The following is a 70,072-nucleotide window of genomic DNA, read 5'->3' on the forward strand; positions in this document are numbered from 1 at the left end:
GGTGCGCTGGATCATTGTTCCAAGGAATCGGCAATTTTTTCCTATCGCTAGGAGAAAATTGAAGAATTGCAGTGCAAAATCCTCATAGAAAAAAAACATTTTGCTACTTAATTTTGTGTGTTTCAAAATAAATAAATCAAAATATATATTTTTAAATAGAAACATCGATTTTATATAAAGGAAAAAAATCATGCTGCAGTTGGCGTTAGTTTTGCATTTCGTTCAGTTCTTGACGATCTTTTGAGAGCGATGATACGAGTCCCCGGTATCAAGATGCGATCAGTCACTTGGTAATTCTGCCATTTCTTGGCATAGTTTGAACGGACAGTGGTGAAAGTGCTTCTATCGATGTTCTTCACAGGGTCAGGATTCTTCTCAGTCGCGTTATCGAACTCGCTGTGATTGGGGTCATGGAAATTTGGACGAATCCCTGAATATAATTCAGGCAACGGTGCAATGTCGTAGTCTGTAGAGTTCCAAGGTTTCCACACATTCGGTACCGTTCCAGTTCTGCCAAATGCAGTCTCATTTCCGCCCAATGAATTATTAACAAGTGGAAACGAAGTCGGAGCGTCCAGGCTTTTGTAAAAGTTGGATAAATCGGCCGAAGGATATATAATTTGCGGGTGATCGTTCGTGCTCGACATTTCAATACGGTCGCCAAAACTTCGGCCCCATCCTCCGCCACCGCCACCTCCACCGCCTCCGGAATAGTCGTAGCCACCACCCCCACCCGAAGGAGGTCCATAACTGCTCGGTGGAGGTGCACCGTAACTGTCACTTGGTCCACCGCCTCCTCCTCCTCCTCCTCCACTACTCGTGGCTTTAGTTAATAAAACGATCTCCTTCAGTTGTCCTACAAAGAAATCATTTTATTTTTCATGCTGTTGTTTTTCACTGTTTTCTCAATCAAGAAGTTCTTTTTTGAAACATCTGAAGCGAGTTGGTCAGCGAAGTGGCTAATGGCCCATTGGACAAAGATTTTTCAAATTTTATTCAAATCGGGAACTTACCTCCTCCACCACCTCCGCCGCCGCCGCCGCCGCCGCCACCGCCACCTCCTTTACCTTTCAAACTCATCAATTTCATTATCAGCATAACCTTGGACATCATCAAGGACATTCCCGCCATCATCATCCCCTTCATGGCCATCATACCAGCCCACGCTGCAAGAGAAATGAGATTTTTGTTATTGTATGAAAAAAAATATACAATTTTCTGAAAGATTTTTCAATAACTTTCATCGCTCTTCACAGACAAAAACGAGTGAATTTTTCGTTTAATCAAAATCTCTTCAATCGTCATAAAAATTCTAACGATGCGGTAACAAAATGAAGAAATAAAAAAACAGAGTAGACCAATTTTTTAACTTAAATTGAGATCATTCAGGGGGAAGTAATTAAGCAAATGAAAGATATTTTAATCTCCAATAACGTCAAGTACCCATCAGTTTCATTTTGCCCATCATCATCATCATCATCATCATCTTCTTGCACTTTCCCCCTCCTTTACCGCCCCCACCACCGCCACCTTTTTTCCCTCGTCCTTCGACGACGCTGCTATCGTCGAACATGATATCGATCTGATTGCGTTCGCGTCTTCCAGCTGAATGAGGTAAATTTATTCTCAGTACAAAAGAATCGAAAAAGTCGTCGATGCTCCGATCAATTTTGCCCAGACCGCTATCAGCGTTGTCCAGCATTCGTCGTTCCACAGTTTTTCTCGGCAATGGTTTCGTCTTGACGAATTTAACAGTCGAGCCCCACAGTGTTATCTGGTCAAGATGCGCAATCGTGTCGATGAATCTCGCTATGCGATCGCGGAAGCATCCGACCGAAAAATCAAACATACAGAGGCTTAAATCGCGAGCCGGGAATTCAGGGAAACGATCATCCCCGACAGATTCGTTAATCGCTGGTACAACGCGGACGTTAACGTTCACTCCGTTTTTGTGATAGTTGAAAACCGGCGGAGCTGGTTTCAATCGATCCTCGTAGGGCTCGATGTCCGGTTCATAATTTTTCAACGACCGAGCTATTGGATTGTCCGTTGTTGAGGCCAAACTCATTCCAACCGGACAGAAGCACAGTATCGCGAACACAGCGAAGTTCGGCATCTTCGGAGCCGAACTTTCGTGTTTTAATGGAAAGTGAAAAAAACTGATCCAAAATCAATGTGCGACCAGGTCGATGATGACCTTCCGAACAATCGAAAAATCCTTCCAAAAACACACTGTTGGGCCAAGTTATCCCAACACTCCGGAACTTGATACACGTCCGTACGTACCGATATTATCTGCGAAAAGATGAAAAGACCTTCCCTTATATACAAGAATATTCATGTCACTCGAGCAAACCGTGGATTTTTCAACCTCGCAACTCGTCACGATTGTCATCATTCTCGGTGGAATATTGGTCGCATAAACCAACACTATTACCGCCATTATGACCATCTCATTGTTACCTAAAGTTGAGGCGAGATAAGAAGAGAGACAAAGAGGGTCGAATATAATGACTGGTTGGACAAAGCTATATCGGTAACCATGCATTTATAAATTTTTCTTGCTAATGGGTCTTCAAGCCAGATAAACTACCACAACGGAGTAACTGTTTCCCGAACGAAGCTCTATCTCATACCGCAACATTCCAAGTCGTGTGGATCTTCATCACGTCTTAAGATTTCAACAATAAACGTCATGATTTTTCTCCTTCATTTAGACTTAACCCAACTCCGAACGAAGCTTCATAGCTCCTGCACAACAAGCTGCTAAATAATTGCTCCGTTGATTCTCGACGGGTGAGTTGTCCAGAATAAAATAGTTGGAAAAACAATTTATTTTATTCGGAGAAAGTTTTACCGAATGCGGAAAAAAAATTGATTCGGAAAAAACATTGAACGAATGAATGATTCGTTCCAAAGGTTTCCAATTGCGTGAAAAATAATAAAATAGAAAAATGGTGTGACAAACAATCATAATTTTTTTATTGCACAACGTCACATGAGTAGAAATAAATACATCGCACAGCGAAAAACAAGAAAACAAAACATGTACAAACAAAATGGCGTTAACGAGTTCAAGGGCTTTCGCTTACTCAACGACTACAAACTAATGATAACCTAACAACGATTTTATTTGGGAGACGCTCACGTGCCGAATCGACGTGCCTATGCAGGATTTAACTGTAACTGACAAAGGGGCTAGAGAAATGTGTGAGGAAGTAGGAATGCAGTAGATAAGATGAGAATGAATAAATTAACGATGACATGAAGATCGTGGACTTTAGGATACAGTTCGAGTGTTGGTTTCACAAGTTCAATGATAAATGATGAACAAAATGGTACTAGAAAAATGATTAAATCGCTCGACGATCTCGAACATTTCCATATTTTCGAACAGCCTCTTGTACGTTCTCGTGTAACAAATCCAACGATCTTCCATAACCCGAGTGTCCATAGCCGCCATGTCCACTGTGATGATCCTCGCTACTGTGAGTGTGAGACGACGAGTAGACCGGCTTGCTTACGATTTCGTAAGTAGTTTTCTTTTCACCACCACTTGCCAGTGATTTCAAACCGACGATCGCAGACAACATAAGCGCCATCAAGCCTGTCATTAAAGCTTTTCCAGCAAGAAGAGCGAGGGCACCGAATCCTAACGCTCCGAGGGTTGCCTTCATCATCATGAGACCAGCCATCAGAGCGTTATTGCCCTTATCTTTCTTACGACCTGAAATAACACGAAGTTTTATTTATAAGATTGGCACGAGTTGGAGTTTTGAGTAATTTGGTTTTTCACAGTGACTTCCCAACAAACGGAGTATCACAGGGCAGTGTCTATGGCAATGATATGAACTTGATGTTTTTTAAGCTTGGTTATTAACGGACTAGCAGATGTTGCTGACAAAAAATCTGCCTCGCTGATCACCTTTTCGTCGAGAATTTCGATTTTATGTGTTCGTTTTCAACTGAACAGTGGAACGTATAATAAAAAATAGATTTCAAGGTAAAATAGTGGAAAAATGGAAATTCGGTTGCAAACGTTTTAGATTCGATGAGCGATCATCTTACCAGTCTCTGACGCAGATCCGCCAAACAGCCCCAATTGAGAGAGCGTCTCTTCATTGAAGCTTCTGGCAGCTTCGAAGGTGTTTGGATCGAAAAGTTTGATGGATATGGCATGAGTGTTGAGGTAGCTGCCAACTTTGTGAACGAGATAAGCGTCGAGACGTCGATCAACGTCGTTGGGGAAATCTCTCGCGAGATTAGCCACGATTTCGGATGCGGGCACGTCGCTCGAGCCGTTTTCTTTGACGACCGAGACACCGGGCAGAATGCCTATGTCTTTTTTTTCGGATAATTTATCAAAGAACGAAACAACATCGAGTTTAAGACACGTTGCACTGTAGGACTTCCCGCAGTCTTTACTCATGCTCGTTGCCACGCTTTCTTTCGTTTCATCGATCGATTGTCTCGAATTTCTCTGGTCAATTTCGGCTGTGCTGAACGGTATCATCAATATGAGACAACAAATAACACCGTGAGTGAATTCCAGTCGTTGCACCTCGTTGCGACTCATTTTTCTACTCGATAACTTTCGTCGACGATTACGTTTCAAATAACTTATGAATACTAATCCAGAATGGTAATTCTGGAAGTTATTTAATGCCCCTTTTGGCTCTGTATAATAAACCCTTCGAAAAATTTGACTGTGCACAAGGGGTCTCAGAAATTCCCGAGTGCCAGAGATGCTGAAAGGCGTGTCGTACACTGAATATATCCTCGATGTAGTTGCAGTATATATAGGGACCACTCTCTGAATATCCTTTTTCCTTTATTTCTTCGCCTTTTTTTCTGTCGTTTTTTTTGCCTTTCCACTATCATACATTCTCTCGAGCTTAGAGTACGCCAAGCATGCCGGAGCTCTCTTCTTCGTCCTCTTCTTGCGCTCTTAGACGGACACTTTACCGAGGCTTTCTGCAGCCAGTGAAGGCTTCTGGACGAGCGAGAACGGACTATCCTCACCACGTTATTGGTAGGGGACCGCAAATAGAGCGGAGCACACAAAACTCAGTCAAATTTAGAAAAAAACATGCCTTTGTACACTGGCCACTATACTTTTCAGCATTCACTCGCCGGTCTTTCAATGGCTAACCATAAAGAAAACATGTAAATCTGTGAAACCGGACGGGATAGAGGCAGGGGGAGGAGTGAAAGAAGTAACTTGATCGATCTTAAGGTTCAAGGGGACGTACTCACCGAGAAGACTAAAACGAATAATGCTGAGGAATTTTACTTTTTTCAATCCATGTGGAGCAACGAAATGGAGATTTCCGTGGTTCAAATCATGAATTTCGAGCAACTTTTATCAATTTTGAAAAAAATCCATTTATGATGAAATGGTGAACTTTTCAATAAAACCAAAATCATCAGAGCTCTCTGATTTTTCATGAAGAAAAAAAATCACGATAAACTATCAATGACTAAAAAATAAAAAAACATTTGTAATACTTCTCGAAATATGCATTTGCAGTTGTGAAAAAGCCGCGATTCATGTCCGCATTACCGTCCCAAGAGAAACAAAAAGTCAAGTTGGGCTGATGGATATATTTATGGATAAATTGTTTTAGAAATTTTTTCTTACTTTAAATTTAATTTTTTCTAAATTTTTTATTTTAATGCGAGAATTCAGTTCACTAGGATTTTCATTTCTAATATAGTCAACGGTATTATGCATTTAAAAATTGATTGTACGTTGTTGGAGACGGTGTAGAAAAACAATTAGTTCCACAGAACCAAAATTGTCGATCTTCTCTTAATGCTTTACATACGTCCAGCATTTTTTGAAAATTCTGGACGTAAGGCCTCAATATAAGATGGACCATTGAAGAGTGTGAAAAAAAAATATTGTAGATTAAGCGCATGCGACGAAGGGAGCAGAAAAATAAAAGTAAATAATTTTATGGCCTCGTTAATATGCAGTGACTGTAAGTGAAAATTGGGAAAAAAAGAGTTGAGCGTATCGAGCATTTTCACGACGCTCCTTCCGCGTAGGGATGTTACAAACTATCGCACGTGAATTTTCTCCGATACACTTGTCACCAATTTCCGCCTGATCATCCGCCCACTGTGACATTTATTTACTTTCCAAAGAACCTTTTGAAATAACGTTTCTTTTGCCTTAATTTTGCCGAGGCAGAAATACTTTCCTTTTCGCGTATTGCCCTTGCCGAATCAAAGGGCGAAGATCATTCTCCAATTTCTGTGGGATCACAAAATTGTTTTTATTAGATTTAAGATGGGACACGAATCTAGAGCCCACATGAAATTGTCCTACATTTCTGTGATCGACATATTAAATCGTTCTCTATAAAGACGTATAAACGTTTGCGCATCGACGCGCTCGATTGACGTCGAGACTCTCCGGACGCTCTATGAATGAGAAAGTGTCCGCCTCGCACGAGGAGGATTGCGGTCTGCTTTGGTACATGATCAATTTTCTTTTTTTCTTGCGAAGATGCATTTCTCGCTACGGGCACTGCCAGGCTAGACTCGTGTTACATGGATCACTGAGTAATACGAGTAATTTCAACTCTTCCAGTACAACAAAAACCTGCTTTTTTGAAGAAAGTTTTTCTCTCGATGTGATACTAATGGAGAATGCGCATCGTGTCGATTAGCCCCTCATGAAATATTAATTTTCACCAACGAAAGTAATCTGGTATATTCAACGATAATGTATCGATGTGAATCCTAAAATCGTCGGACAAAAAGTCACTTAAGGCTGTTCTTCGTTCATTGAATCGAGTACTATAAAAAAACTGCGCAAATACTTATTTCAGTAAAACCGTTTTCTCATTTTGACGGTCATTTCCTAATCGTATAATTGATAAAACGCATCTCGGTCAGATTCACTTACGCGAGTCATGTAATTGAATTTGCATGTAGAAAAACATGGCACCTTATACTCACCGTTTTTGTGAGTAAAGAAACTCTCGAGAAATCGTTAAATAAAATTGGTCAACTCGACCGTTATTCGCGGGTCCGGTATTACTTTTTAAATTCTTTCGTTGTTGTTTTTTCTGTTCAGTTGCGCTCGAATTGCTCTGGATCTGATGATTCATTGAACAAGCGTGTCGTAAAAGAAGATTTTTTGTACATGTCAATACCTTCGCACTTCTCTTAGTCTACATAAATAGTTTTTTCTCCTACGCGATTAACAAACGAATGTAATGTCAAGAAATGAAAATATCGTAAACTGTAACAACGTCTCCAAGTATTTATTACGCGAACAGAAGAGCATGCAAAGTCGAGCGAATGGCTGCTGAGCCACTCGAGGAAGTGAACATTTTTTTGCATTGATTAAAAACTTATTTACGTCCACTCGAATTTTTCATATTTGCAACGTGCACGCATACTTTTATCCATGTTTTTTTTTCCATTGTATTTGTGCATTAAATTAAAAGTGCGTCTTAAGACGTTCCGCCTCGCAGGCATAGAAACATCGTTTAACTGCATAGATTCTGTTGGACTCGCGAAGTGCAGACAAAACAATGATCAGAGAGGAAATGAGTAGCTCAGGAAAGTTCAAAGCCGAGCGCCCCATTCATAGCTGTCCACACTTTTCTTATTTCCAAACGCCTTTGTCCACCGCGTTCTACTTTTTCATCACCTGAAACCTAAAATCATCGACGTTTGGACCAGGATGTAAAATTCTGAGTCAACGAACCACTTGGAATAATCCTCCATGACGAGCCCTATTCGGAGCAGTTTTTTTCTCGCAAGCTGTAACGGAACATCTCACGTGGAATGTAACTATCGACGCCCGATTCCGCCACGTAATTAAACGCGATTGAAAGAAAATTCAAATAGAAAATAAAAAAAATTCTCTTCCCGCGTGAAACTTTTGATCAACAATTGTTTTTCAGCTCGTACACATTCCCAACACAATCGAAATGACAAGAATTTCATCATAAATTCAAAAAGGATTCAAAAAAATGGCCAAAACTTGCAAAGATTTTTTTGTTCCATCCAGTACTGAGCTTTTCCGCTGATGAAAACGTTCAAGAAATAAAATATTTCCATCAACAAGATAACAATTACTCTATGAATGTTTCATTTCAAGAATTTCGACTCGAATATTTGATCTATTTGACATGTTTTACGTTTGTTTGCCTACCAATCGACTCTTCGTTGAAGACCATCTCCCATAAGACATGGTACCCTGTGGTATTTCATTTAAACGAGCCCATAATTGTGCCACCCAGTCGGTATGATGCATTCACGCAGGCCTTGCGAAGACAGCAGTCTCTTCGAGGCATCCGCTTTTTTATATAAGCGCTGGAGGTAAACAGTTTTTCCCCACTTCTCTAGCGTCGATAAACCTGGTGGGGTCCATGACCGGTTGGCCGTTGTTTTACCTCACCCACCGTCGGTTCCCCTACTCGAGACTGCCAGTGGAGTCTTGGAGAGGGAAGCGACATCACGGCGTCAGCGTGGACCGCGCGGAGGCATTGACACACTGACCCTGATCTTGGTGAAAGAAGGAAGAGTATAATAGGAAGGAATGCCCTCGAGCACGCCGAGGCCAATGGTACACTCCACTCTGACTCTCTTTATCCCCACCCTTTGAAACTAACTCGTAACACTGACCTAGTTTTTGGCCTCGCTTCCTACTTCGCCGTCGACTCCTCGCCACTCTCTTTTTCTCCTTCCACGTAGCAATCCCTCTCCACGACATCGCCTCCACCAACAACGAGCATTCGGGTCATCGGCCCCACTACAACTCCGAGAAATACGTAGTTTGAAAACACTACAAAAAAAGACTCTTCTGTTTTTTACGCTCTTTTGTTTCCGCCGGAGGAAAATTATTGTTGTGCCCTTCAATGTAGGATGAAACGCCCTAAGTAATTGTTTCTGTTCCTGAGGAGGAACGATGAGTCTAGAAAATACATTTTCAAGCCTTTTAATTGCTGGGTTCAGTCACTTGAACCGTACATGAAATTTTATGTATAATCCGATGTGTTTGTACCTTTATATTTCATGGTAAATTCGATATTATCATTTCTCTATCTCAAAGTACTTACGTTGCATATTTTCTCTGTCTTGTGCATTCAATTATTCATTATCTTCACAATGGTAATTTCGAGGAAGCGAAAAATCATGACGTTCAATCTCAAATCGTTTTAACGCTTGTTTCCTTTTTATGAATAGTGAATTTATTGGATGGAACTCATTCAATTAATCAGGGTCGAGAAAATACTGCAAACAATTGGAGCTTAAATCTAACTGTTGACCAAAAGATTACAATGACTAATTGTACGATAAATTTTTCTAAGTGATTCTTCTTGAGCTCATAGAATATTTTTCTATGCTCCTATTCTTCTATAATAATGTATCCACAAGCAGTAAATCTCTAGCCTTAATTGAAAATAACAAGGAAAATTTTTCAACGACGTTCGGAGTGACTTCCCATTTGTTTTTTGACTTTCTTTCCCAAATTATTCATATTTTCCGCATAATCCACAAACTACGATTAATGCAAGCAAAATAAAAATCGTGATATGAAGAAGATGAAAATCAAGATGATTGTCACCAACCCATTGAAACATACCTGAGATTGAACAATACAATAAAAAATCATTTTTTTAAGTAAATAAACGAGACGGTTGTTCTATTTTTCGTATAAAAAATATTGAATAACATTTTATTAATAACACGAAGATAAATAGATAAATTTATAAATAATAAGACAAGAAGAGATGAATGGCTATGAGGTACGATGATTGAAATTTGATTCGTGATTAAGGCAAGTCATAAGGATATGAATCAATGGCAAACTCTGGGGCCCAGGCCCTGTAGGGTTGGTTGATTTCTTCTTGTGATCTGTGCCAATGTTCATGATGAATCTCGTGAGGTTTGACGACACCGTAGGTGACCCTTGCAGGCAGAGGAGGTGGCGGCGTTAAGAGAGCTTTCAGGGCAACTGCGCCTGATAGCAGCAGGGCCAAGAGCCCTGCACCGAGTCCTTTGATGCCAACCAAACCGATCATCGTGATAACGATTGGCAGAACGATCAAAGCCTTCAATTTCAGAGCCAGTAGAATTGGAAGTACGATCCTCTTGAGCTTTGTGCGAGCTGGAAACAAGTGCAACTGTGAATTTTGTATTCAACATATTTTTTAGTGTTTTCAATAAAACCTGTTATTTTTGCAGCTTTTAGCAACTGCTCGTCATAAGCGCATATATTTTTGTCAACAGTTAGAACAATTTTATTGTCAACTGGAAGTCTTAATTAATAAGTCGCTTTTTCCGGTTCCAATTAACGAGTATATCCTAGAGCCTACTTTCTTCTTCGCCATACTTGACACTCTCGTTCAAGGTCCCACCACCTCCTTCACCTCCTTATTTCTTGTTCTTACCTACCGTTGCTACAACTACTAGCAAAATACCACTACCACTCGCTTCTATCTTCTTTATTTTCTGTCTTCGGGATGGACGTCCTACAAACCCAGAATTTCTTCGCTTCTACCCCTTCCTTCGATGCCGAGGCACGACCTAATTCTTCAGCACTTTTTTCCCTCTCTCTTTTACAATGTTGCCTCTCGCCTCTTCCAAGAACGAAGAACCAGGAGATCGAGAAACAAGTGGGACGATTCTGCCTCTTTCCAATCCGGAACTTTGCCGACGTACCGATCTCACTCTCTCACACACGTGTGCATTGCCTCGAGAGGAATTTGCATGATTTTTTATCTCCCGACGATCGATTAAAAGGATTCGAGTGATTTTTCGAACAACGGCTATCGACAAACTTGATCCTATATTTTAAGACGATTTAAAAAAACGCACCAATGGAAAAGACGAACCATCGTCGAAACCTGCTTATCAGCCAATCGCTAAACTCCACTCAACGACCCACTTCTAACATCAATGGGTGGGGAAAAAATGAGAGGCACATCTCTATAAGACTTTGCCACGGAGATGTTGGCTCTCATTCCACCGGATGAAAGATTCAACGAAACATCTAAGGAGAATGAATCATTTTTCTTTTGCATATGAAACACACGAGGGACGAGTCACTTCTGATTTCTGGTAGAGAGAAAGTTCGAGAAGACCTTCTCAATTTTTTTTCTACTTTCGCCTGTATTTTTATTTATTTTCGCCTCCACTTAACGTTGCACAATTCTGATTGCCAATAGGGTTCAGTCAATCCATTGTTGTTCATTTATCGTCGAAATCGACAGCGCGTTCACGCAGAGTATCCAAAAAATAGTTTTCAAGCAGCGCAGATGCAAAGAGTGTGGCGTATTTTTTTCTCAAGACTGAGCAATTTATTTTCACTTTTTCATAAAGAATTCTATTCAATTGGAACGTCAAGTCACATCTTCGATTGATACCGCTGTTCGCTCAACTTGACATTTTTTCACATGGCGTTTTACCGTCATTCGAACACTTGGAAAATGTCTTTTTCTACGTTTCGATATTGAATGGTTTGCCTAAATTGAATTGGCGATGTAGAGATGTGAAAATTACTGAATATTTCAATAGTTTTGCCAACTCTTTTCTGGATCTCATGCAAACAAGGAATTCGTGCATTTCTCCTAAATATTAGATGAAAATCATTCATGTGGATTCGAATGACCACCAAAACAAACAAAAGCATCCTGAACGTTGATAAATTGGCGCCTCAGTTGAGGCGTCAAAAATTTGCGGATAACCGCAGGTTCGAAAAGTCAAAAGAATAATGTTCGAAGAAAGTTTTTATGAATCTAACCTTCCGATGCTCCGCTGGTCAACCCTGCGAGTTGTACATCGAATTGTTTCTGGCCCAAGGCTCGCCCGAAGAGATCTGCAGATGATCCGTCAGTCGGTAGTTCAATTCGGAGTTTTCTACTTCTGAAGAACTCGTCGATTTTCGCGATCAGTGGATCACGTTCAGCGTTCGAGTTTTCTTTTTTATTGTTTTCCTCAACTTTGATTTTCTCTAGCGTAATCATATCACCGATAATACTGATGCGATCCCTTTCGTTCAACTCTTCCATTTTTTCAGTCAACTTGTTCTCCGCGCTCTGGTCGATATCGTCGCGCTCAACTTTTCTCGGACCAGCATTGACCGATGCTGCGGTGCAACACCAAATCGCCAAAAGCACTGTCAACGTTTTGTTCTTCATTCTGGCGCTCGGTCAAACTACTTTTTTCGACTGTTTTGCCCTCAGGCAATTTATTTCTTTTATATATGAAGAAGAAGAGCTTGAATCAATGGTGGGGTCCTCGGTGTGGGTGAACCATTTGGCAAGCCTCGTGGTATCGATAGCCTCGTCGAGAATTTCAATTCTCTCGCGTTCTCTCTTATTCGTCTCAATTCTGTCTATATGTATACTCAAAGTGTATCGTGCCGTATATGTATTCATCGAAACCGCGTTGCATTGTAATGAACGTCTCGAACACTCGCGCGTGATCTACCGCTTTGCTGCACCGACAATGTCGTGCGACATGCCGCAGCTGCTCGAGATATTCGCTTTTCCCTTTTCAGCACGTATTCACTTTCGACCCTTTGAACAAGCTCCAAATTCGCCGCTTCAATTACAACCTTAATCTTATCATTACAGTAGCGTGTCAATTAACAATATTATCAACATCCATACACTGAGATAAAAATATCGTTGCAACAACTAAATGTCTTTAGTTGATATTTTTGTTGCTCGATCTAACATCTGCTTGAAATAAATAAGTTCATTTATCCGAATCACTAGATTTTTATTTATGTGAATTAAGTAAACGAGTGAAACGAGTGAACTCGGAACATTTGTTCATTTCTACTTAATTCAAATACAATTTAACGTTATATTGTTTTGAATATCAAGTACTGAAGTATCTTTACGGTTTTGTTGAGAATAATAAATATTTTTAAAATTGAAACTCACTGGTTACTTCAATATAGCTCAAAATTTGTTGAAATTTATTCTTACTTTAGCCAGCATGATATATGTGGAAAATAACAAATAATTTTGATAGTCGGATCTTTTTTTCATGTAGCTTAACAAAATCTTATCGATGACGAATCAAATCCATTGTCTATACAAATGTCTACTTCGAAAGAAAGTTCAGTATATTTTTCATTTAGTCAAACGGATTTGCTTATTTCTTACCTAACCAACTACATTTTTGCTCTTACATAACCCTTAATTTTGTTCACCCACAATCACTATGTATTTGAGTCATTATCTAAATATTTTGTGAAATTTAACAAATATTTTGTCGTGCGTATGGGGCTAATTGTGTTAGTTAAATTGAACATTTTCCAACCAAATTTTTTTCTCAGTATATAAATTGACGAAGATAGTACTGCATAGCTCACCCTAAAAAATGTGTGAAGAATCAAAATTCGTAAAAGTTTCAACAATTAGGCTGATCACGAGAACCAAGTTCGCAGAATTTTTTTCGAAAACTCAAGATAAAATTGAATTTTGGTTTTTTTCGTTTTGTATATGATGAATAAACTAAAACCATTTGCAGGAAATAATATTCATGTTGAGCCCGTTACACGCATAATTCTGATCATGAATTTAGAATGTACTGAAAAACAATTTGCACAAAGCCAAACTATTTTTATTCCACGCGTATAAGTGTGGTAATTTATGTCAAGACAATTGAAGCCTCGTGCGATTTCTAACGATAGACTACGAAGAATAATTGTGAGGATTTCTTTGAGCGCAGTCAATGCACATATTCGTGTACATGTGTAAATGTATGTAAATATGTGCATTATGGATTTAGGTATGAAGTGTGTACTCATATACTCGTATAAGTGTGGGTTTATGTTCTCATGTTGAAGCACGTGTGTAAACGAGAAATGAGAGATTGGTGACGATACTTTGTGCTTCTCTTTAGTGGCATTGTAAGCGACAAATACGTGCTACGCTCGCGGCTTTCGAGGGCGAGAATTAGTTTTCTGTGTATGTCGTGACACGGTATGGTATGCAAAGCAATTGGTGTGTCCCGAATCTCATTCGAACATGCGGCGATCATCGCGAAGGCATCAAATCGACGAACCTATAAACAACCATCCGACAAATTTGTCTCAATATGCGATTCATTGATTCGTGGCAAACAAACATGATGAAGAATCGAGTCGTCGATCTACTGTGTTGAGATTTAGAAGTCAATTTTTCTGTTCATCAGGCGCAATTACCGCATTATCTGAAATGTTGCATTTTTCATGTCGAAGAGTGTAATAGATTCGGGACGACGAGGCTGGGAAATTTTCCGTTACATTAAATACAAGAAGCTGCAGAGAATTTTTTTTTCAATAATTTATTAGCTTTTTCTTTTGTCGATAATAATTTATGAAATTATAAAAATATTTGCATTCAATCGTCGACAACAGCTGTCGGGAAATGAGAAAAAAACACACATAAATACAGTTACTCATAAATACTTAACTAAACAGTCGTGTGGTGCGGTGAGCATCGAAAGAGCAAGACATTCGTGCGTCCTCTTTTACAACTTTCATTCTCCATTTTCTCTCTTTCCGATTCTCTCTCTCTCTCTTTCGTTCTTTCTTTCGAACACTCATCCTCTATTGCAATCAGAAAAATATATTCTCTCGCGAAGGATCGATTGCTGTGACCAATTAATCAGTTGCATTTGGCACGTGACTCGAATAAGCGAGGTTCTGAGCGTCGTTTTTGACGTCGTCGAAGCTTCGTTTGTAGTAACCTTGTCCGGCTGTCTGAGCTGCACCAGCAGCGGCCCATCCTTGCCCTGCACCATTGTCGACCCACGAGGCAGCGGGCTGTGTGTACTTGTTCAAGAAATTACCTCCCAATGAGCCGCCGCTTACGCCGCTAGCACCGCTGCCGAAAAGCCTTTGGAAGGCTAATATTCCAGCAATTATGAGAGCGATTTTTCCTACGAAGAGAGCTTTCAATACGAGGATTGCAAGTCCTCCGAGGATGATGGGCACAACAGCGAAGATCTTGAGACCAACAGCGGCGATCAGGGGGAGTAGTACTTTCTTTATTTTTCCACGACCTTAAAAAAAATGAAACAAAAAAGATCGAATTTGATGAATGTCAGAGGAAAAAACGATTTTTTTCGAATTTTTTTTCTGTTCTACAAACAATTAGGTACGGAATCAATGTAAAGAGAAAGTGCCTGCGAAGATTATTATTGTTCGGTAAAAAATTACTCAAAAGTATTGGATTCGTTGGAATAGGAAAAAGGAGGATCTCGATCGAGGCTGCTATACTTTCGTTGTTACTCAAATAATAGAAGAAAGCGAATGTAACCTCGTCATCGAGATAGAAGTTAGCACTAGACGGAAAAACACGGAGTGGAGGTCATGGATTTAGATCCTCGGCAAAACATCGATGAGACGGTGAAAGGCGTGGTTGCCGGAAACCGAGTTTGTCTTCGTGACTGACCAGCAAATAAAAGGTCGATTACTCAACAGCTAGATCGTTTGGAAAAAAATCTTTGTCTACTTGGAAAGCGAATCGAACGGGAAGAATTCCTGGTGGAAATGAATCTGTCAGATTTCGTATTTTTTCAAATCCTCATTGAATTGAATTGAATTCAGTTGGACTTTCTAGAATGATTAGTAAAAAGTTTCTCGATCCTCAAATTTCTCGATCTCCCATATACTCACCTTCCATTTTCCTTTTTTGCAATAATCATTTTGTCCCCAGTCTTGAATTCAAGTACACGATCATTCTTCCTCAGCCGAACGAAAATTTAATTTTCATGGGTATAGCACTTAATGTAAAACCGAGTATTTCGGAGGACCAGATGGACAAAACACTATGAACTAGTAATTGGTACCTTCAACGAGGGCTCGAGAGAAGGATTCCTCAGGTACGTTGATCTTGAGACTGTGGCTCTTCAGGAAGGAAACTGCTGATTGGTAGAGCATCGTAACGAGTTCCAGGGTCCTGTCGGAAGCATCACGGGGCAATCCGTTCAATACTTCCGTCTCGGTCTCCAATGACTTTGCAGTGCGTTCAACTACGAGAAGAAAAAAATCACATTTTCGTTGTGCAATCCTCAGGAAAGGATGCTCGGTATCTCTCGTGCAAACGAATGTAAAACACAATCAATACAACTGGAAGTGCAACGAAACTTTGTCAACGAAAATAGCTAGAAGTTTCGTCAGCTACGAAAATCAACGTTGAATCCATTAATTGAATAATTTAGTGAGCATAAACTAGTGAGCATACTATCACTCAAAAAATATTCATAAAAACTTCCTTCAAGTTGAGCAGCGTGATGTTCGCTGAGGTAGAAAATTTCGACCAAGCTCATTGACTACTCACGTGGCGTATCTCTAACAAAAGTGACACCTTCGATGAGATTGATGTTGCTGGATCGAGCAGCTCTATCAAGAGCACTCGAAGCCTTGACGAAGAGACAGCTGAAGAGTGAGTCCTCCTCAAGACAATTGAGATCGGCAGGATGGTTTTCCTGAGATGCTGGCAGTGCCATCGCCGCAGCGACGAAAAGTCCAACTATCGCCAACTTAAACATTTTCGTTAAATCGATAACTAGCGTACTTTGCTTCGCATAAAAATCGCTAACCGAACGATTTTCTGAAGTCTGTTGTTACGAAGCCGAATAACCGGAAGACGAGCGAGACTCAAGTTTACTGTAACGTGTCTAACGAACTGTTCGGAAAATTTTTCGGAGCTGAGTGTGATCTGGACATGGGTTGGCTTCAATCTTTATACTCGCCCGAGGTGTTCCCCTCGCTGCCCCACCTTCGCTCTCATCTCCGTCAGCATAAACGTGGCACACTCCATACTGTATCATGCATGCGTACAAATTTTCTTTTTCGTGTATGTTCACGTGTGTGCGTGTGTACACACATAAATATGTATATGGAAATACATAACTCGGCTCTATTGGTGGACACTTGAATATGTGCGTACACTCATTGTGCTCTTCGCCAAGGTGGCCGGTATGGCGCTTTCGTATTCCCTGTACAGGGGCACATAGTATTTGTCTCCTCCTCGCCGCCTCCCCCAGAAAACTTTCTTCGATAATTTTTTAAGCAAACGCGTCTCGAGCGACTCTTCGGGGAGGGGGACGCGGGATGAGGTTGGGCGGTTCCTCGTACCTGATCATCTCCTAGCAATACATAGTGCTGAAGTTAGAAGACTGGCAAGAGACCGAGATACAGAAAAAGAGAGAAAGAGATCTCGAATTCAGGTCGGAGGGAGAATATTCAGGAGAGACTCCAGCCAAGGACGAGCGACGGCGCCTCTGAGGACCCCTTAAACTAGATTGATTGCACTGAGGTCGTTGCATCCTGGATGACGTAGTCGCTTTTTTTTCACTTTTACCACAACGGCGGAATCAATTCTTCTTGTGAAGAACACTCCAATTTGAGGTTCGTTGAAGGAAAAGTACTGATTTTCTGAGCTCTTTCATATTATTCGTGTCAGAGCTCTGATGACGTGCAGATCTTTGAAACAAAAGCTTTTTTGATTGTGATGAAATTCACTCATGAAATTTTTTGAGGAATATATAATAACAGTTTCCAGACTGTCGATGTGACTGCTTGATTTTTCAATGCAACGCTTTTAAGATCGAAGATGAAAATATCTAATAAAGAGTTCCCATGAAGATTAAGGTTTGACAACAACACTCCTGGGAACATTGATGGCCAAATTCGTGAAAAAGTGACACGTAGAAAATGCCTTCAGTCAGATCCGTGTCAATCATATAGTTTCGTATGTACATGCGGTTTATTCTTACATGCAAGGCTTGTGAGAAAGGCTCTAAAGTGTTCATAACTATGCACACACGAGTATATATAGGAAAGTGTCGAACAACTGCTTGCCTGAGTGAAGATTCAACGCTGCGGGGATGAATGGATTGTCCACAAATACTGATAAACGTTAAAATTTTACGAGCATAACTCTAGCTTCATGGGTATGGAAACTTTTGCTCCGAGCCATGGCGACTGAATATAAAGTTTGCATTTCGCACGCTCGGCTCATGTATTTCTCGCTTCTCGACTGGAAGCACTCTGTAACTGGACCTCTTTTATAAGGTTCACTTGGAAAAAGTAAAATACGATAGTGAAGAGCAAAAGTTTATTTAATTAACGGGTATAATCTGTTTTTTTTTCTGAATCGATGGATAGTTCATGTGGAAAAAGGAGAAAACAATGATTTTCTATTAATTGTAAGATCAGTACAGTCAGCGAGCTGTTAAGGGGTCAACGGCATTTCAAAATCTGGAAGAATCGCGATTTTTCGCATGTTTTATAGTACGATAGTTTGAGAACGTTTTCGAGAAATTTCAAGTTGATCCAACTGATAATTTCACAGATTCACATAAAAATCATCGTCGAACTTTTTAAGTACTACACGGAGTAAATGAGGCCGAAAATTCTTGAGGAAAGTACTAGGAATATAGTATCTTGGGGACAGTATATACGTACGGGATTCCAGCATTAATTCGAAGAGCATTGTTCTATCCACCATGGTAAAAAGACCAAAGACCTTTTATTCAAAAGGCTGAAGAGTGCTTTTGTCTATAAGCATAGTAGAAAATGTTTTCAGTCACTTGAAATGTTTATATCGCAAAGTGTGCTCGGGCAACCCTGAAAAAAACTATATGCATGGTAAAATGTCACACGTATTCGGTGTACATTCGTGTATTTATCATAGAATTTACTATGCTGACAGTGAAAATTTGTGATTTACAATACATTTCCATTTGTCAATAAGTGCTAGTCAGGCATGATGAGTAACACTCGAAAATAAAGCGAAATATAGTTCTCACGTGCATGAGTTTTTAGATACTTTGAAAATTCTTAAAAAATAATATATTCCTCACTATGCAAAATGAATCCGTTTTCTCCGTGTAGAAGGACCGAAGGAGTTTCAAACTCATACGTGTGACTTATTCAAGCAGTAGATTTTTTGTTTGAAATGGAAAACACACTTCCTACTACCACTATTTCGTTACATTATTTTACGTTAAAGAAAACTTATTTTTTTTTTTTTCATAAAATCATCGTCAAATATAGTATAAAAACTTGGCAAATGATTGAGTAAAAAAGTTACAAGTTTTTTTACGATCACGAAAAACCCTCTTCTCGGCCATCTAACTACTCACAATCCCTTAAGGAGTTTCGGTACAGGCGATACAATGTTGCCATGCTATACCATGCTAAAAACATAAAAAATTTCAAAAAGTTCAGAATTTTATAAAATTTGGTGAACATATTCTTTAGTGCCAAATTTGACAATACAAATTTTTTAAGATTTTTCTTCTACACAGTTATCGAGTAATTGATCACTAAACTTCACGTGTATAAGCATGGCGTTTTCGTATATATAGGTATACATTCCGGGCATAAGAAATCTCCGTTAATGCGTAATTACTCGATAACTAAGTAGAAGAAAATTTTGAAAAAATTTGTGTTTTTGTACTTGATGTTGAAGAACATAATCACCAAATTTGACCAATTTCTTAATATTTAGACTTTTGTACCGAAACTCCTTAAGCAAATGTGGCATCCTATAAATAAAGGTGTTTAAGCCCTCAAACTTCCTATCGAAAACGCACTGTATATGCATTCTCGTAAACAGGGGCTCTCGCTCGCCTTGACCCAGAGACCGGTTACCTATGTAAGACGCGAACATATGGATTACACGCCCGACTGGTTCGACTTATATAATCTCATCTCGAGTCGGCTGCTATACTTGTATACATATAGCTACTAGAGACACGCCTAGTACTTTCTTTTGTTGCTCTCAATGATCGAATAGAGAAAAGCTGTTCTCGCGTTCAAGTTGCTTCATTTCTAATTGATTTTTATCTTCCATTACCCCATAGGATTATTGTCTTTCCATGTCATCCTAACTTTCGTCTCATTTAAATATTATCAGTTTGCGGATGCGTCGTTAAAGAATGGAATGTCAATGACGAATTTGTCCTGATATTCGTTTGGGGTATTTCATCGACGCATGACCAATATTATTCACGCGTATGAAATGATGAAATAAAAAATGATGCCGGAATCCGGTCGACGACTGTATTTCATCGGGGTCGAGATACCTTATTCGCGGTCACTGGAAGACGCAAGGTGATCCATTGTACTCCGTCGACGAATCTCTTTAAATATTTAACAGGGAACTCTCTCTTGTCTTACCTGGTTTCGCGTTCATCCCTCTCCCTCTTTTTTCTTTGTTTCTCTTCATTTATCTCTCTCTCATGCCTGCTATGTATAAATACACATTGACTATATAGACTTTTTTTACTTTTTCTCATCGCATTTGGCTTCAGTAACGGTGAATAAGCGGAACACACCCGTTTGCTCGACGGAATTTTCGGGTGAGCCCACAGTTCAATAGTTTACTTAATGAACTTCCGATCTGTCAAAAAGAGACTCATTCGCATCATACCTGTCAAAGAAACTTGCTACTTCTAAATGAAAAAACGAAAGTCGACGACTCGAAAATCTAGGGATTCCATCTCTCAGTTTACCGCGAAAGAAACAACTGAGAAACCAGTCCGTGTTAAAACTAAAAATCGGTCTTCAGCCCATTATTGCCTTATCGTCAGTTTTTTCATCAAATATTTACGATGAAAGCAGTTTCTCGTCCTAAAATACTTACCAGTTGTATTACTTTCTCAATTTTGCTTGCGTTATTTTTGAAAATGTTGAATTTAGGTAGTAAAATTTATATTTATTCTTAGAAAAATTTATCGAATTATACAAAAATGCAGAGAAAGTCGAATGCGCTTACATTCACGAAGCAAACATATCGTTTTATTCACAAAAAGAAATTTAATTTTTCAAGAATCCACTTTCATTCTTCATCGTATTCATTGTCACGTACTTGACTAAGAATATAGATTTTTTCGGTAGAAACGCTCACAGTGCAAGCTCCTCATAATTCCGGTGAACTTTCCTCATCCTAATGACGCTGAAAAGTAATATGGAAGATCGAACATTTTGATCGCGGCCGTCGACCCTTTTCCTCGTGTTCATCGAACATCCTGTGAAACTCTCATCGTCTTGTTTGGGTGCACCATTGACTGTACTTTTTGTAGCTCTATTTTAATAACCCTTTTTCCAGGGTGATTAATCTTCCAAGCTCCTTCTTACTTTCTATCTATTGTTGTCTCAACTCTCTGATCATCCGTCGAACATTTACTCGTATTTGGAAAATCTGTCAAAAGTACTTCTTAAAGTCTTATTTCACTTGCTCAAAATCCATTGTTAGAGTATGGCTCTCGAAACTGGTAATTATTTTTTCATTATCGTACAACTTGACGAATTTTTCGAAAGTGACAAGTCGAATGGTTGCAACGAAAATGCATCACGCTACAGAATCATCGTTTCTTCCGTGACCTATAATGTGACTCGAAAAAAAGTTTTCTTTGCCGCACCGAAAGGTTAAGTGTACACATCAAGAAGACTCGAGGCGATGTCTTGTTCTCTCATCTTCGAGCATCCTCGACAGTGTGAATGCTACACGTAATCAAGTGGCAAAGTCATTGAAATGAAGTAATGTACATCAAGGAACTGATGATGACTATTACGTACACAGAATCTGTTTTTTTTTTTCTTTACAATTCCGCATACCTCGAAGAACTCATCTTTCAACTTTCTCCCATCTTTACGATGTGCACAGTCATGATGAGCTCGCATTCAATAGTAGAACTCGAGATGAGCGTCCGCAGTGAATAAAGGGTTCACTTTAGTTGCGAGTTTAGGAGGACGGTTTAGAAATATTTACGGAGAATTAGATCAGACGGAAATTTGGACGAGCTTTGCCATAGCTGATTGTAACTTATGGTAATAGTTACAACAGAATTTTAGTACGAAATTAATTGTCCAATTACTATTATAATAGTAAAAAGTGAAAGGATTAAGGCCTTATGTGCGCTTGCAGCGTGCTAAAAAACGTGATTTAGTTGATTTTTTTTCGACAAGAAAATAAATGTTTATTAAAAAACTGTGAAAGACATTCGTCAGTATATATGTTCATGTACTTGTACAATTTTTTGCATCAAAAAATTTCTCAAAATAGCTGAACTCCAGCTGTATTCCATCAGTAGAACCTTTTTTAAGCATCACTTGCGGTGGACATGATAACTAAAAAACTATTAATCCGATCTATATCAAATTTATATCACTTAATTATTATAATGATAGCTTGGGCCGGGACGAAGGATTTGTAAAAATTTCGATTTAAAAAAATGGCGACCGTTTTAACAAAAAATTCATTTTTTGAAGTGCTAAATTTTCGGTTTTCGGTTACAATTTTTTTTCCAGCAAAATACGAAATCCTTCGTCCAGGCCCTAGTTATTATTATAATAAACAAGTGGTATAAATTTTTGATGGATCGGATTAATAGTTTCCTAGTAATCGTGTCCACCGCAAAGATATTTCTCAAAAAAGACGATTTTGAGATAATCGATCGATTGAAATACCCATAGCTACGAATCCAATGCTCCGATCGTTATGAAATTTGGTGAGAATATTCTTCAGACACTGTACTTGAAGAATTACTAATAAAAAATTTTTCGATTTTTCCGCCCATCACAAGTGTATACAAGGCTTTAACAAAGTCGATGAGTTTTTTGAGTGGCAATATCGGTACAACGCAGTTAAAATTCGCCTAATTTTTGGTTAAGATTGAAAACTCTTGATTGCTGGTTGAACAATTAATTTCTCGTTTTGATAAAAGTTGGATTAAAATCTTCGTTTATTTTCACGCATACAATCAGTCTCTATTTTCTCCGAAGCGGGTCTCGGTAATACCTATAAGGATCTTCGTCCTCGAAATTGTTTCTGTCATCGAGGAGCTGATCTTTTCGTCTGTACTTGCTGTAACCATCGTAACTTAATCCAGTCGGTGTTATTCCGCCTGCGATTCGTCTTAATCCAACGATCGCTGCGAGAACCAGGCTCATGAGGCTGAGGATGAATGCTTTGCCACTGAGAACGGCAACAGCCTTTAAGGCAATGGGCAATAATATCGATTTGATGAGAAGGAATCCTATCAGCAATGGTACGAGGAATTTACTCTTTTTGTGATGTTTGCGCTTTTTACCTGAAATTAAAGTTTTCAAGAATTCAATTCCCAAAAGAATATATCGCTGTTCCAGTACTGAGATTCAAAGCTTCCGGAGAGTCTGAACGATTTTTTTTCTCCATCAAACAAACAAGGGTACTGCGGTTGATCAAGAAAATTATCTCATGCCAACCTTCAAGAAAATCTATAAACGATCAACGTTTACGGTATCCTAAATGCCGCCCTGTCGGAAATAACGATTTATAAAGTTTACATACACATTTTTCGACCTTCAAATAAATCGACGCCTTCGCCAATCGGAGCGATAGTTTCAACGGCGTTTGTAATGCCATCACCGATCCATGCCACACCATTTTTCAAAGTATCCGTAATGCCGGAATCGACCGGTGCGTTTGTTATTCCCGAATTTTTATCTTCACAAAAAACATTTTTTCGCAACAACACTGTACAGGTAATGAACACACGAAGCAGAAACATATTTATTATCTTCTAAATACAAATTTATCTGTATGACCAAAAATTCGATTAAGAAGCAAAAAAAATGGCTTTACGAGGCAGGAACGAAAGACAAATCACCGCAGATATCCAGACACTGGTTTCTTCAGCACTAAGAACATTTATTTATATAGACTCGAGGTACAGCTCCAATAACAGGCCGAAACATCCCTCAATTCTCTTCTTCTTCCTCTTCTCCTTCTTCCTCTCTTCTTTGCTCGTCTAACTTGGTACTGACGCGTGACCAAGGTACATCATCAGCTCTCGATGTAGCATAGCCGGTTGTTCGTAGCCTGTACCGCGATCAGCGGGATTGTAACCAGTCTACGAACACATGTATACACGAGAAGAATTGGTTGTTGTCGAGCGTGGCGAAAAGTTCATCACAGTTTATCGAATGGACCTGCGCTGATGTCGTGGGAGAGCGCTTCCTTTGAGTAAAACCGGCGCATGAATCTAAATGCATCGGCCATGATTATACTAAGCATTATTCTAACGAGTAGATTAATGAAGTGAAGTTGGTGAAAAATGAGGTTGAGAATTAACGTAATGCTGTACCATTCTGTGGTTACAATTGAATTCATTCTTCCGCGTATGTAAGAAGTAATGGCAACTGTGCCATCCAGTCAGGATGTTCGATTACAGTCATAATCTGATAATAATTGAGGGCATATTTCATTTGTATCGAAATGTATTACTTTACATTTGGCAATGGACGTTTTCACTGCGTCAATGACATAGCGAAGCAACTGTTATTGCTTTTTATTTTTTTCGTCACAGATCTTGTATTGTGTTAGTTGCGATGATTATTGCGGTTTCGGTCGAACAGGCAGGGTCGAAACAATAAAAAACGGTAACGACGAGGAAAAACCGTAATGATGACGCCGGCGTTGGGGCAAATTAGTATTTTTTTGTGCCCGCCTGTTTTGTTCTTCATTGTACTTTTGCTCTCGTTTCATGTACTCGGCAATTTCGTTTATGGAGTATCCAAACGTAGGTCCCGCCATGGTCTCCTATTAAAATTCGTTTCCACTGAATTCGGGCAGTTGAATCTCTGAAATTACTTTCGTATGTGGGTCGAATGCTTTACACACGAGGGAGCCTCATAATGAGTTGTAATTAGGAACGCATTCTCATTTCACATTAGGGTGCGTACGAGAATCACGTGAATGATGCGTTGAGATTACTTTTTTTAAATACTATCGTTTCGAATTTCAAGATTTCTGGATTCATCAGTTTTTCTACGTTGTTTCAAAGTTTTGGTTTCGAAGATCTTGGCTTCTGATCCGTACACTGAGAAAAAAAGTCACTGGAACAACGTGGCATTATGGGGGGCCAATGAAATATATGATCATCACAAGGTTGAACATGATTAAAAGAATAAAATAGTTTTAAATCAAACTGCAGCTTCATTCTCTCCGAAAACATTGCAGTTAGATGAAGAAAACTTTTCCAACAACATCAATCGCTATTGAATAAACAATTTTTTTTCTCAGTGTACCACGTAGAAATTAGTTTGCTGATTTTTCTTATGAGATTAATAATTAAAGTACTCGTTAAATATTTTTCTTTGATTTTCGCCGAAACCTACTTTTTTCTGTTATAATTTAGAGTTCCCCAGTTTCATTTTTTTTTCTGTTCAGATCAAAAACTCTCTTTATCTCCGAGGCTCATGTCGATACGTAATTTCTCTCGAGAATGGACGCTTTCATTTAGCAATTTGTGATGAAACGTAGTCACGCACGTACATGCATGTATGCTCGAGTGGCCGCACTCTGTTCAAGAGTCAAGCTTTCAATTGACTCCTTCCTCCACGTTATTCCTCTCCATTTTGATTATACTCTAGGTGCCTTTCGTCTCCTAGAATATCCTGCAAGGGCGAGTCCATCGAAATTGAGCATCCACGATCGGCCCACATGTCCTCTCAGCGTAACAGGAAGACAAAAAACATTGGTCGTATTTCATCGATCAATTTTCCCATAGAACGATAACGATCGATCGAACAGGGACGTCACGATATCTTGGCTTCGATACCCTGACTTCAATCTAGCTTTCGACGGTTTCTTTCATTTCATGTCGCAAAATTATCCGTCATAGTAGGCAGTTGAAAATGTTCGCTTTTTTATGCCAGATTTATCAACAATTACTTGCTATAGATCGAATAAAATCCGACTTTTATGACAATGAACACGATGGAAATTTAAAAGTAAATTAATATGAGAACACATTTTGCAATTATATAAGTGCCAGAAATGGATGAGCAATCGGTCTCTCATCTTGGAAGCGTGCAAGTTTTTCGTCCTCACTAAATGTGTCGACGTCTGAGTATAGCCAATTTCCAGAGAACTTTGACAGAAGAAAAATAGAAAAAATGAATGAAAAGTGAGGTCAGAGTGGCTGCGTAAAAATCAAGGAAGCAACGCAGATAAAAACTAGAAAAAAATCGTTTTGACAAACCATTGCAATTCGAGTTCTATCCGTTAGAGTCAACGAAGATCAGCACTCTCGTCATTGATCGCCATCTCAAAATGGTTAGAAATCGAACGAAAATGTGTCGACTCAATTATGTAAAGCATAAAAATTGCATCACATACATTTGTGCATTGCTCCTCACTATCGTCAACAGATTCGTCTTGAAAATGGATCTGAAAAATCCACCGGAAGCGCTTGGTTAACTTGTGACCAGTGGTAGTACGGTTATTGCGACGAATTTCCCGTGATTGGCGGTCTTTCGGGCCGAGAGTTTCGCAGAAGTAGCGACGTGGACATGCATCGAGAATTTTTAGCGTCTGTGTGCGTTGTATTGGCAGCACTATAGGTTCACCCCACATATAGACTATTTTATAAGCACGTGCGTGATATGAGCGATCACGGTACATCCGTACGGTCTATTCAGTAAAGATGTCGGTAGAACTGGCGATTTAATCATAGTGGTTACTACACGCATATTTCCCGTCGTAGTAATTTAGCACGGATTGCCGATTTCGAAGGTAACTGAAGCGTGAAACTGACGAAGAACGTCCCGGCCAATGTCTTTTGTGGATCGTCGACGTCGATATTTCTGCGTTGTGTTCCCGCGTGGCTCTCGTACATCGCGGTGAAATATCGAGACCGAATCACTTTAGTTATCGGTCGCACGTTGGTCCGAGCGTTTCCCTGCGAACATTTTAAATACGTTTCTCGTTTATCCCGGAGTATATAAACTCGACGTTTACTCATGGATTTTCGATTAATTCGTCACAGAATCGATTACTCAATCGTCTAATCGGGTAACTCGGATTGGTCGTTGTGGCGTGACGGCGCAGAAGACCGAACGAACAGATGCCATCGAACGAAATACATTCTTAAAAGGAAATAAAAATCGATTGATCGATCATTTAGAATAACTCGAAGTTCTTAGCTGAAGAATGTTCTTGCCGGCGTGACGGGAGGCTGTGCAAACTCGCGATAGATCGATCGTTGATCTGACATCGGGCTTGTGACCGCGCATCGAAAGAACGGTATTTTAATAGAAGTCAAGCCGATGTGAATCGTACTTTTTACGACTGCTACTGCGTTTGGCGCAACGTGAATGACCCCGGTGAATCAAGTGAACCGAAGAACCAGTTTTAATATCAATTTCTCTTCAACAACGAGATGCAAACTGCACGAAATAATCCCTGATTCATTGGAGCAATTAAATGCAGTGGCACGAAAGCGCAGGGCAAACGATTCTTACGTTACGATACAATACATGAAGAGACATTCCCATCAAAACAGCCCACACTTTCGGGGTTGAAGTATCGAAGCCCGAAGTTTAAATTTTCGTGAGTACAGAACAAGAGCTCGCAACGAAGAATGCATTCCGGTGTTAATCTAGTCGTAATCTTATTGACCCTCGGTTATTTGGTGAATGGGCTGGACTCATCGCACCCGGAAATCTGGAAAAGTAGAACCCAAGACTTGTTACCACTGCCCTCTCATTTATTCGGCTCCGGAAGTCGTGAGAATATTTCACGAAAGCTCAAGCGTCCCAATTCAACGAAAATACATCAGTCTCCCGACACCAATGCCAGCTCGATCAGGGACAAACTTATCTCGTTGAATGGAACCATCAAACTTCATACAAATAAGGAAAAAAATGCTGTTGCCATTGCGAAAACGAATAAGCTGGCGCTTATTCACGATCTGAACGCAAAGCCCAAAATCCACTTGGAAAGACGAGGTTATTTTACCAACGATTTTCATTATTTTAACAAAAAACGTATATAAAAAATCGACTGATTCGCTTGCATACTTTGAGGTTTGTGAGGAACATGCTATTACGTGGGAACAAAGAAATTGAAAAATGTATGTCACACTTTTTAATTTTGTAGAGAAATATTCAAATCTATCATGAAAATACATCATGCAACTTCAACTGAAAATATTTTTTAACTGTTCATTTAAAAATAAAATTTATGTCATTTTCGTTATCGAATGATATTTCACCCGATAAAAATCAGGTACAGAACTATAAATTCGTTCACCACTTCGCTCATTCAAATCACAGTTTAATTAAACTCTAATTAAAGCAAATTTGAGAATGGAAAATCGTTAATTTGAACAAGAACATTGACTGGAGTTCCATAAAAGCGAGCAAAAATACGGTTGTGACACGTGTACCTGAATCGCAATCAAATCAAAAGTATTTAAATATAATAATTGACTGAATAAATATGAATGGATTTCTCTAAATACCGTGCGCCATAAACAATGTTTATGTCTTTTCATATTTCTAGATAAAAAAAAAAAAAACAAGATAAAAAGGAGTCGCGTGCTTATGGCTCTGTTGCTCGCCTACAAGCTCAAATTCGCCGCTCTAATCCCTACGATAGTAGGGGGTCTGGCCCTTCTGGTATCGACAACAGCCCTCGCTGGATTCTTCTTTGCCTTATTCGCCGCGGTGCTTGGTCTCAAGGGTCACTGATGATCCTCGGATACATCGAACGATCGTCCAGAGTTTGTAATAGCGCGCTGACACAGCGAGGATTCGGAGGAGCGAGTAAACGGGTTTTGCATTAACACACGGCTTAGGATTACGATAAATTTGTATATTTATTCGCTGGACCATTGCTGCTCGCTGGTGATACATCGATCGATTAAATGAAATAAGTTATTTCGTTATCAATAAAAAATAAATACACTTACATAACAAATTATTTTCTAAGTAAACAAATATTACACGAAGGAACGGAAAACAGTATGAGTCCAGTTCCATAGTGTAAGCCTGGTTGCTTCACGATTCAACAGAGACGTTCTGTTTTTCTGTTTGTCTTTTTTTTTTGACATGCATGTATACTCTCCTTATTCTGCATTAACGGACTTTACGTTGATTGAAAGCACTGAGTGCCAGATGTGGTGAAGGACTTTAAGTATGTCGTACGACTGAGCGATAGCACGATAGACCATACGGAAGATGAACTAGAGTTCCGGTGATATGAGCACGTCCATAATACACTTATGACGGTTCAGCAGTTCTTTACGAATATAAATATAACGTCGAATTAATGGAACCTTTCGCACGGTCTATAAACTGAGCAAGCAAAATTCAAACTATTGGACTACTCCGATGGCAAATTCACTAGAAGAAATGATAAACAACAAATCGTGAAGATCGTAGAGATGAAAAATTTTCGAAAGACTTGTCCAACTACGTGCAGGAGATACAATTTGCATGTGCAAGTCCTTTAAGCATCTATACCGGTGCCTCGCTGCCAAAGAATCGTAATATTTTGTTTGTATGCGAGGATCGAATGTTTCGTGTAAAAAAATATATAATATTTCCTCTCCGTTACGGCCTCGTGTTAGTAGACGTTAATATTACTGAAATCTCAGTAATTTGCACTTTTTTATGAGCCCAGGGTCATTGTGTCACAGTAGATTTTGTGTGCGCGCGATTCGAAAACGTATCGTCCGTAATAGAGTCACAGTGAAAACTGCACTATTATGGTAAATAACTATGATTAATGCTGTTACGAATAGTTTAGCCATTGATGATGATTCTTCGTCGGAATGATTGTACTTTTTTTTGTCGAATTTTAACAGTTTCAGTAAGCAGTCGTTTGTTCGTCGAGTCTTCGATATAATGGTCAGTACGCGGAGGTGATTTATCGTCGTTCTCTGTGTTAAGTCCGTTAGACCCTCGGCAGGTTCCGTTAATGTTCACGGGCTCTTCGAGCATAGTTCTCGTAAATGACTAATACAGAGTACGCACACTCGGAGAGATTGCAATCGTACGGGATTGCCGTTGAGCGACAAAAATTTGGGGCTTGTGCTGTCATTCGAAGCGAATTTAAATCGCTGAAAATGTTTGCACAAGCCTTAAATTGATAATCACTAAGAGTATTAGTTGATACGACCGAAAAATGTATCTTCCCAATCTGGCTGTTTTATTTCTCGTTCGTTCTATGCGAACCGTAGGCAAGATTTTGCGCGTATTCTAATGACGAATCGGTCTTCTCGTGTTCAAGAGGATTCAGCCCGGAAGCTTCCTTGAGACTCCTGTCCCAACCGCCGCCTCCTCCGCTCTGTTGCCATCCACTGTGGTGAGAATCACCGCCTTGTTTTTGGCTCAGCAGTTTCTTGAGCCCGATTATGAGGGACAAGACGAGAGCGATTTTACTGATGATGAGAGCTTTGCCAGCGAGCAGGAACAAGACTCCCATTGCGATTGGCACGAGAGCAGCCATCTTCATGGCCATTCCCATCATCATCATGCCCATCATCTTCTTCATTTTGCCGCGTCCTTCTTCGATGCTTCGTTTCAGTTCGACAGGCGATGTTTTCGGCATTCTTATCTGAACGTTGAACGCGTTCATGAGATTAGCCAAACGATCGAGAAGCATGTCGTTCAAGAGATCATCCCTCGACGCGCCAGCGTTGCGAGCCATGGCGACCTCGAGATCGCGCTCGAGGCTGCGTCCGTTATTGGCGTTCTCGTTGTAAGCTTCACCGGGAACTCTGACTAGCTCGAGGTTGTCAGCTATCGAAAGATTTTCGATGCGTCCGAGTCGGTCGAAGAAATTAATCGCTTTCTTCTTGAGACAGGGGGCTACGCCCCCGCTGCGGAGCTGGCAGTCTTCGTAAATGCGGTAGAGCGAACGGTAGCCCTTATCGAAAAAATTAGCCTCGTCCAGGCTCCACGCCGAGGTCACGGTCAGCCCAAGCAGCAGCAAGAACGCGCACTTTTTCGTGAAATCCATTTCGATTATTTTGACTTACTCGATCCGCTTGTGCAATGAGCTCGTCTAGATACGCCGATATCGAGTCTGGTTACGATTACGGTCAATCACTTGCCTCCAATGCGAATGTACAACTGTTGAGTCAACGAATAAACGCGTTTCTACAGCAGTGATACGTGCTGATATTCGGCTGTACGTAATTTTTAACGCGCACACAGTATTCCGTCTCGGCAAATGGACCGGTTGTGAGGTTCAACGAATCGTGAATCTCGAGGCGATCGACTGGCACCTGTACGTTGTAAACTGGCCTCCTATATACCGTCGAACACACGAGAAGATGGCAGGAGTAAGCCTAAGCTTCGTAGAGGAAGAGACAGCGCCGCGATAGTCAAGATGCTCGAAGGGTAAAGGGGGATGTACTTTCCGATGTTGCTGTTTCTCTCGGCTCGAGCATAAAACGTGTACGAGAAAGAGAGCCCACGCGAGATAGTAATGCTCCCACGTGACTGCGAGTATCCGTGAACCCGTAAGCTTCGCCGCGCACCGTGAGAAGATCGATGAACAAAGACAGTAGCCCAGGACCCGAGGAAGAAGTCGAGTAGACCTGCAACGGGAGAGGATGGTGAAGGCACGTGTGTGACGAGCAAAGGTACGAGAAGGAGAAAGGCTGTCAAGAAAGGAGGAATAATGAGGAAGGGCAACGGAGGAGGTGAAAGAGGACGCGAGGAAAAGTAAGAGATGGAAATCGCCACGAGGACACCATCAACGTCCTCGTGTAGGGGAAGTTCCTTCGTGTATACGAGGAGCTCGTTCTCTCTCCCTCTCTTTTAATCTTCTCGCTTCTTCTCTCCATACGTACGTGTTTGCGATGCCACGTCTAGAATTATTTTCAGAAGGGGATGCGAGGGGTTTTCTCATGGAGTCTCAAGAGAGTATGTGACCTTCGTGACACAGAGACCCACTCGAGAGAAAGAGCCGTGATCATCGTCCATGTCGCATATATACGCAGTTACCGGGAGCGTTACTTTTTTGTTTTCTTCCATTTTACCACGTGTTGATTCTCCTCAAGTATGTGGTTATATTCCAGGGAGAGAATTAGTGTGGGAAGTAGGAAACGGGAAAAAGGTACTTCCCTAGGACATCCTGAATGCGCGGTGTTATGAGAAAATGAAAACTAGGCATGGAGATTACTGTGTCCTCGATGTCGAAGTGGGTGAATTCTCGCAGACTGGATAATCGACGCACGCGGACGTGTTGATGATTCGTTAATTGAGAATGGAGTATTAAAATTTGCGGTAAGAACTCGACATACTGTAAAACGTGACGGAGAGATAGAGATTCAATTCTACTGCGATATATCGAAGGAAAAAAGTTCATAAAAATATGTAATTATGTGTAGCGAGCCGAGGGCACGTAACAGAAGAATAATTGACGATTGTATCATTGAAAAGATCGCCAATTTGCGTAAGAAAGTGTCCGAGCGAACGGTTCATTAAAGTTTTATAGAGTGATAAGATTAGATATCAGTGAAGAGCTATGAAATAGGAATGAAACTCATTTCGCTCGAAATTACGTGAACGTATTTCATTCGACGGGGGATACAGCGAGAAACTATTTCGATTTTTACTACACGAAGATCCAGTTAAAAATTTACTGTTGCATGAAATTCATAAAAAAACTCATTTCATTTAATGACACAATACAAAACGATATTTTCGTTCCATACTAAGCATTTTTATGGATATTTTCCACGGTTATTAACGAGGGGAAGAATAATTCGGTGAAGGAATTTCGAAGAATTTCTTTTATGCAAATTAGACGCTACTCGCAAAAATTTCTTTGCTCGACGAATCAGAAACTCGCTCGCACGATTGGTTACTCGATTGTTTATCGATGCTCAACCACACACTTAAAATTCAATCTCGCTCGTCGCTGTGGTGCGCGCATTCGCGTTTCATCTCCACCACTGCACCAGCCAATAACTTCAAATGGATACGAGTTTCAGTCTACGTACGAGAGATACCGTGGAAGACAGGATTGGCGAGAGTGGAGGATGGCACCGTGACCCCACGGTTGGCCTTTAGGCTACACGTAGCATCGAGAAACTAGTCCGCTCGTGTCTTCACCAAGTCATAGATGGCTGAATCCACCTCCGGTGATGCACACTTTTGCATCAATGCAGTAGTAAAATATCGTTTGTTTTAGTAGTGGTGTAGGCAATAGCAAAGACACTGAAGAAGGAAAGGAAAACACACGCAGTGAGGCAGGAAGGAGATAAAAACGAAAAGAAAGAGGGAGAGAAGAAAATGCACTGAGCGTTGAGAGGCGTGGGTGAAAATGCGCCTATCTTGCCCAGTGGCATCATATAATTATATTCCACCATGAATTTTAACATAAAACAAGTAAAAGCCATAATACAAAATGAAAATAAACAATAATAATATCCCCTGAATACACAAATTCCTTTGATGATGATGCGGAATGTCTTTAACCTTTTTTACCTTTTCTGTACACGTTGAAAATATGATTTATGCGTTAATCGATCTTAAGGTCCTTTATAAAGAATTCTCCCGCCGTTTGTGGGTGTCAAAGTTCCGCAATGATCAACTTTATGGTCATAGCAATCGTTAAGTTTTGTTGGCATCATTCCATCTCACGGAATGTGACTTTTTTTATCGTCGGTCACTGTACTAAAAATACCTAACACCGGTAATAATGATTGCACATTTTTCGTTTATTGTTAATGAAAAAGTGTATTAGATCGTCCCTCATAATTATAGAATTGAACTCGATCGTTTATTACTTGCTAGATAATATTTGTCTCGACAACAATTGACTCGTTACGATGAATAAATCGACTTGAACCGTTTAGCGCAAATTACCCACTGTGTAAGTATTTACAAGCTGTTATGGCACGGAACAACAAACGAGTACGTTCTGCGAAGCCCGTGCCATTTTACGTCTCGAGGAGTGAAGCAAAAAGCGTGCATCTAGGATGCTGCGTCATTACAACTCGTCGGAGCTCCAATCGCACTACAATCGCTCAAGTGTGCGAAGAAAGCCTCGTTGAAATATGACAAAGATGAGAAACTAGTAAAAATAATTTGTCTATAAAATGAGCGTTACTTTTGTGTTTGAAGTTCAAACTAATGACCATTCATTTCGAACCGGATGTTAAAAAAAACTCGTCGATTCTTCCAACATGAAAGTTAAGATTCTATTGAATTTCATATTTCTCCACAACTATTTTGGAGGCCTGATAACGATGCTAATTTTTAAGGTTTTTCCAGGACAGCCTACCTGGATATTTACCAATATTTTTTCAACGAACGATTCTCAGATATTCTCACAAATCTAATTGTGTGAGGGCGAGAGTGAAACAGAATCGTGCACACATAATTATCCAACTTCTTTAGTCGGACATGCGGACATGCTGATAACACTTGCAACGAGATGGCCTTGAAAGACCCCAGCAGTTTTGATATTTGACGGTAAAGTTCACACAATGAGCGTAGTTTTCTCCTTATTCCTCGACGTCTATCCGAGAAAAAGGCCGATTTATAGCATGCCGTAACTCAACTTTCATACCTTTTTTTATCGTTGGAATACAATTATTTATAGTTATTCGATAAATGTGTTCGTACGACGAACGCAAAGGAGGTTAGCGCAGGTTTAATGCGCGTCACCGGCTTGCGCATAAATGCGCGAAGAGCTCGCACGAAGTTTACCCCTCGAGCTCTCTCACCTACTTTGCAATTATCCCATGACTGCGGTGTGACGGTATATAATGCATGATGAAGAACGCAGAATCGAGGGAGCGGGATTCGCGTGGTGTACTTGTCTACCGTGCTCTCCCGCCGCTTTCGGTAGATTCTTGGATAAATTTTTAGAAAAACGGAAAAATGGACGGACGAAAATGGTAAAATCGCATATTCATGTCGGAATTGACACTCCGAAACGCTCATAAATGCATGCAAAATCCGTTGAATAACTGCAAACATGTAAAATTGTGCTGGCTCAAAAAATACACGATTTTTCTGTCTCTATGATGACTGCGAAGCTTTGGATTCACAATCCTTTTGGATTTTGCTAATAATTCTTGATCCCGAAGCCTGAAAATCATCGCAACGAAGTATTGGGCGACGCGAATTCGATAATTCGAATCGTTATTTTTTCCGTACAGGCGTGTTTTTCAATATTTCAACATCATCGAGGAATTCTAGTTTGAAGCTCATGATCTAAATTTTCACAAAACGTCAGTCCCAGTCGGGAATGAACGTTTCAAGTATCCTCGGCGTTTAGCTTTGACGTTTGTACGGCGTTCCACATCCGACAGACGTTCTGTACGTGTGTAATCTCACTGATGACTCTCCGTTGGTTTTGCTGGCGACGTTCCTTTTTAACGAAGATTCACGTCGTAAGAATGGAGCCAAGAGTTTCATGAATCGCGTGATTTTTTCAGAGATAACGAGTCCGAGGAGACAGTGTATAGCTACTTAGCGGTAGAAAGGAAGACAGCGAGGATTTTTAAAGAGAGGAAAAAAGAGCGACTGCGCGCGAGGACCGTTTTTTACATAAAGAATTCAGAGTGACAGTAGCAACAAAATCCGATCTTGAGTTGGAGGGGCCCGTGGACAATGAGCTCGAAAGAGAGAGGCCGCCATTGAAGGTTTGAAAGGTTTTTTCTCTCCCGAATTTCATAATTGGGATGAAAGAATGATTAATGGTTCAAAGATCGCGTAAAAATGTAACGGTTTCGTAGAAGGTACGATGATAGAAACAAAGCGAGATGTAAGAAATTTACAAAGAGCTTTGTAAGCCATGATTTATATTGCGGACCCTCTAAATGAGTGGTCAGACTTTGTTGGGGCTTGTGTATTCGATATTTTGTTAGTGTTTAGATGGCATGAGAAATGGGAGGGTTATGTAGGACGCTGAAGTTATTACGGAAATAATAGGCTGGAGCAATGTATCTGGATTTTCAATCTAAATTGGTGATTTAATCTTAACACGTGATTTTTAAGCACCGATGATATTAGATGGTTCACCGCTGTTTTTTATCGGGTGATTAACGAATTTTTATGAGAATAATAATCCTCGAAGCATCCGGTTATCACTGATCGTGAATAAATTTTTTGTTTGTGCAAGTTTTTGTACGAAGTTCGTTTAACGACTAATTTATTCCATGAACTCTACTGCGATGAACCAGAAATAATCTCGAGGTGTTTGTGGTTTTGGTAAATATCAGAATTCCTAAATTAAACAATTAATCGAAAGCTGTTGCAAACCGACCGCAGCTTCGATAAGGTGACCACAAGAGGTCGCTTCAGAGCTGCTGAATGCTGTGTGCGTACCGCGCGAGCAGCCACTTCTATATAAATGCATCTCTTTTCTTCTGTCCCTCTTTCACTTCTACTGTTCCTTCCCCCCTCTCACTTGCTCTGTGTTTATCTCAAAGAAGCTTCTCTCGAATGTACAGCCTGGTCGCCTATTACTCTATGTTGTTTCCTCCGCATATAATAGCCTAGGAAAAGACATTTGCCAGGATTGAAAAACCGATCGAGGATGCTCGATCGACCGCATGGCACACAAAACCCAACGAATATGCTGGCGAGATGTCGCGGGAAGCAAAGGAACTGCATGTATATATGGAAAGAAAACACGCGCGGAGAACCATACACGCTACTTTTTAGTCCTCAATTTCCACTTTCGTATAGCACACTGTACTTATGGCAATTTACGTAAAAAACGTAAGACGATACGTTACACGTACTCGGTACGAAATCCTTGATCATTGTCTCGTGAGCGTCCTTCTTTTTATTTTATTCTCATGAGAGACTAAAAAATAATTTATGGCTGATTGGAAGTTCGTTTGATCGATTCATTGATTTATTGGTGATTTTGTGACCTAGCAGAGCTTTGGACAAGATACAAAGATTACAAATAGTATATAACAATGAGAATATAAGTAGGAGACAAGAGATAAACAATGATCGAGTTGAGCACGCAATGACCGATATACAAATAGCGTTAAGAATACTATAACTAATTAATATTAACATAAATAGTATTGATCGAATAGCAGAATCTTAATCTAGGTAACAAAGGAAGAGGCAATGCGAAAGCATAGCAAAGTGGAGTAGGAACCAATTGTGCGAAAAAGAAATAAAGTAATAAAAATACTTACATACGTATGAATATATGTGATAAAAATAAGTGAAAAACGTCAAAAGCTGACGAACGGTAACAAAGAGATGAACTTGAAAGCAGCGTTTACAACAAAATTTGCATCATAAATCAGAGTAATTCGGAGAAAATACAAAGATGAAGTTTCAAGAGTTTTTTCGTCCCCCCAAACTATTGGACCAAAATCATTTTCTCCATTAGTAATATGCAATCGTTGACAAAGAGAAGAAGAATATATTTGTGTCACATACGCAAAAAACATTTAAGGAAAATATAGCAGATTAAAGAAGCGCATTAAAACGCGTTCTAATTTTAATGCTGCGCATTAATAAATATGTAACAATAAAGATGTTGACTCAAAGTTGCTCACACAGCGTCTGTCTTTATGAAGGCAGAACGGCTGCTGAGAGAAAGAATGTTACAAGCATTTACATGAATCGCCAGCAAGACTAATTATCTTCGTGAATATGGCTATTAGTGGGCGATATATTGCGATTAATGTCGGTCTCGTTCGACACGGCAAAAAACAAACGAGTGAACGAACATTGTATATCTGTAGATCGCGTTTAAAGCGTGCAAGAGATATGAATCCAACGGTATACGCATCGACGCATCAGAAATACAAAGCACTTGGGATGCACACGCCCAGCTTCGTCTTTTTAATACGAAGAATCGAATGCTCTTGATGAAACAGGCGTAAGTAATGGTTTTAAGCACGCTGAAAAATCCACGTCAAGCCACTTTGCTTGCAACCGATCGATTCGTAGGATTCGTATCGAGTATCACGATCCCTCCTGCGTTTAAGCTCGTGGACCGGAAGAAATGTGTAACGAAGCGATGATTACGTTTGTAAAGCATCCACAGTTTTAATTCACGCTCTGTATGCGGTAATCAAAAGTGGGCTTTCTGCTTGCACTTATACACGAGAGGAAACAGCAATCCGCTCTCACAAGATAATTGCACGCGTTTATTGCACACGCCCCATACCTGAGAGTTTCTTTTCTTATAAATATAGAAGATCCTGTACCCGCGGGACTAGTCCCTGTCGAACATGCTTCGACGACGGCTCTTTGTTATCGGGATTATCTCGCTCGCGGCTGCTCTCACAGCCGCCGTTGCTGATAACGCGAATTTACGCAAGTTTTACCTATCTCGAGGAGCGAGAATCGATTGCACCGACGATCCTGGCGGTGCTAACGGTTCACCGCTTTGTCAACGTGCCAATGTTATCGTCGATCGCGGAATCGTCGAAAACGTCGAAAAATCGAAAAATGTGACTGTCGAGGACCAAATTGACGAGGACGACGAAAAAACCCTCACCGGCCAAACGCCAGACGATACGGAAGAGGAAAATGACGAGACCGCCATCGACGAAGGTAGACCATTCAAGTTCTCCGTTATATCGTTTCATAATTTTCTTAAATCCATCCATTTTCTAAATCCATTTTATCCATCACAAATATCACAAACAAAATCATCCATTTTCTTGCGACTTCCTGCAAATCGGAAAATACTTATAAAATTATATTCAATCGCAGACGAAAATGCCTCTTGACATTCGAAGCATCTTTTTATTTTATTTTTACACTCTATTTTGGACTTTGGAAGACTTTGCGTGCTGTTATCCCCAACGAATGCTAACAAAAATCTCTTGGTACACGATCTTTTAGAGTTTTTTGAAAAATATTTTTCAAGGAGTGACTTTTGTTCGAGATTGCAAACTTGTAGTTACGTAGGTTTCGAATTAATTTGTGAAAGTACTCTTGAAAAATCAATAACTTTTTAGTTACATCATCTTTCAGTCAAATAACAATTTCATCAACATAATCTGCCATTTGATCGAAAGGATGTTTATAAGCATTGACCAATCGGTGGGAAACATCAAAAATACAAGTACTATCGGTGACGGTGTGTCGTTAACGTGTTTTGTGGCAGGAGAATAAAGAAAATAAATTTCTTTCTCAGTTTCATTACATTGACTTTGTGATTACAATTTTCTCACAAAACGAGTGGGATCCGGAATCGTGAATCGGAACGTTTTCGATCATTTTCAAATGATGAAAAAACTTCGAGGTCTATGAAGGAGAGCCGAATAAATCGAACTCGAGTGGACAAATTTCTCCCAACTTTTTCCAAAAACGATTTCGCGTCTATTTTTTCTCGTGCAATTAGTAAAAATAGCCACTAGATTGCGGTTTTAACATGTTTTGCTAATTTCGCAGCTCGAGGAAAAAAGGACAAAAAAAGAGGCTACCTGAAGGTGTTTTTCATGATGGCAGCTGCAGCCAAAGCTACTTTGCTCTACGCAATGATACATGCAGTTGCTTTAGTTGCTGGCAAAGCTCTTGTCGTCGCCAAAGTTGCTCTAGCCCTAGCTGCGGCTGTTGCACTTAAGAAGGCTTTGGGTAAAGATGTTTAACTGTACAGGCACGTTTTTTGCTGAATTTCTTTGACGCACCGTTTTTTTTGTTTTTAATAACAATGAACATGAAAATGAATAATTTTTCGTTTTAATTTCATATACAATTGAAAAAAGGTTCATAATGCTTTTGCGTTAGTGATCAAATGTTTACATCATTACAAAGAAAAACGTTCTGAAATCGTGATTGCGTCGAATTTTAATGGCAGAATCAATCGCAGTAGTGTTTGAATTCCCATCTAATGAAATGTTATTAATTCGTAGAACATCATGATAAAACGTCCGTCGAGATCGTGAAACATCCGCATCACACTTACTCGCAGACTCACAGTGCGAGCATAGACTACGATCATCATGGAGGGTACGAGGGTGGTCATCGTAGAAGAAGACGACATGCTCGATAAATTCCCACCACAATAAACATCATCACCGATCGACACTCTTTCATACCCTTACCACTGAACCAAATTGTACAAACAAAAAAATCGAATGTATATCATAATGGGACCAAAGGATCAATAAATTATTTATTTATTTATTTGAGACATTCGTATCAATGACTTTGATGAATTGCTTCAGTCGAGTTATTGGACAGGACCAACTGACGGTGGCTATTTTGAAAAAAGGTAACCTGAACATTTGGCCAATTTCCACTCAAAAAAATATTTTGAACATAAATTTTTCTTATGCAAAGAACGAATGCAGGATAAAAGATATTATTTATTTTTTATTTATTTTTTTTTTTAATTACAGTTCGAAGATGGATAGTAAACGGGACACTGCGGTATGCGTGAGAATAACTCGGATGTGACGTGGTTGGGAATGAAAATTGTGAATGAGTTCAGAGATGCGAAGGAAAGAATATTCTGGTCTACATTTCCTCAGGAATCGAAACTGTTTTAGTGCAATGTAAAAATACACTGTTTCATCATTTTTTTACGTAATTAGAAAATTGCGTTCTCAACGTTGTGTGCATTGACATCTCATACAAATTGATCTTTCGATACTGGTTAACACTCAGTACATTGGGAGTACATAAGATACAAATTTAAGAAGAATTCAGTCAAGGGAAAATCTTACTTTATGGGGCAAAAAAAGGAATTATTTTTTCAGGAATTTTTCTAGGAGGACAAAAAACACATGAACATACGCAACTTCGAGATATATTTCAATGTATATTTTAAATGTGAAAAAAATGTATAAGAAACAATGAATCACTGCATATGCTTCAGTCCATTCCATGAGAGCCTGACCACTGTAGTTTTGAATTACTGGGAGAACGATACAGCCCACGATTCTTGACTGAAACAATAAAAGAACAATAAAATGTCCTATTTCCGATATTTTTCTCCTGGGTGAACTAAGAAGAAGCAGAGAAATTCCTGAAATTCTAAATTATTTCTGGTTCAAAAAGTTGAAGAAAGAATACGCTTTATGCAGTAAACATTATTTTAGAAAAACTTCTTCATCGACCCTTTTAGTTCACACAGAAGAGAATGAAAACCTGAAAAAAAATTTGATTTGATTGAATACTTCGCTTGGTTTTCTTATCGCATCCCACCCTCCAAATCAATAATGTCGTGAAAATAAAAACTGCAGAAGAGGTACGTCGAAGAGGCAGGGCACTCACATACCTGCTCGATGTTCCTCTGCTTCCTGTCTTCGGAAATCGGTTCTTGGAATTGGTCTCTGAAACTTTGTAAATATTGTCTTCGAACGTTTATATTTTTATTCGAGCAATGAAGAAAAAAAAACACTTTTCCGGATCTTTCAAAACGATAAATTTTCTCAATGGAAAAGATGCAACTGCTGGTAATGGAAAACACTTTGCAGATTTCTTCACGTTCCAATTAATAATTCGGACTTCTTTAAGAGTTTAGTTTTGAGAAGTTAATGTATTCACATTCGTGGTATTTGCGAGATACGTAATAAAATTAACCGTATTCTCGATGCTTGTATCATAATTTTCCTAAAGAAATGAAATTTAATAAAATTTATAACATTTGCATCACTCCATTCTATCGAGTTAAGAAAAACTAGGAAGATATAATATTTAATGTATTCGAATTCACCTGACGACCCAGCTTGACGTCCTCTATTTGGTTGGAGATACTTTTCAAGATCGGCATACGTCAAATGGGTTCGTACTCAAAGATGATTCTCTCGTTAAGGGGAGAAAGAACCGGATGACGAGATTCATCGAACGAAAAAAAAATGATGGATTAGATACCGCAAGAAACAGCGGAGAAACTTTTCTTGAGATCAGTTTAGTCAATCTAATGATCGTGAATGAAAAAGAAAGAGATCGGACTCGATGAGGGCTACCTTATACCAGCTGAACACGCGATGTTTACACAAAGAAGCTGCACGTTCGTAGCCCCGTTTCTCGGTGGATACGCTCGTTGAATCGTGTAACCAATTTTTTAATAGTACTGCGATCGCTCAATCGATCGAAACGTATTCATAAAAAAGCAATTGAATGTGAAATGTATTTAGAGACTCGCGGCTATTCTGAGATTAATGTAGAACGAACCGCCAGCAAAATTATTGCTCGACATTATTTTTTATCGTTTTTTAAGTATTTTTCCGCTCCCTTTTTGTCTCGGGTAAACAATCATCGACAATTTTATTTTCTGAATGTTTGACCTTGAAAAAGTGTTTCTTCGATTCTTCCAGTATCAATTTTCTTAAATTGTCTTTCTGGATAAATGTTATTTGGAAAAATAATAAATTTCTTTCATGATATGTTCTATTTCATTGTACGTATCTACAGGTAACGAATGTCACAAATTTGCAAGAAGGATCTAAAATAAATGTTTTGCGTTAAAGTTTATGCTCGTTTGTGTAACTGATATTTTAATGGAAATTCAACAACATGATGAATAAATAAATAAATAAATAGATGAGCAAATAGATAGACGATTTTTGGCTTTTCGAGTTCTGTGTTTCTTCTACACCATGCACCCGTGACGTGCGTTTGTTTCAGCGCGTATTTATAATTATTCGATAAGTTTAGCTGTTCACGTTGGTGTGGTGGGACTGAGGGATCTTTGCCAGCCCCCATAACCACCACCGTATCCGCCATGATGCTCGGAAGCAGTCGCGTAGATGACTTCGTGTCCACCACCTCCGCTTGACACGAGTTTCTTCAAGCCAATAATAGCGCTAAGGACTAGAGCGATTTTAGCTGTGAGCAAAGCTGTTCCAGCGATGAAAGCAATTTTGCCGTAAGCCAATTGAGCCATTACACCTTTAGAAGAGGAAGAAAAAAAAAGTTGTTTTGCACCGAAAAGTAATCACACAGTTTGTCGTATTATTCGAATTTTCAACCACGAGCCGTTGCAACGTTTCATTGTTGGAACGTTATTTGTTTGAATGAATATATTTATTGAAAATTTTCGTGCGGTGTTGAATCAATTGATAAATTACCTGCAACCGCGAGACCTCCGACCATTAAGGCACCACCGTAGCCTCCCTTGTCCTTCTTCTTACGACCTGGCGAATTAAGATTAACTACGATGAAACATGGAATTAATTCAAGCATCAGCAGTATTACTGATTGCGTTCGAACAGAAGTGGTAAAGTGAACAATGATTGTCGTTATCATTACCGACCAATCGAATCGAGTAACGAGAGCAATCATGGACGAGATTTGACGAACAACAATCTCTATTTGCGTTGGCGTACTGACCTTGTATGGCGTTACCAGGAATCGTGAGTTTGATGGTTCTCGAGGCGAGATAATCTTGAAACTTTTTTTCAAGTTGCTCATCAAGAGTCTTGACTCCGGTGTCATTGAAGGTGTCCTGCCGCTCGGAAATAGAGACGGCGGATCGAGGATCCTTAGCGATCGAGACAAAGTCGTTGATGACGTAAACAGAATCATCTTTGATCGCGGTGTTAAGGACCTCGAGAGCTCGACGTTTCAGGCAATCAAATGTGTTCTTCTCGGTCGTACACCTCTCGAAAAATTTTCCATAGTCTGCACTGACGATACTCAAGCTGGAAACGGAGAGGACCAGCAGGTAGCCGAAGAGGCACGTTGTGCCCGACGAGAATCGTGTTTTCTTCATGGGCCTTCTAATTTTCAAAATATTATCAAATTATTAAGTAATCGTGAATAAATCTGAAATAACCACTATTTCCAGTCGTCGTAGGGTCGTGCGATCGAAAAATCTTCAGTGATGTCCATAAATATGCACTTGGATCGTCTAATGAATTTAAATACTTTTGATATTCTACTGTAAGTAAACGTCCGTCTGATGGTAACACGAAATTTCACACTTTCAGTTGTAATAATAAAAAAAATTAACAACAAAGCAAAACGAAACGAACAAAAAATGGCATACCTATTGGCTAAACTTTAAAACGAACTGAAGTCGTTACTCGAGTCGACTAACAAAACCTGTTTCACGTACCGAGCCTTTTATACTCGATATTAGGAAGGAGAGCAAAAATAAACGGAGAAGCGTGCATTTTCCTGCCTGCTCTCTTCCTCTCTTCGCCATGAACTCCTTCCACAAGGAAACACGTTGAGACGACTGGAAGAGAGCAGAGCATTATGATCACGTTTGATGATGGTGCTCGGGCGTGTTTCGCGACGTAGCTTCGTCGCATTCGCTCTGTTTAACGCCCTTGCCTCCGACTCCCAGAGTAATAATAGGCACATGTCTTACAAAAGAGGCAACTTATCCGAACTAAAACAATGCTGATCGAGACACGCGAATCGCAAATGTAGTGGTGCACCCATACTTGACCCTCTTGCCAAACGATCCTCATTATACGTGAGTCCGCATCTCCTTCTCCTTCTCTCATCATTCACAAGCAAACGTATATGTATGCAGAAAGAGTCAGAAGAAGGTAGAGCGTCGTTGCTCGACTCTGGCAAATTCAAAAGGTATCCAAGTGAATCGCCAACGGTGCGAGCGCCTTAAACGTCTTCCCTCCTCTTTCGAGTCTGCGCTTCCTATGTGTGTATCTCGCAATGAGTCGCGCTCTTTCGATGTGTTAAAACCTCGTAATAGGTGGCTTACGGAACAGGTGCGGAACCAGGGACCTCGTTTTTACACATTTTACTTCAACTATAATAACTCCGCTGTATTTATCACAGCATGCTACACAGCTTGCCGGTGGTGTAAGAGGGTGGGAATATCTTAATGGGATGTGTGTCACGACGATTGCATCTGCTTCCACAGTTGGCATTCTTCCCTGTCCGGATATATCCACGCGGAATCTCTTTCCAATTTTCCCAGATACAAACCTAATCGCTTCCAAGCCCTCGGTTCCCCTCGCGGTACATAAATGCAATGAACACTGCGATCCAATGGGCAGTTTTTTTTTTTAATGAGAATGCAAATCGTACAAACTCTTTCGTTGATTTTGTTCTACTTGTGCTCATTTTCATCGTTTTACATAAATCTCGAAGCAATATACTTGCAGTATGTGCACTTTGGATTCGCAGGATCTCGTTTTAATGATGGCTCATTGAAGGAACTGCAAAGACGATTGAAATCAAACGGTAAATCGTTACACCCAAACATTGCGTGCAAAAATCATTTAACTTAGGAAAATGCAAATGATTGTTAATGGATGTCGTAGAATTAGTAGTAAATCCGTGTCGACACGTGAATACGTGGAAACTTAAGGGGGGTCCTGCTTTAGAAAGTCAAACAAATCGATCGTTTTCGCGGGAATGTTTTTGGATAGACGCGGAAATGACTCGTCGTAGCGGAATTTTTGGTACAGTTTTAAAGATATTTCAAGAGTACAAAAACATTGTTTTAATGTGATAAAAAATTGCGATATTCTATATTTTTAGTGAGTTTGGAAAAAACGTTTCTAAAGAAGAAGAATATCACTGCAACGTGATGTAAACAATCGATTTGTCTGACTTTCTAAAACAGGACCCCCCTTAAGAATTATACGATCCTTTGACCAGTCCGACGTGTTAATACCAGTGAACCAGGACTGTGAGCTTGCAAAACGAGAAGCTCATTCTCAATTTTGTTTCTAATGATTTCTTGTTTTAATGAATAATCACTGCAAAGATATGGAGATCAAATTTTTAGTGTGAAATCTCTATAAAAACTGATTGGAATCTGCGTTCTTACTGCGATCGACTTGTCGGAAATCTTGAAAATCCCAGATTCCCAACACCGAAAATCTTTGAATTTGTAAATCGAACGCTTCCGTTTCCAAACACAGGATTTCCATTTCGCTTCTCAACTGCACAATTATAAAGATTGTTAGGTCGTTTCTGTTGTGCTACTAAGTAGTCCAGGAACTACGCTTCTGTTTAAAATCATTCCCCCACTACAAGCTTTGTTTAGTAGAGTTGAAAGAGCCAGGAAGCTCGTTGCGTGAATTCAGAACTGCGCTTCTAATCCTCGATAGCTCGTTGATTTTTTCAACAATGAACTATAGCACGATAAATACTAATATTTTCGTTGGTGAATCGCATGTCTGGCAACCGTCTGGGTGAAAAGACAATAATCTCGAAGAATCATGATTCGCAGAGCGATCAAAAAGCCAGCACGCAACGATTACAGTGAGAAAGAGAGAGATTCCAGCTTCAAGTAATTCAGCTTCGTTCCGAGACGTTTGATTCTCAAAAAATGTATATGATTTTGGTCGACGCAAAATTTCCCATACATTTGCTCCGGCTTCGTCAAGTTTCAAATTTCTCTCTCGACTTACTCGTGAGTCTCCATCCCCGCATTTTTCCCAACCGTTATTCCCGATATGTTGCATATTTTTTTCGTCAATACGAGATTATCGGATTGAGATTTTCTCGATGTTTGTCTTCATTACGGAAATTTTCATCGAAGTATTTCACAGCGTTATGTGTCGGTTAGCCGATAATAGACAAGATTAGTGGAACAGGGAGTGAGAAAGAATGAGAGAACGCGAGCGAGAACTGGTTGAGTTAAATGACCGGAAGTAAGAAAACATGAAGCGCGTGTACGTTGAGCGAAAGCAGCCAAGATAGTGGTCCTCCTTAAGCGAGACTCCGATGTGTACGCTTACCGTATGGATAACTTTTAACTACGTAGTTTCTGGCCAGGAACGAGGATTCCCGTGGAAGTAGAATGTTTGACGCGCCTTTGAAATCGATAGTGAAGCGAACGGATGCAGGTGTTCGCATGCAACGGCGGAAATGTAATTGCGCCTACCTCTTGTGAATTTCTGGAGTTCTGGACTACTTGAATCAGGGGAATGAGAACAATCGCCTTGGTTTTCCATTATTAAAAGATAATATGCGCGCAATTATACTTGTTATTAAAATTTATGCGGTATACACACGTTGAAAAACAGGGCGTGACGAATTAATGTCAATTCGAGGCAACCATTTACTTTGGCTTTGTGTATTTTTCTTTTTTTTCCACTGAAATTTGTGTTTAAACGTGTCCGTAAAAGCAACGAAGAAATAAAATCAGAGCGAAAAAAATGATGAGAGCGGATAACATTGTTCTGCCCTTTTACGAGCAATCTGTGCGAGAATCTTTGACAAAGATGTAGCTCGCACTGAGGAAGCAACTGGACTGGAATTAATCGTCGTATTCGAAGAAAAGTTAACAACAAATTCATGGATATGTACAATATCTTTATTGATTTTTTAGGATATAAATAATCGATGATGCTTCCAAAATCACGTGGTCGAGGGTCAAGCAATCGTTCCAGTGGTCTCATTCGTTTTGAGTAGTTAAATGGATGACCCAGAACAACCTCAATCAATCTCAAGTGCTCCAAACAAAGTTTTTACCATTTCCCGTTGGTTCTTGATTTTCGGGATGTTTTTTACCATCGTAAACGTTGACTACTTCCCTCACGACGTGTTGGCCATACGTTGGGAAGTCTGGGGATCTTTGAAGTGTCCTGTAAACAGGCCTGTAAGGATATCGGTGATCATAATTGTGGAAGGATCCAATTTCTTCAGAAAATGTATCAGGTCCAGGGGGATTTTGGAATCCGAATCCAGCCAATCCTTGGACTAACGGATTCATTTGCGATACTGGATAACCGCCTTGAGAAGCATGCCCTCCAGTGAGAATGGAATTCCAGCCTAATAAGCTGCTCAACAGGAGAGCAAACTTGGTTAGGAGCAAGGCCTTCTTCGTGACCAGCAGTATTATTCCGAAGATCAAGGGTACGAGACTCGCTAGACTGAACTTGAAGCCGAGCAGGAATGGCAGCACGAGACTCCGCACAATCATTCTACCTGTAACATCAAAAGCGTCGAGAGTCAAGGTAAACATGAACGCACACCGTGCACAACGGTGAGAGCCGAGATTGTTTTTTCCAGGTCGTTTAATGAGGACGGCCTTGACCGTGCTGCCAGCTGGAGGCAGGTGCTTCAACTCGTTAGACCTTGAAGAACCCGGAAGCTATCGCGGCTCCACAACACTTTTGTACATCCATTTTACCGACTGATGTGACCTTGCTCTGCATTATCCAGGTAGCTACTTTCGAGCTTCTTTCATTCTCCGCTCGCACAATTAGTGAGAGACGTTTGTTCGAGTTAAATATTCACTAATAGTAAAGCAACGTTTTTCATTGATGAAAAACCAGCAGAATTTTCTTACAGGAGAAAAAAGTTTAACAACGAACAAAATTAGGATGGTGCAACGTTGTATACAAACTTTCAAGATTTAACTTCATGGAAAGATTCAATTCAAAAGACAACTTTGAAATCCACGATCGAGCTTGTAATATTCGAGAATTCAATGACTCTGAATGAAAATGAAAGAAAACAACTTCGAGTCAAAATGTCTTCGCTGAAACTCGCATGATCAACCAACTTTTCGACTCGAAATTCATTTTTTTTTAACTTAGCGAAAACGTGGAAGCTGTCAAAGGAAAAAGGTCTTGGCCCAAATGATGGTTCACCTGTTCCCAACTGTCGATCCGTATATCCACGGAACCTCTCATCGACCACGAACTCCAACACCCCATTGCCGTTTAGCATTGGACCGACTCTCATTTGGAGACCCGGATAAATATTGCTGAGATCCCACCTTAAATTCCTCCTCTCCATAAGTCTGGCAGCTGCTTGAACAACATTGCCAAAATCTTTAGGATCGTAGTCGAGATCCAAGAGTTCACGACTCTGTCCCTCGGCTCTTTCGAGCTTGACACTGTCATAATCGAGCACATCTTCGCGATTCATGGCGCGTAGAACGCTCAGAGTACCACGATTAGCGCACTCGAAAACACCGTGAATTTTTTTCGTCAAACAGGAAGCAAAAACATTTTGGAAATTGCTGGGTTCCTCTTTGCTGTCACTTATGTCAAGTTCAGGTTCAGTCTTGGGATCCATCATGACTGTAATGCCCGATGAAAACCAAACGATCAATAGCAGATCCCGAAGTTTCCGCTTCATTTCGAGGCTGAAGAAAAAAATTGTCGAAATTAACAACAATTTTTCGCACGTGCGGTGAACGATGCTCGAGATAGCCGAAAGAAAACTGATGTTCCACGACCCAAAGCCACCCACCTTTATAGCTTTTTGCGAGGGCAGTTCACACACGAAGGAACAATCGGTTTCACTTGGCGAATCTTTTCGCCATCATCAGAGGTAACACAAGCAGCGAAAGTACGATACTCAAATATGTATTGTGATTTACATTGTTTAAAGTCTGTATTCGTACACGTACAGGGTGGGTGAGCACAAGGAGACTCCGATACACCGGATGCACGCGAACCGACAGTGAAAGAGACTTCCGCTCATGGCGAAACAATTGGAGAAGCTTTCCACGGTTTTCAGATAAACGTCTTCGTTCCCCTGGCTGTTGGGCTAATCGAAAGTGATAGCAAATAACGATCATATACGACGATTGAAAATTCAAACTAGTTTAATCGCTTATACGATTTTTGCTTACACGAGTTTGAAAAAAGACACTCGATTTATTCAGACATAGAGAAACCATGAAAAGATTGAATTTATTGGACTGGGAGCAAGGGTCAAAAGTCGAATTAACAGCTCTCGAAAGAATAATTTCTCAAGTCGATAGAGAAATCTACAATTGCCTTTTACTTGACTCAGAATTTTAACTGTTGATGCAAAATTACTGCGGAAATCGTGTTCAATTTGTGATAAATCTTGTAAGTACGAAACGGTGTTTTTTATCGATTCTATGATTTCTTCTTTTCATGTAAAAATAAAAAATTGTTCCTGTTACAAGAGCGATGCTGTATGGTCTCGCGGAAAGGATGGATAATGCTGGTCAATGAGATAACACACGAAAACATATCAAATTTATAATACAAAATTAGATTTATTTCATAAATAACAAATATATAAGTTACATGGCAATCCGACCTTACCGGTCGAACGTATAAATAATTAATCATTGGGCAAAACTATGGAGCGTGCGAGATACTGACTAAGAGTTCATCGATCCTTAAGGAGTTTCTCTCTCTACGGAAATCCTGTTTGAATAAAACGTAGAGATGATATTCTTGTTCTATGTCGTTCTCTATCGTGGAGATCGTGAACTCCGGGTGGGGAGGAAAAAGTTGCACGAAGTGATCGAGCGCCGGGACCGTTTGATTTATAGGTGCAATATAAAAAATAAAAAAAAAAAAAAAAAAAACACGGTTACGTTTTGATCCCTAGTCACACATCGCGCATAAAAAGCCTCGATGCACACGGCTCTTTTAACGATCGCACACCCGATCTCTGTAGTTAACAATAGTATAGTCAAAGTCTTCGTTTTCGTGGCGTCTCTCTCTCGCTCAGTCGTCAAAATCGTCATGGTAGTCGTCGTAAGTTAACGGTTATCTTTTCTATTGTTCGTGCAAGTTTAAAATCCAAACAGTCGTTCAGCATTGAGTGTCGATCCGTCGTCGATGAGTCACAGTTACTTTTTTTGTCTCCGTTCATTTAGTCGTAACGTCTGTCGGTGTATTATATTTTGTATTGTCTTCAAGTTTCGTCACGTTGTTGTAAGAAAAGGGCGTTGACCAGGTGGAGATCGATAACCGAGAGCGTCCAATTAATAAAATTAGATGCGTCACGCGTTCTCCCCGTAGGCGCGATCTTGATTTAGCCGTCTCCACGGCAATAGTGGAATTGAGCTTTAAATAGTGTTTTTTTTTTCTGGTTTGTTTGTTTTGATTAAATTAATTTAATGTCGCGAGACGATTTGACGCGTGTCTTCTCTTCTTTCTCCACGTTCTTTTTGTACGTGAATCCATCCACCTGTCTTTCTGTTTTTCTTCTTTTTTTTTTCATTTGTGTTTGGAGCTTAGTTGCTGGCTACAGGTTTGTAGGCAGAATAAGCAAGCTCCGCACCTGCCGATCGGGACCAGCCGTGGTGCTCGTGCTCGTCATGACCATGCGGTGCTGGGTGAGCTACAACCTCGTAACTCTGGTGTTTGGCGGCAAGGAGCTTCTGCAGAGCAATGATGACGGAGATGATGAGAGCGATTTTACCAATAACGAGGGCTTTGAAAGCGACGAGGGCGAGTCCTCCTAGAAGGATGGGCACGAGGATGGCAGCCTTGAGTTTCAACAGCATGAGGATTGGCATGAGTCCTTTCATGATCTTCTTCTTCTTGCCACGAGCTGTTTAAACGAGACAACGACATTTTTTATTGGAACGACAACGCGTCGGAAATGGCTCGATACACGAGGAATATTTTGACGAACAAAATTTTCTATGAATTCGACGATTTTTTGGCTTTAAATGAGCTCTTCGAACGAGTCGTTTCATACGTTCTTGGCTGACAAATTTTACGATACGTACGAATTTTACGAGAAACTTCTTAAACCAAACGCATATAACGGTGATTATTTATTTTTGTTGACTTTACCTTCGTCCATGGAGCGAGAAACCTCTTCCGGAAGGCTCAGTTCGATGGTGTGAGTTGAAAGGAATTTACCGGCTCTGTCGAGAAGAGCCTCGTCGACGGCTACTTCGCGGGCTTCAACTTCCGTAGGTAAAGTGGCTTCAATGTCATTCAGTGACCTTGCGTTGTCGGCACGGCTGTTTCGAACAAAATTTATTGCTGGTTACAATTTTATTGCATATCAATCATTGTTACGCAACAAAGTAGTGAGTGTTCGTACATGAATGAATACAGAGATTCGCACACTTTGAATAACGTACGATTTCATTCATGGTAAACCGATCGGGGGGAGGTGAGAGGAGGAAAAAAGTTCATTAACGAAAATCAACTTGAATGAATCGATGTGTGAATGGATCTGAGATTTGTAACTAAAAAGATTTTGCTCCATCATCGAGTGCAAGTGAAAACGAATTACCAACTTATCCGAGCCTTTTTTTTTGGCAACGAAATTGAGTATTTGCAAGATCGAAACCCATTCTGAATACGAAATATCCAACAGAATAATTGAATGGGCAAAAGATGATTTTATCGTATCCTTACCTAGATTTGGCTTCTTCGGTTTGTACGATTTTGACGCCATCGAGGATGCTGATGTCGGCGGATCTTGCGGCACGATCGACGAAACGAAGAGCTTTGAGTTTAAGGCACACCGAGATATCGGCTTCACCCTGGCACGAGGTGTAAACGGAGAACGCATCCTCGAGCAAGGATCGTGGTTTCGGTGAATCCTGAGAAGTGGATGCGGGTGCAGCGAAGGCTAGCGTTGCGACGAGCGAAAAAACTGCCACGAATTTCAGCATCTTTATTGATTTATCCTTCCTTCGGAAAATAAACTTCACCGAATATGATTATTCACCACGAAGATCGAACTTCGAACTTGCGTTAACGTCGATGACGAAAGTAATAACTTCTTGCAAGAAACAAAAAAAACAACAAGCTGACCGACAAAGGCTCTCTTTTTTGGTGCTGGTTGACCGACGACGTTCGTATCGACACTGACCGAAAGAATCACGATGCTGCCTTTTATCCTCAACGCGAAAGGGGCCCGCGTACGTTTTTGAAATTTTGATGGCCCCCACTTTGGGGGGGTCTCTCTCGTTCTTACTCGCCGTTGCTTGTTGCCCATGCTTCGGGCCAAGTCTCGCGAGCTCTCGCGTTCCCCTCTTCCCCCCCTTCTCACCCCCCTGCGTCGTTCTCCTCGCTCCCGCACGTATACCATCTTCCGCATGTGTGTTCTTCCTCCTTGTCTTCGTCATCCTCATCGTGGTCCTCATCCTCGGCTTACTCGTCGTCGCCGTCGTTTGGCTCTCGTGCCGTTTTCCCCCTTGCGGAACTACCTTGTACGCTCGTAAAACCTCTTCGTCTTTGATACCCCCATCGAGCGATTGGCTCTTTCGCGAAGATCAGCATACCTCCGTTTTTCCACTTTTTATTTTCTATTTACTCGTCTTATGCGCTTTTTAAAAATTTTTTTATTTTTTCTCTTTAATTTATTAGCTTATTCCACCAGCTTTGTTGAGGACAATTGGCTCCCTTCCGTCCGAAACTAAAAAATATTTCATGTTGTTACAAAATTAACAGCCGTAGGATCGAGTCGACATCGGCTGCCTCTCGTTTTCGTTACTAATTTCACGTCTCATATGATTTTATCCAAAGAACATCGTGGGCTATGCACTTACAGCGGTCATCGGTTTCTACGTCCATGTCGTGACACGAGTATTAGCGGAATAGAAATTCAGCAGCGGCTATTGTGTCTCGTTGGCAAGTTCACCCGCGTGCATGTGTATTCGGGTAACCGTAAAATGGTTAGAGCAAGAAAGACTACAATGCAGTAGTCACGGTATGTGCTGTGCGGACGCAGCGGGCTTGGAGCACGTCGCAATATTTGCATTTGTGTATTCATTCGAAATTAGCTGAATTTTTCTTTATCTTTTCTCAGCGCTGCAAGTGCTACTTTTTTCTCTGCTTTTAGGTCGGATAAAAAATTTTTTGAATCATTAGCCCAGAGAGCTAGTTCCGAGTGTGCACGTAATCGCATTCTCCTTCGGTGAAGTTGGATGAAAAAAAGGAGAACGAAATTCGCAAGGTTCGTTCGTGCTCCTTCGGATCGCCTTACGAGCCCAAATTATCTGGAGTAACGCTTCTTGCGCATGTAGCCAAAAAGTGGCTGTTTTTTTTTCAGCAATTAATGTCGTCTACTCAATAACCGAAAAATACGAATGTGGAAAAACTTTACGATCCTTTTTTCTTGAGGGTTATGCGGAGAAGATTTTGACGGTCAAAGGCACAAGTATACGAAGGCGTATCTATACGCCCACCTATTAACATTCTTGCGCGCATTTTTTCTTTCGTGCTTAATTCGGAACGGTCGGAACGGTTCATTCGATTTACCGGCGGTGCGGAGGAAAAAAGTTGGAAAAAATTCGCTGAAATTCGATGAAAATCCATCGGTTTTTTGCGACCCAGATAAAAATCGCTCAACTAGTCGGATGAACGCAATGCATACGAGTTCTACTCGCTATTCAAATTGCGAGTTAATTTCGTAGCATCTTTCTTACTAATTTTTATGAACTTATAAGTCGAAGAAAATTGTTAAAATTCATCATTCTTCCCATCGGCTCACGCCTCGAGAGACCTCGTTTTTTTTGTCGGACACGTAATTTATTTTACGAGGGGTTGAAAACAATTTGATTTCTATTTCTCTACGAAAAGGAACGGTATTTTTTTATGGCGATGTCTTATGCGATTTGTCGGTTAAGGCCACTGCCTCCATGTCTATTTAATTTCTAGGCTATTTCTCTACGTTCAAATGTATAATTGATACTCGTATTGCATTCTTATATGTCCACATGTACGTCCAATCCAGATATTTGTGTGTGCGTGTGTGTGTGTGTGGGCATGACGAAAAATCCGACGATGAGAGTCGTTTTATTTTACAGTTAGACAAATATCGTCAACCTTCGAGTTCTCATGGTGCGGGACATCAAAGTGACACAGACACATAAAAATTCACGCACACACCCACAGTACCTTATATGACACGAGGTGGGCAAAGAATTGTGTCGAATCTTACAGCGGTGAGAGTCGAAAAAGAGATCTCGAAGACACTCGGAAGATGACGAAGAGAAGTAAGCAGATGAGAACGGGAAGAAGAGTGTACGATCTTTAAGCAATACTTCTATGGGGGCCACGCATGCTCTCGAGTCTACGAATAAATTATTCGTCTTGAATTCTGCTGCCGAATCTTCAGGCCTCTCTCTCTCTCTCTTTCTTTGGTTTACTGGGAAAATAAAACGGTGGCAACACTTCCATTTTTGTAAGACTATGCAATCGGTACAGAGCATAAATTTTCATCAGTCTGTTGATGAAAAATGGGGAAGGGATTGAATCACTTGAAACTCAAATGTACTGCGGAGTACGATGATTCTTTAGGCGTAACAGTGATCTGCAAAATGGCATCGAATCTCGATGACCCGAAGGTGAGTCGAAAATTTTGGAACAAGAGTGGATCGATCGTTGACAGTGATTCCGTGACATTCGATAACCTCAAAGCGTGTGAATTTCAAGTTCGAATTATGGTTATAATCGCATTGAAAGGCTTTGACAAGGCAATTTCGATGAAATTGGCTTGTCAATTTGTCAAAGTGGCTAACTGCAGTATTCTCATGGATTGTAGAATCAGTGTGGTACGAAGAAAAGGTCACTGGGTCACGCTAAAAAAAAAACTTGTCACGGCTCGTGGACAGTTGGCTACGCACGGATTCTTATCCTTATGTAAATGAGCAGGGCTCGATTTCTGTTTGATTCATGGATCTTACAGCCCCCCTTTCTCCTCCTCGCCTCTTCAAAATTTCTCCTCGATTCTCAGCTACTCGGCGTCCACGTGATCAAAGGCGCGAGTTTTTCATTCAAGGTTACTCACCGTTCGATTCGCGTTTAGCGATCGTCCTCGTGCAAATTCATCCCCATTTTTTCAAATTATCGATCAGCCTGTCAATATGCAGGATCATTTTTTTTCAGTTCTCTAATCTCGCGAGCTCCATCGATCGCGACAGACAAAAACGCTCATGCCGATCGAAACGAATCGCATCCAATTAGCGCGATTCGTCTCGCCTCGAAATGTTCTCCCTCGTTACGATGCTCGAATAAACATTCACGAAAGAGTACGGCTCCTAAAAATCCTTCATCGTTTCCTCAGAGTCGATGCTCGATTCGTCGAACCTTTACACGTCAGAATACATTTAGTCGTCGACCAAAAATCATCTTTAGCTGTTTTTACGCCGACGCAATCTTCCCATTTCTTTCTGATTTCAGCACCATTTCGTCTGGAGATAATTGAACTATTTTTTCCAAATTTCTCTCTGAAATATTGATTTTGGTGGAATTTTCAAATTTGGGAACAGTCGATCTGGTAAATCTTTTACCGTATTGTCCTATTCGTGATACGGTTTTATGCGTCGAACAGTTGTTACATGTTAATGTATTCAAGGCTCCGCAAAGGGCACGGTGATTGCGGGAGCACTCGATTCTCTTGTCGAATTACCATCAGTGCGAGAGATCTTTCGATCACACAAACGCACGCACGTGTACAAACGCACACTAAGGTAGGAGCTATGTACAAGGATAAATATATAAAGATCAGGAGGGGCGGAGGGGCGCTTAACGGTTTTTCAAGGAATGTGCGTGCCGACGGAATTCACCATGACAACGTCGACGAAGAGGACAACAACGACGACGATGAAATTAAAGACGAGGATGGAGGCAAGTGAACGCGCCGATAGGAGACACCGCAAAGTTGGGTTCGCGCCAGACCTCAACAGAAACGAAGAGAGGAAGCCCTGGCCGCGCCTCCCAATGACCCCGAACCAGAGCTCCCAAGATCCTTCTGAAACGGTGTTCGCTCTCTGTGCGTTGCCTAGAGGCGAAATAACCTCTTATACATATGTATGCGTAAAGCAAAAAGAAGAGAAAATATCGAGGAAAATGAGAGACAAGTCGGCGCGGCACCGTGGAAAAAACAACTTTAAGGTATTCCGGAGATGAGTACACCGAACTTTCTCCGTTGAAAGAACCGAACCGATAGCCCGCCTGTGAAAAATTTGCCGGATAAAAATCATGACTTCTGATGAAAATCCCATGTCGCTTAACTCTACGATCGATGCAACCGATCGGAGCCGATTTTATCACCGAGCACGTGGACTGTAGCGAAAGATTTTAAGACTATGGAAAATTGCGATGCTACCTTTGAATGAACAGGAAAAACATCAAGATGCTTTAGAGTCCCCATTTATGCTCGAGTCGAACATGTGACGGAGGGACCAATTCCTCTCTAAGGTTTGCCGTTCTTTTTTTTTGCAAAAAAGTACTCGATATTTCTCAAAAAAGTTCTGCACCATTTTTGTCATGACACGGGGGAACAAAAATTGGTGGCCTCCTCCAGAGATTTTGGAAGATCAGAGATTCCATGATTTCACGACGAGCGTGGCCTCGCTCTGCGAAAAGGTAAAACGATTTGAAAAACATGTTCATTAGGTAAAACGACAAAAGGCAAATTCGTTTTCGTATTTTTTCTCATCGTAGTACATATTCTGGGAACCGTTCTCGCTGTAATCGGAGGAACAAAGTTATCAGCGACGATCGCGATCGAGAGAGAAAGTTTCTCTGAGCTGGCCCACGCGCGTATCGAAAGCAAATAAGTAATGAGAATATGAAAAAAAAAACCCCGAGACCTCCATTCATCTGTGTAAACTAAGACGCGAAAGTTTAGCGCCTCGTGCCTGTATCCTTAATTCTCATAATATCAATGTCTATCGGACCGGTGTGCTTAAAAACTCCAATGCCAAAAACTCGGACGTAGCAACGTAAGAGAAGAACTCTCGACTGTGAACTTTCTCCAGAGAGCTGAGGACGAAGGAACGAGCAAAGCGAGACGGCACGACTATCGATCATCCTCTACATGGATTCGGATACTTCGTCATCAAAATCTGAACTACTAAAAATGAGAGGAATCTCGAACAACAGCGATCAAAACAAATACACGAATTCGACGATTTAACAAAATTTTTTCCTGAAACACGCGCCTGCAATTTTACACTCTGGAAATCGCACAGTGAATTTTGCTGCAAATTTTTTTTTTTCAAGATTACAATAACACATTGGAACATTGGACCAAAGGGTTTGCCTTCCCCCTGTAAAGTGTACGAAAAACTATGGGAAAAAATCCAAAAAATAATTGCGTGGAAGCCATCTTCGAATCGCATACTTTTGGTTACATTATTACCAGCCATACCAGTCGCTCAAAAACGTACGAGATCGCCAATGTGGGAAATATTTTCAGACATGAAAATTCCAGTAAAAATTACTGAGGTGCCCCAGGCGTAGGGTTCTATGTCGTAATACTTATTAATTCTTACGAACATGCATTGTAATTTTTAACGAAGATGAACATTTTCCTATGTTCGACTGTAAATTTCGATTGTGAAAACAGTACAAACCATAGCAAAATGGCATTAATAATTCTACTTTACACTTCATCATCGAGCCAACATAAATTTTACAATGTTTCCCCGGAAAAAATGGCCCGGTTCAAACCTTTGTCAGAGCAAAATACACAATTTCAAAGTTTTTATTCGGAATTGACTGGGAAATTACAATGTTTTTGGTAAAAACCTCCAAAATGGGCAATACAGAGGTCTAACACTATGGTGTCACAGTAATTTTTACTATTTTTTTCTCTCCGTGTGCAAAGTGAGTATGACGAGCACGTGAGTTGTCGGGAGAAAAGAAGCTGTTTTCTGTCGTATTTCTAGTCTCGTGCGAAAGAAACTTTCTCCGAGTAACAACGATGAAATAAGTGAGGCATCTCTTCTTGTATATATAAACTCATACGTCGATAATGAATACGTATACACACATGCGGACGTATGTAAAGATTATGTATGCCTCATTTATCGCCAGAATAACTTGTACATGTACATGAAAAGTTCATCATATTTGGCAACGTCGGTGGTCATCCGGACGTTGATTGGCTGGCGATTTCTCGTTCGACTCGTACCTTGAGGCGCTTCGAGAAGCGGTTCATCAAACGCGGATGGTTACAGGTGAAGCGCAGCTACATTGACTTGGTTCGCAGGAAAAAAGTTAAATTCATTAATCCCTCCTTCATCGTTTTATTCTTCCCAAAGTTTTTCTCTTTCGAGCACATTCATTTTTCCTCGATCTCGATCTTTGCCACAAAACATTAACGAAGCTTTTCCATTCAGCTCACCCGATAGCTGTTCTCTACAAAACTATATAAATTCGAAATATTTTCTTCCACTTGCAGTGCAATTTGATTATTGCAATAAAAAAACGTCGCCACACCCTGTCTGGATGCACCCGGTGAACGAATCCTCCCCGGATCAATTTGTGGCAAGGAGAAAAGAAGCTTTGCAAAATTCGAAAACATTCATTTACAGAACACTTTTGTGCACGCACCGGATTCTGGCAGGATCTAAAACGCTAATCGACAAGAAATGTGTGTTTTGTACGGACATCGGAGAGAAGAGCCTCGTCGGGAAAGAAGAGGTTGGTTCACGAGTGGGCTGTAATGGAACACTTTCCTCTCCCCGACGCCGCGGCGAGAGTGAACTTAACGGAAGATCGAGGTCAGGTCAAGGCCCCCGAGTCCATTGCGAATGTACGAGCGCTGCAGTACGAGCTCAGCTTCTTCGTCTTCCTCCTTCTTCTCTTTCATCTCTTCCTGCTTCTCCCCCATCGTCTTCGATTCTCTCGTCTTTTATTATTTTTGTCGGCTGCTTACTTCGGATTGATCTTTGCAGTTGGACCATTTATGGAAGGCAAGAATTCATTTAAGAGTTTCAATTTTGTTGGAGTACAAAAAGAATCGGAAAATATTTTGACGACTCTCTGCAATGCGCTATTGATTAAGAAAAATCCAAACTGCAAAGATCACCAATGAACGCGAGCGTAGCACTGTACTTTGAATTTAACTTTCGCTCAATGTAGGATCGTCTACGAACCCGGATCTATGAAGAGACTGAATGAAAGCTCGTTTCCATCGACTTGTGGAACATTCGATGAGTCATGAGCTTCGCACGCCGTTCCACCATTTCGACGTTTCATCATTTGAGCACACTTTTGTACAGGAACACGATTTAGAAATCAAATACGCGAGAAAATGAGAATTTTCAGGTATACGAGCATCAACAAATAAATTGGCCATTTTCTAAGAATATTCGAGCAGCCTCGATTTAACAGCTCATCACTTTTTATGGGCTACTTCTGACAGATGTTCGTACTCATAAACGCTATTCCTGTTTTTATTCTGTATGCCTTCAATAATGACCAGAAATAGTAATTTATTTAACGGTCTTGTTGATTTTTCATCGAAACTATGCTCCTCGTCCTATCACTAGGTTGCAATAAATGCTCAACCCAACAGATGTCTAATCCAATATATAAATTTCACAGCGAACCAATTCTGTAGAATTTCATAGCTATGAAAACAAGAACTCGGTACGTATTCAGTTGATGAGAGTTCGATGCGAGCTCAGAAGGGATATTCAAACAGCTTCGTTCCAGTTGAATTTTTGCACTGTTAAATCTCATTCCTACCAGTTTCATTGACAACTAATCCTGCCAATATTATGAATTTTCTACCTCATAATTTTATTATCGGATAAAATTATGATTGAAAAATTCTGCGATTCACCCGATGGTTATAGTGGAGTGAAGTTTGCAGTTTTTATCTCCAAAATCACGAATCAGGTTATTTGCAAAATTTCGTTCATTCAGGCCTGGCGTTAGGAAAACCCCAGTGCCTGGTTATTGATCAGATATGAAAAGTTGAATAAAAAATTAAGAATCCAATCCCGTTCATTTTCTTCATCGATTACGTTTCATCTTTCGTCATATGATCCTTTCCTGCGACTCCGTTTGAATTGCGTTGATGATGAAATGAAAATGTAATTCAACATCCCTAAAAATCGTCTCCGATTCGGGACAAGGGCTGCTGGGGCGATGTGCCAAAAAAAATGTACCAAGCTAAATAAAAAAAAAAATCATTATGACGGAGGAATCAAAAAGTAATGAAACTGTGACAATGTTGGTCAAGCATCGAGAATTCGTGGCTCAATCTCAAAAGAATGTCACCAAGAATCTTCTAAAAAAGCACCAATTTACAACTACGATTTCCGACTTTCTCCATAAAGTTGAAAAAAATGATAAAAATTCACGTAGTTCACAGCCACTTTCGCCGCAATATCGAATTGCCCGTCAAAATTTTATCGCGGCTGTTTATCCGTTTAGGTGAAAGTGTCTGTCGACGTTAAATATTTGAGATAGAAACGGACCCCGTTCTCTCACGAGCGGAGGCTCCCAGTGATAATCGATCGACGATAATTCGTGAATGTTTAATCCTAAATATAATCGTCTCGGTTCGAAGGAAGTATAAAAATTTACCGGAAGATATGGAAGAGAGCAGCGTCTCGATTATTCCGGTGTGCACCGATGTGATATTTGTGCAAGACGGGTGAGAGATTGTTAGGCGCGGATGCTGGTGTCGGCGCTGGCATGGTAGCCTGGTCGCGGCCTGGTTTACTTCCACGTACGTGAGGACTCTGGCACGCGGTGCTTACTTCTCCATGTGTGCTATGAATCGCTTCTGCCTCTCGTAAAAGTTGCTCCGAATCGTAGCGTTCGTTCTCCGCTTGAGCAGATTTGTTTGATACCTCATAGTGTGAGGATAGTAATAAATAAATTCAATGGAGAGTGTTGAGAATATGAAATAGTGAATTTGAGAGGTGATACGGAGCTTCGTGGATGGGGAGAATCGCTGGAAGTCTCGAGGAGAAACGACAAGTCAGAATTTTCGTTAGCTCCTGGCAAACTGGCATTTATCAGGAGCATTCTATGACGAGAAGTATGTCCTCTGAGCACAGATTTGTATCGCGCAAGATATTGACGCGGGTAACATCTTTGGGTCTTGCTCTTTAAGTTGGAACAAGTGCGCGTGAGATACGCGCGAGCTCAACGTTCTCTTGGCAACTCTCTCGGTGCGATCGTTCGATTTACCCTCGCTCAATATCGTTCTTGCGCGTGTATGTGTGTCGATGTGATTTTTTAAATGTAGGTAACTGCCGGACGTAAGTCAAGATGCTTCGTAAATACGTGTACCCGAAAGAGACCAGCGAGAAAGACTCGGGCGAGTATATTTCATTGAGCGCGAGTGTGCGGGTTTGTTGCTAGTTGTATTGGTTACGGAGACATGAAAGAGAGTCTCTCTTTCTCTGTCGAGGAGAGGCCTTGGGCCTGCTCTCGTGGCCTGCATCGCGCCCGTCAGGCCCGAGAGATCGAGAGAGAGAGAGAGAGACGAAGGAAGAGAGAAGTACTGTAAAAATCGACCTGTTCCTCTCATCCTGGCAGCTGCCAGAGACCAGTTGGCCGGTTTGCAATCCAGGTAAAACGCTCGTCGAGCATCTGACGCTCGATGCATTCGTTTTTTGTCGCCTCGAGGCTTTCGTATATCTTTTCTCCTCTCGGTGCTCTGACGAATTTTCGTCTCTGTTATAACTCGCCGTGAGAGATCCCGTGGGAAAATAAATATTTAAACAATTACAGCTGAACGTAATGGAGTCTGAATAATTAAACGTTCACAACGATCGACGCGTTGCCGGACTTTTTACTCCCACAATTCCTTTATTCGCGGTACAGTCTCGTGATGGTACCACGAGCCAGGAAAGCTCCTAATGCTCACATCGCTGAACGAATGAAGATGGATTAAAAATTGACGTATCAAATTACACCGCAGAAAACAAGAGCGAGTAGGCGTGCTTTTAATGAAAGGATTATACTTGATGTATTTATGTATGGGTACCGGCGTTTTGAGGCTTCAGAAATCTGGCAACCACGACGCCGTAGACTCGGTCAGGCTCCAATTATTTTCATTGCAAGGCGAGAACACGACTTTTCCGTCTCCGTTTCTATACACCATGACCGGATGGAGCGAGATAATGCACACGCTTGTATGAGCTCGACGAGCTCTTTTCCTCTCCCTCGCTCTCACTTGCTATGTACATATCATACGTAAATAAATTTTCTGTCTTGCCTATCCGTTATAAAGGAGCATCTCTCTTTGACCTGCCGAATCTCCCGGAATTTTATTCCCTTTTATGAGAGTGCTCAACATCATCGATTTGTCATCGATAAGCAACCAGAATCGTTTTGTTCAGTGATTTATTGGCAGCCTGAAAAAATGCTATTGAAATAAACATGGGGCACTCTCGTGGGACCAAAGTACGATAAAGATCGTTCGTCTTACCAAAATTTATTTGAGTCTTTCGAACTTTAATAATCAATATACATTCATATTTCTTATTTTTTTGCTTTAGTCGCGAGACGTACGCACATAAATAATTCCATTGACAATTCGTTTATATACATACATAAATAATTCCATTCGAGTAATCATTATAATTAGAGTGAACAATAAATACTGTGAGGATGATCGATCGTGCGACGATGGTGGTGGGATAAACGTTAACGACGATTTTAGTACCAGGAAAATAATAGCAGAGAATCGATGGTGCAGGGTGATTAAAAGGATGAGAAGAAATTGGTATGAGGAGAAGGAAAAAGTGCTGCAAAAACTAAATGAAATTGAAAATGAAGAGTGGCTTCGTGGATGGCAAAAAAAAACAGTGAACGATGATGAAAAATGAAAGTTGATAGGCAACAGAGTTTTTTGAATAATTAAAAAATTTGAAGATCATAGAGAGTGCGAGAGAGTTGGGACAGAGTTAAAAAAGGTTGTTATGACGTTGGTGAGTGAAATAAAAAAAAAGTAAAAAAAAAAAAAAATAGAGTGACATGATCGAATGGGACAGAGAACATTCTTCAACGTAATTTCCTCCCTCTTATACGAATGTGTTTTCATCTCTCTTAGTGTGTATGTGTTAACTTTGGAAGCCGCGTTTTTAGGAGTTGATACTGGCTGGCTTGTAGGCTGAATAAGCCAGATCAGACGACGATCTCGCCCATCCACTCGATCCGTGACCACCGCTAACCTGAACGACTTCATGACCATGGCCATGATCGCCACCGGAAACGAGTTTCTTCAAGCCAATTATCGAGGCAAGAACTAGGGCCAATTTGCTCACTATGAGAGCTTTACCAGCTAGAAGGGCCAAAGCACCGAGAGCGAGTGGCACGAGAGTTCCACCGATCAATAAAGGAATCGCCAAGAGGCCCATGTTCTTCTTCTTTTTGCCACGACCTTGAAATTATAATTTTCAGTAAATAAGAACTTTGCTTCATCGAGTTATAAATTGAGAAAAAATTCTCTTAGTTTTCTGATCTTCGACTTTATTCTCACCTTCCTCGGTCAAGCTCCTCTGGAGTTCCTCCACGTTCGGTAATTTGAGCTTGAGCGTATGAGTTTGGAAGAATCCAACGATTTTATCGAATATTAAGGAGTTCAATGCGTCCTCCCGATCTTCCAGCGATCGTGGAAGCGTAGCCTCGATCTCTTGGATCGACCGTGGAGGCTCGTCGTTGCTCGATGGCACCGAATCATCCTTCACAAATGTCACACCTTCGGCGACATTCAATTGGAGACTTCGCGACAGTCTCTCCATGCCCGAGAGTAATTTCAATTTGAGACAAGAGCTCAACTCCGAGCCCGCACACTCCTTATACACCTGGTAGACGTAACGAAGCTCGCCGAAGACTCCGTTGTTCCCTGATCTCGCGGTTTGCTCGTCGATCGAATTCGCCTTTGGATTGGTCTCGGCTGACCTAGCCGAAACTGTGGCCAGCAGGAGGGCGAGGCTTACGAATCCCACGGCGAAGCTCCTCATTTCTGATTGGCTGGATAACACAATAAGAATACTATTTTAAAACGAATTTACGTGTTTTACGTTGTGCACAAATGTCAAATTGCGCATTCGTTTTATTCGACTTAAACCGTGTTAACCGGAGAACACTCGATTTTCCGTCCAATTGCAAATTGAAATTCGATGCAAGTTATCATTCGAACGGAAGCGGTTATAATTCATTCGGAGCGAGCTAATCCAATTTAATTTTGATGCACTTCGTCGCAGAATGGTATTGGAACAATTGTGAGAGCTCGCACAGATTCGAATGGAGAAATCTGTGATGCGATTGGACCGAAAATTTCTGCATCAACACCTCGAACAGAAATTGCGAGTGGATTTACAAATAATAGATCGTCATGGTAAGAATATCTCTGTCACGGTTGCGCGAGGACTCACGCGTCCATTATTGTACCGTTTCGCGATCAAGAAATCTTTAGAACTCATAGCAAGAATTATAGGATCGACTCGTTCCCGGCTCGTTGAGTTTTCGTGACGTTGGTGTACGAGTTCTGGGTCAAACAGGCAAATTGCCGGTCGCGATGGTTATTGCAACGAACGATAGACGATCGTGGGTGTGTACACGGAGCGTGTCTGCGCGGAGAGGACCTCGAATCGATCGATGCATTGATCCTGAGAGCGTTACTCTGCGGTCTCTATATCAGGCTGTGATTAAACTCGCAAAGTGGATTGTAGAAGTTCTCAAAGGGATGTTCAACTCGGCCAATTGTTCACAAATAATTTCCATTGATTTATGATCGATTCGGCAAACACTAGCGGTTATCACGGATCGTTCGATCGCTAATAGCAATCATCCTGGCGCAAAACTATGTTCCCGGGAACATCGCGATTGATCTTAATGCCAAACGGTTATTATCCAATCCCGGCAATGAAGAATGAATCAGTAGTTTGAAAACGTAAAACGAAAAGCACATCGCGAGTAAACAATCCTGCGGTTATCCGAGGAATCACGATCGACAATTCTCCCATTTATTCCGGCCCGATATCACACGGATTATGATCAACAAACCGCTCGTTTGCAAGAGGAAAAAAGGTAACGAGATTACTTCAGAAACGCTTACGTTTTTATTTTCGTTTTTGTCTTATCTCGCAAACGATCGAAATCCGGCAAAATTTTTTATCGAGATTGTTGATCGGAGTTATAATATCGATGGGAATACGCGCAAGAAAATGATGAGGATGTCGAAGGCGATGAAGATTTGGTTCCCTGAGTGAGCACTCTACGTGGACTGTACGTAACGGAAGCCCTGCCCTAGCTCTATATATCTGGTCAGTGTACTTACTCTCCGGTGGGATATCGTCCCCCACCTCCGTACCAAAGACACCACCATCAGGCAGAAACTACCAGCAAACTAAGTACACCCCGCGCCATCCCAAGGAGCAGCATCGACGCGATTTACTAGCTGGAGTTAAGAGCGAGAGGATCGAGTCACTCCGCGCGTGTTCTTCTTACGCACCTCGACCATTTTCATACCGTGTCCTCCCTCTGCCTTCTTCATTCGACTTGGATACATGTTCTCCATGCCTTTCTGACTCTGTACCTGCTGCTCTATGTCTAGGTGCTTCAGCACGCTTTTCCAGCTCCGCAAAACTTCCTTCATACACGCGCACACAATTACTTTCATATATATAAAGTGTGTTTTGCTCTTTTACACATACCGATCTGACGAGTTTTGCTCTTATAGGCTCAAGCTTGTCGAATGTTCTTGCTCACGACTTAAAGTACGCATTCGTTGGAGCTATTGGGGAAATTATGATCGAGGGGTAATAATGGTCATTCTTAAAGAATCCAAGAAGTGAAATCAAAGCAGAAGCTTGTCCTAGTTTTTCACCTGCGTCAAAATAATCAGAGTTCCTGCAATTTCGGTCAATCCCACGAGCAGTATATGATTCCAAATGTCAAAACTTTGATGACTTGTGAAAAATAAGCTCAACGAGTGACCATTATTTACTGGATTCTACGAAGGGGTTCAGCATTACCAAAATTCGACTCGGTTTCCAATCAGAATCATCATGCGTTTCACCATACTGCTGAACGTTCGAGAAATCCTTGGTAATGAGAAGACATCGATTGATTATTGAATTGAAAACGAGGCATCGATATTCGCTGCCAACTCTGACGTTCAGGCCTGCTGTAAACGCTCTTTAGATATTCGGTCAACTCTGCAATTACTCAGCTACACAATGTGCAATAATTTCTTGTCAATGTGACTATAAAACAAGCGGGGACCTGGACGGTATAAATGTTTAAATACTTCATGGATCCTTAACGCTGGACTTTTAAAAGAACTCTCATCATCAAGTGCTCTCTTAAGTGACCACAATTACCCCATTAATACGAGTATGGCGATTATACACACACACACATACACACACACGTTGGCTGTTGTGTTGTTTGTGTTGGAACGACACAACAACCACCGAAGCGAGGTGAGACGAAACGGCCGTGTGTACGGTCAGCCAGCCTCCTCCCCTGGATGCCCGCCTGCCGAGTCACAAGCGATATTATTATCGCCAGAGCCCACAAACACAGCCGAGGCTCTGCGCAACTATATCAGGATAGCATAGAGCCCGTAGAATTGCGTTCTCCAGCGGATAGCACGTCGTCCTCGCCCTCTGCGTCGCCCAAACACAGAGACCGGCTCAACTGCATTTTCCGATTCTCCCCATTTCTTCTTTTTTTCCAACTCCTGCCTCATTCGCCATTGGACTCGATCTATACAAGTGGAGAAATGAGAATTCCGAGACTTCGTCCAACCGGAAGCTGCCTCCGTAGCAGGATTGCAAACTTTTCATTGTCATATAAAAATGAGGGTTTTGTTCGTTTAGTGATGCAAGGTAGGCAACTGGTTTTTTAATGTGCTTCGTTCTATGAATTTGATTAAAAAATATTATTTCTAAAGAGCTTCTGCCTCACAAAAGCTCTCAAAATCGTTCTGATGAAATTCTGTGAGAAAAAATTGGTTAAAAAAATCAATAAAAATTGTCGAAAATCCTGCTTTCAATACAATCATTTTCGTGATTGTAACCTCATTCGTCGTTTCCCTTCTTTCGCTTCCTCCGTGTCGCTCGAACTCGCAACTTCCTCTTAATCGTTGATCGGTTTCGTTGCGGTACAATGTGAGAAGACAGAAAAACTCTGATTTTCTACGACTCATGGAGGAAAAAAGGCACAATCATACCGATACGTGTGTTCGTACGGCTATTATTCCTGTTTAAATGCTCGCGGTCTCTACACTTGTTTGTGTGCTGAGGGCATCAACGGCACTTCATTTCCTTCTCGCAAGTTCTCTCGCTCTATTACCCTATTCCACTGTACGACTCTTCGCACAGCCATTATTCCGGAACGGATTTCATTTCCTCTTTGCGATCCCCGCACCGTTGTGAGAGTTAGAAACTTGCTTAGGCACTTGTGTGTATTTGTGTGTGTGTGTGTGTGTGTGTGCGATCACAATTCGAACGCGACGAGCTCGCTGTTAATTCACACGGACCTCCTGACTGCCTTTTTTTTATCGTTCGTACCAAATGGTCAGATGTCTGGGCCCTGGAATCAAAAGGTGAGTTAGAAAATCGATGGACATTGTAACAGATTTGTAATTGCGTTTCAGTCGGTTCAACGAGATCATCGATTATGTGACGACAACAAACTTGCAGTATCTATCGTTATTTTTCAATGTCGACAAAGAGAGACGGATCAATTTGATGATAAATTGAGTTGTTTTTTTCTTGTGAAATATGGAAGAAAATGGAGAAAATAAAATGGAAGATACCGGAAGCTTTAAGCTCCATTAGCTAAAGTAGTTTTAATAGTGTCAATCTGCCTCATCGATGATCGTTTTCGACCGAAGCAGTTGATCGGTTCCCTGCTTGCTCGATCACGAGAAACGACAATCAGCACGTGTTGCCATTGCTGCTGATGGCTCCTGTTGGAAACTGGGTCACACCAAGTGAAAACCCTGAGCACGAGGCGTTAGAGCGTTGCTCATAAGCACGAATATAAACCGTATAATGTCTTGGAACAGGAACCTTCGTGTAGACGAGAGCAATTGGCGGGCCTCGCATTGTCGACGCTCGAAAAGCTGCGAGGGAAACTCCTGGAGGAAGCACATCGTGCGAGAGTTCTGACCGATATAGACTGACGTACTTTCGTCTCGACCAACTGTTGAGTATTTTTTTAACGTTTCCAAACATTCCTGACGTTAATATTTCCATATTTTGGAGGAATTTTGCCAACATTTTTTCAACGTTGGCCCAGTATCCGGACATCATCGTGTAACGTTTTTTGAAGGAACGTTTTTTCCCTCAATGCTGAATACGATTGATTGGACTCAGTCGAAGGGTTCGTAGTTTCAACGCGCATTGTGATAACGATTTTTATCAATAATGATCACTGTCGAATTTGACCTTAATAACAACGACTGAGGGTTGGTAGGTAACGGTGAATTTCGAATGAGGAAATATCGAAAAAGAAATCCAGCGGAAAGAGTTTTATGCACTACAATGCGTTACTCATATTCTCAGGAGTTAACGATTACGAGCTAATTTTCGTATCCTATTCAGCTGAGAGTTCTCAACCGTGATTTTCTCTTCAAGATTCGTCCCGTCATCGCTTCACAGAGTCAAGTCATGAAACTACGCCTTCTGTTATTTGATTCTTCTCCTAAACTTGTCCGTTCCATTATTTCATAGATTTCTCTCGTTTTATTATTAGCTTACTCGCCCAGAGAAAGCTCTGTTTTCGTGGAAAACATCAAAGCTTGCACATACTCGTTTTATCGTGTACTTGACAATGAGTCGCATTAGTCTTTCTGCTTATCGACGAAACTAACTTGATCATTAGCTCTCTAATTGCGAACGTATTCGCAGCATCGAATTCTCCGTCAACTGCTGTCACCAAATTCGAATTTTTCAAAGCGTCAAAGTATCATTAGGCTTCGATTTTTTTCGCATTCAAAATTTTTATAAATAAAAATTCGTTTTTGTTGTCGATTACAAAGGCTTCAAGTTGAGAGCATTTTTCATTCATTGGAGAGAATTCGCTAAAGCGCTTTGCAGTTACGGGAGAGAGCAACGCTCGAGTTTCAATGCGCATATTTTTTTCATCACTTACAACACCACTCGTCATCGTCTTCGTTCCAAGTTCATCAGGCTAATAGTCGTACCCGGAGCTACCTAATTACACATCAGCACTCCATGCAAGTATAATTTTCATCCGTTCAAACTGATATTAAGAATTCGAAGTAATTTAAGTGAGCATTTATTATGATACAGTCGACGATAAAAGAATATAGAAAACAATAAATTCGACCGAGCCATCACAATGTAGTCCATCAAGAGCATAAAACCAAGATGAATGTGATTGAAACTGGGGACTGTCTTTTAGGAACGAAATGTTCTGACGTTGGGCCAATGTTGACCATTGAATTTGACGAGAAATTTGACTAAAAGTTTATTTAAGTAATTTTCATTGCTTATTCATTAGGCTGATGAGTTTATTAACGAAGTTTTGATGTTTCATACCCACTGATGTTCGCTGAATTCATATTTTAAATGAGTGAAAATTTATGTAGGACACAGAGTGGTTCGATAGCAAACGAGGCCATTTGAGTGGGTTCCTGAAACAGTTTTGTTTACTGAATAAAAACTTTCGTTTGTACAGAAGTGAAAGAACTTGAATATTCGTAGAAGAAGCTTTGCTAATAATCTCGAATGATCCGAATGAATATACGAATTCCTAATTTGCACGCGTTTTTTTATCCCTCTCACTGTAAATATCACGGTATTCCATTTTCTGCGAGAAACCAGCGTGTCTCGTGTATGTGTAAACGTATATGTAAGTGTTTCGCGAAAATGATCTTCGCCGAATGCATGTGGCGAAAGCGCGAAGATCTGGCCGAGAGAGAAGTCAGTCCGGTTGGTACAGTATTAGCGATAGACCAGTGATGATATGGTATGGACATTGTCAGGGT

General features: G+C 40.7%; 9 protein-coding genes across 9 annotated transcripts; 2 read left to right on the top strand and 7 right to left on the bottom strand.

The window, feature by feature from the left end:
* Positions 1–2,955: 2,955 nt before the first annotated feature.
* Osi16 (DUF1676 domain-containing protein Osi16) lies at positions 2,956–4,756 on the bottom strand. Its single transcript, XM_043411323.1, has 2 exons — positions 4,069–4,756; positions 2,956–3,727 (listed from the first exon to the last, which is right to left on the bottom strand). The coding sequence occupies exons 1-2, from the start codon at positions 4,574–4,576 to the stop codon at positions 3,354–3,356; spliced, it is 882 nt and encodes a 293-aa protein (XP_043267258.1). The 5' UTR covers positions 4,577–4,756; the 3' UTR covers positions 2,956–3,353.
* A 4,271-nt stretch (positions 4,757–9,027) lies between these two features.
* LOC122406212 (DUF1676 domain-containing protein Osi15) lies at positions 9,028–12,188 on the bottom strand. The gene is made up of 2 exons (XM_043411516.1): positions 11,771–12,188; positions 9,028–10,135 (listed from the first exon to the last, which is right to left on the bottom strand). Exons 1-2 carry the CDS (start codon positions 12,165–12,167, stop codon positions 9,801–9,803), a joined length of 732 nt encoding a protein of 243 aa, XP_043267451.1. The 5' UTR covers positions 12,168–12,188; the 3' UTR covers positions 9,028–9,800.
* Positions 12,189–14,294: 2,106 nt separating this feature from the next.
* Positions 14,295–16,678, bottom strand: LOC122406077 (uncharacterized). Its single transcript, XM_043411290.1, has 3 exons — positions 16,311–16,678; positions 15,820–16,002; positions 14,295–15,030 (listed from the first exon to the last, which is right to left on the bottom strand). The coding sequence occupies exons 1-3, from the start codon at positions 16,519–16,521 to the stop codon at positions 14,630–14,632; spliced, it is 795 nt and encodes a 264-aa protein (XP_043267225.1). The 5' UTR covers positions 16,522–16,678; the 3' UTR covers positions 14,295–14,629.
* A 3,617-nt stretch (positions 16,679–20,295) lies between these two features.
* LOC122405936 (uncharacterized) lies at positions 20,296–28,533 on the top strand. Its single transcript, XM_043411017.1, has 3 exons — positions 20,296–20,343; positions 26,797–27,757; positions 28,314–28,533. Exons 2-3 carry the CDS (start codon positions 27,391–27,393, stop codon positions 28,499–28,501), a joined length of 555 nt encoding a protein of 184 aa, XP_043266952.1. The 5' UTR covers positions 20,296–20,343; positions 26,797–27,390; the 3' UTR covers positions 28,502–28,533.
* A 77-nt stretch (positions 28,534–28,610) lies between these two features.
* LOC122405935 (DUF1676 domain-containing protein Osi12) lies at positions 28,611–31,061 on the bottom strand. Its single transcript, XM_043411016.1, has one exon. It carries the CDS (start codon positions 30,774–30,776, stop codon positions 29,964–29,966), a length of 813 nt encoding a protein of 270 aa, XP_043266951.1. The 5' UTR covers positions 30,777–31,061; the 3' UTR covers positions 28,611–29,963.
* Positions 31,062–37,928: 6,867 nt separating this feature from the next.
* Positions 37,929–39,898, top strand: LOC122406606 (uncharacterized). Its single transcript, XM_043412146.1, has 3 exons — positions 37,929–38,317; positions 39,164–39,346; positions 39,625–39,898. Exons 1-3 carry the CDS (start codon positions 37,993–37,995, stop codon positions 39,762–39,764), a joined length of 648 nt encoding a protein of 215 aa, XP_043268081.1. The 5' UTR covers positions 37,929–37,992; the 3' UTR covers positions 39,765–39,898.
* Positions 39,899–40,130: 232 nt separating this feature from the next.
* LOC122407365 (uncharacterized) lies at positions 40,131–52,193 on the bottom strand. The gene is made up of 8 exons (XM_043413530.1): positions 51,751–52,193; positions 51,175–51,347; positions 50,615–50,926; positions 48,247–48,681; positions 47,123–47,578; positions 43,052–43,453; positions 42,790–42,855; positions 40,131–42,610 (listed from the first exon to the last, which is right to left on the bottom strand). Exons 1-8 carry the CDS (start codon positions 52,008–52,010, stop codon positions 42,381–42,383), a joined length of 2,334 nt encoding a protein of 777 aa, XP_043269465.1. The 5' UTR covers positions 52,011–52,193; the 3' UTR covers positions 40,131–42,380.
* Osi10a (Osiris 10a) lies at positions 46,951–48,803 on the bottom strand. The gene is made up of 2 exons (XM_043412145.1): positions 48,247–48,803; positions 46,951–47,578 (listed from the first exon to the last, which is right to left on the bottom strand). The coding sequence occupies exons 1-2, from the start codon at positions 48,737–48,739 to the stop codon at positions 47,097–47,099; spliced, it is 975 nt and encodes a 324-aa protein (XP_043268080.1). The 5' UTR covers positions 48,740–48,803; the 3' UTR covers positions 46,951–47,096.
* A 10,327-nt stretch (positions 52,194–62,520) lies between the features above and the next one.
* On the bottom strand, positions 62,521–65,351 carry LOC122405962 (uncharacterized). The gene is made up of 3 exons (XM_043411062.1): positions 65,165–65,351; positions 63,584–64,077; positions 62,521–63,484 (listed from the first exon to the last, which is right to left on the bottom strand). The coding sequence occupies exons 2-3, from the start codon at positions 64,065–64,067 to the stop codon at positions 63,186–63,188; spliced, it is 783 nt and encodes a 260-aa protein (XP_043266997.1). The 5' UTR covers positions 64,068–64,077; positions 65,165–65,351; the 3' UTR covers positions 62,521–63,185.
* Positions 65,352–70,072: the final 4,721 nt, after the last annotated feature.

This window comes from Venturia canescens, chromosome 2 (assembly GCF_019457755.1).
Source record: "Venturia canescens isolate UGA chromosome 2, ASM1945775v1, whole genome shotgun sequence".
Classification (NCBI taxonomy): domain Eukaryota; kingdom Metazoa; phylum Arthropoda; class Insecta; order Hymenoptera; family Ichneumonidae; genus Venturia; species Venturia canescens.

Coding starts and splice junctions, on each gene's coding strand:
- LOC122405962 (XM_043411062.1), bottom strand. CDS start 64,067: ATGAGGAGCTTCGCCGTGGGATTCGTAAGCCTCGCCCTCCTGCTGGCC. Junction 63,485..63,583: donor GAGGAGCTTGACCGAGGAAG/GTGAGAATAAAG, acceptor TATAATTTCAAG/GTCGTGGCAAAAAGAAGAAG.
- Osi10a (XM_043412145.1), bottom strand. CDS start 48,739: ATGAAGCGGAAACTTCGGGATCTGCTATTGATCGTTTGGTTTTCATCG. Junction 47,579..48,246: donor GGATCGACAGTTGGGAACAG/GTGAACCATCAT, acceptor TTGATGTTACAG/GTAGAATGATTGTGCGGAGT.
- LOC122406212 (XM_043411516.1), bottom strand. CDS start 12,167: ATGAAGAACAAAACGTTGACAGTGCTTTTGGCGATTTGGTGTTGCACC. Junction 10,136..11,770: donor GACCAGCGGAGCATCGGAAG/GTTAGATTCATA, acceptor ACTTGTTTCCAG/CTCGCACAAAGCTCAAGAGG.
- LOC122407365 (XM_043413530.1), bottom strand. CDS start 52,010: ATGCTGAAATTCGTGGCAGTTTTTTCGCTCGTCGCAACGCTAGCCTTC. Junction 51,348..51,750: donor ACCGAAGAAGCCAAATCTAG/GTAAGGATACGA, acceptor TGTTCGAAACAG/CCGTGCCGACAACGCAAGGT. Junction 50,927..51,174: donor TTCTCGCTCCATGGACGAAG/GTAAAGTCAACA, acceptor TCGTTTAAACAG/CTCGTGGCAAGAAGAAGAAG.
- LOC122405936 (XM_043411017.1), top strand. CDS start 27,391: ATGCATTCCGGTGTTAATCTAGTCGTAATCTTATTGACCCTCGGTTAT. Junction 27,758..28,313: donor AATCCACTTGGAAAGACGAG/GTTATTTTACCA, acceptor TCATATTTCTAG/ATAAAAAAAAAAAAAACAAG.
- LOC122406077 (XM_043411290.1), bottom strand. CDS start 16,521: ATGTTTAAGTTGGCGATAGTTGGACTTTTCGTCGCTGCGGCGATGGCA. Junction 16,003..16,310: donor TTTTGTTAGAGATACGCCAC/GTGAGTAGTCAA, acceptor TTCTTCTCGTAG/TTGAACGCACTGCAAAGTCA. Junction 15,031..15,819: donor CTCTCGAGCCCTCGTTGAAG/GTACCAATTACT, acceptor ATTTTTTTTAAG/GTCGTGGAAAAATAAAGAAA.
- Osi16 (XM_043411323.1), bottom strand. CDS start 4,576: ATGAGTCGCAACGAGGTGCAACGACTGGAATTCACTCACGGTGTTATT. Junction 3,728..4,068: donor CGGATCTGCGTCAGAGACTG/GTAAGATGATCG, acceptor GTGTTATTTCAG/GTCGTAAGAAAGATAAGGGC.
- LOC122406606 (XM_043412146.1), top strand. CDS start 37,993: ATGCTTCGACGACGGCTCTTTGTTATCGGGATTATCTCGCTCGCGGCT. Junction 38,318..39,163: donor CGAGACCGCCATCGACGAAG/GTAGACCATTCA, acceptor CTAATTTCGCAG/CTCGAGGAAAAAAGGACAAA. Junction 39,347..39,624: donor TGCACTTAAGAAGGCTTTGG/GTAAAGATGTTT, acceptor ATTAATTCGTAG/AACATCATGATAAAACGTCC.
- LOC122405935 (XM_043411016.1), bottom strand. CDS start 30,776: ATGGATTTCACGAAAAAGTGCGCGTTCTTGCTGCTGCTTGGGCTGACC.